The sequence below is a fragment of the Scomber japonicus genome, chromosome 3 (genome assembly GCF_027409825.1).
Source record: "Scomber japonicus isolate fScoJap1 chromosome 3, fScoJap1.pri, whole genome shotgun sequence".
Lineage (NCBI taxonomy): Eukaryota > Metazoa > Chordata > Actinopteri > Scombriformes > Scombridae > Scomber > Scomber japonicus.
This window is the reverse complement of record NC_070580.1, coordinates 9,361,979-9,433,822: the sequence shown is the minus strand read 5'-3', so window position 1 is coordinate 9,433,822 and position 71,844 is coordinate 9,361,979. Positions and strand designations below refer to the sequence as shown.

At 40.7% G+C, this 71,844-nt stretch overlaps 4 protein-coding genes across 4 annotated transcripts; 1 reads left to right on the top strand and 3 right to left on the bottom strand.

Annotated features, from left to right (window-relative positions):
- Positions 1–14,255: 14,255 nt before the first annotated feature.
- Positions 14,256–17,188, bottom strand: avpr2b.1 (arginine vasopressin receptor 2b, tandem duplicate, 1). Its single transcript, XM_053315262.1, has 2 exons — positions 16,255–17,188; positions 14,256–14,748 (listed from the first exon to the last, which is right to left on the bottom strand). Exons 1-2 carry the CDS (start codon positions 17,117–17,119, stop codon positions 14,540–14,542), a joined length of 1,074 nt encoding a protein of 357 aa, XP_053171237.1. The 5' UTR covers positions 17,120–17,188; the 3' UTR covers positions 14,256–14,539.
- Positions 17,189–17,540: 352 nt separating this feature from the next.
- Positions 17,541–24,661, bottom strand: trnt1 (tRNA nucleotidyl transferase, CCA-adding, 1). The gene is made up of 8 exons (XM_053316016.1): positions 24,610–24,661; positions 24,284–24,413; positions 23,166–23,359; positions 21,694–21,832; positions 21,451–21,577; positions 21,100–21,293; positions 19,939–20,192; positions 17,541–18,381 (listed from the first exon to the last, which is right to left on the bottom strand). Exons 1-8 carry the CDS (start codon positions 24,613–24,615, stop codon positions 18,136–18,138), a joined length of 1,290 nt encoding a protein of 429 aa, XP_053171991.1. The 5' UTR covers positions 24,616–24,661; the 3' UTR covers positions 17,541–18,135.
- A 999-nt stretch (positions 24,662–25,660) lies between these two features.
- arl6ip5a (ADP-ribosylation factor-like 6 interacting protein 5a) lies at positions 25,661–29,313 on the top strand. The gene is made up of 3 exons (XM_053315897.1): positions 25,661–25,905; positions 28,576–28,793; positions 29,061–29,313. The coding sequence occupies exons 1-3, from the start codon at positions 25,727–25,729 to the stop codon at positions 29,234–29,236; spliced, it is 573 nt and encodes a 190-aa protein (XP_053171872.1). The 5' UTR covers positions 25,661–25,726; the 3' UTR covers positions 29,237–29,313.
- A 4,620-nt stretch (positions 29,314–33,933) lies between these two features.
- frmd4ba (FERM domain containing 4Ba) lies at positions 33,934–62,403 on the bottom strand. Its single transcript, XM_053315757.1, has 23 exons — positions 62,335–62,403; positions 57,661–57,726; positions 57,463–57,557; positions 57,173–57,265; positions 56,743–56,827; positions 55,501–55,557; positions 55,113–55,135; positions 50,528–50,611; positions 49,676–49,741; positions 49,186–49,243; positions 48,015–48,101; positions 42,730–42,806; positions 42,055–42,193; positions 40,709–40,850; positions 40,447–40,580; positions 40,245–40,361; positions 39,167–39,395; positions 38,965–39,021; positions 38,706–38,841; positions 37,902–38,066; positions 37,033–37,793; positions 36,770–36,917; positions 33,934–35,123 (listed from the first exon to the last, which is right to left on the bottom strand). Exons 1-23 carry the CDS (start codon positions 62,386–62,388, stop codon positions 35,009–35,011), a joined length of 2,988 nt encoding a protein of 995 aa, XP_053171732.1. The 5' UTR covers positions 62,389–62,403; the 3' UTR covers positions 33,934–35,008.
- Between the last annotated feature and the right edge of the window lie 9,441 nt (positions 62,404–71,844).

Here is a 71,844-nt window from a genome sequence, read left to right as displayed (position 1 = left end):
GGGATAGAAAGACAAGAGGGTCATTACCCATATTAAACCACCACTGGGTGAGAACTGGAGCCAACATACGTCAAAACTAGGGCTGGGCTATAATGGCAAAAATCAAAATCACGATTAATGAACAAGTATGTATTTTCACAGTTTCTTGCACTGCCCTCACATGATATTTTTGCTCATGAGTATCTTTAGGGAGTGAAAATAATGATGTGTTAAGGTTGTGGTTAATGTCTAGTTGACTTGATTATAACTATGTAAAGATCATGGTTTGGGTTAAAATGATCACTGGAGAAAAGTTTTCAAATTCCTTAAAGATATGCAACCTTTACTGTCATGGCAACAGTGAACACCACGATTAATTGACATGAGCAAGATTAAGTCGATTAGAGTTTCTAAATGTCGGTTTCGGTTATTTATTTATTTATTAATTGCCCAGCCCTAGTCAAAACACTCTAGTGCAAGGAACATAGCTCGTTTTCCTTGAGTAATGAAGCTCATGGTCAACCTCCAGTTTGAAGGGAAGATGGAAGTTAGGGGCAGCCGGTATGAAAGCACTGCAGAGAAGAGATGTAGCAGCAATAAAGGCACGTTGACATTCAGACCACATAGAAAGAGCCAGGCTACACACCTTGGTAAGAGGAGCAGAACCACATCTTCAAAGTCCTTATAGGAGACACATGGGCAGTGGAGGTGAAGGACCAATTCAACCAATTTCACAGGTCTTTTCTGCTTAGGCGCTGACACTTGACGCTTTCATTTTAACACTAGTTTGCCACTATGTGACCAGACTTATGACAGAAAAAAGCACAGTTTTTCCCAGCTTAGAAGCTGATGAAGATACAGGTGTGCTGAGAAGTGCATCACCAGACCTCTGGGAAGAACCACATTGAGAGGAAGCATTATGTTTATTGAAAACACTTATGGGTGAGGGCAAACTCAACCGCTTGCTGCAGTGTAGCTACTTCCTGCTCATTTCTGCTCAAAAAAACACACTGAGACGTACACAAAGGGGGGAAAAAAGGCTGGAATGTGAGGCACAAAGGAACTACAACAAACTAGTGACAAACACAGGGAATGAAACAGACTATACTTTAGGGGGAGGTGATTAACAAGACACAGGTGTAGACAATCAGGGGCAGGGAAGACAATCACTGTAGATTCAGAGACTAAGTCACTTACAGTATTCTATAATTAAAAAGAAAAAATGTAAAATTGCCACTGTATGCTACACCTACAGTATGTATACATATACTTTAATAAATAATTATGTTAATAAATGTTAAATTTATGAATTGTTCTCTGCTTTCATATATTATCACTTTATTTAATTGGACTTGGGTGTGTTTTTTCCACAGAGGTGTCATAAAAGATTATACTGAGGTCAGCACATCAGTATTAACAGGCAAGAATGTTTTAAGGACACAATATAAGAGGAGTATGAGAGTAAAATCAATATCAATTAGACATGACTCAGCCTCCAGCCTCCTATACACGACAGTCATTTGTTACACTTGAAGTTTAAGAGACACTGATACTGACAGCAGACTAGCCATATTCAGCTGTTGTTTTTCATATCACAGGGCAAGAGTCTTTGTGAGTATTTGGTCCCACATATTGAGTATGTCCTTCATATCCAACAACTATAAGGAACTTTAAGAAGAAATTAGAAGCACCTCTGACAGTGGATCCATGCAGACAGGTCTGTATCACCTTTGCACACCTGGAAGTAGCATTTTTCTTTCCTATTCTCCTTTGCAGACCTCTGTCAAACTCAATGGGTGATTGACAAGGGCGTAGGAATGAGTTTAACATTGGGGGAGACACATATTGGCAGATACTGACAGATGCGTTAATGGTTTGAACAGCAATATGTCATAAATTAACTACACTGCAAAACATTCACAAATATATTTTATTCTACTAAAAAGATACATGATACAAGATACAACTTGCTAAAAGGGGCCGGGGGGCGGGCTGAATGACAAATGAGCAAAATTAAGCACTGTGAAGGCATTGGGTCAAAATTGTGAAGGATTTTCCAAAGCGGCCAAAAATTGAAAAAAACCTAAGGGCTGAACATTTGAGATTTTCAAGTGGGCCCTGAGTTGGAAAAGGTTGGTTTAAAGGTTTAAATCAAGATTTTCTAAATATTGGATCAATAAAGTAAATCTGTTTATCTGTGTATCAATCTGTTTATGTAATAAAACACAACGTAGTAAAAACTAGCAGGAATTAGCTATTCAGGTTGATTTTACACAACTACAGTGACAAGAGTTGAAGCTAATGATAACATAGCATGTTGGCCTGCGTATCACTCCAAATAATCTAATTGTGATAGCAAACCTGTGTTTATATGTCTTCTTGACTGAAAACACTTTGAAAGCAGTGAACAAACACCGGATACACAGTGAGCAACTACACAGCAGCTATGTTGTAGGTTGCGTTAGCACGCAGCTAACGTTAGCTGTATAGCTAACGTAGATATATATATTGACTTGATGCCGTGTTGCCAGGCAAGCTCTATTGAGCGGAATACGTCAACGCGACCACCATATTGGAACGGTGCATAGATAAAACATATGTTTGTCAACAGATACGTCTGAATGTATTTTAACATTTCAAGACAGGTTTAATTTATGTAAGGGTGTCATAATCCCATGTTATTCACAAGATATCGAAATTATAATGTTTAGATAATTTTTTTTGTATATAAAAAATATAATTTCAATTATCTTGTTAATAAATAAATTATTACATTCATGATTTAGTAAGTTTTTAAATTTAAAAACATAAGAGATCATGACAACATATATTAACAAGTCTGGCACCCCCCCCCCCCCCCCCCCTCCCCCCCAAAAAATAAATAAAATCAACACGTGTAATTTTATTTATTACATTACAATTCAGCACCAGCAGGAAAACTGCATAAGAAACACATTGTTTTATTTGAACACTTTCATGCATTAATTATGATTTTTGTGTTTTTATTTCTCTTTAGGCATGAAAATAAATACTTGAACTCCATTTCATTTTTTTAACAAATTACATTACATTACCCTATAATAACATAAACTTACTTATAACTAAATGATGTTTGTCTGTTGTTATTGATGACATAAATTGGAAATTTCACACAAATGTTAAATCTTTGCAAATACACAATATTCAAATTATGGATATAATTAATGTACAATATGGCCTTAACATTTTGAATAGCTGACCACTGTCGTGACCAGTATGCATATGGTTAATAACCCTGTAGAAGAAATATTTTTGGATAACTTCTTTCCAGTGCTGTCTCTCTGTAGATGGCTTGTGTGCAGTTTAGCAATGTGATGCTGCCTTAGTTTATGAAAGGCAGAGATCACTAAGGCCATCAAATGGTAGTGATGGTTGTCAATGCCATCTTGTGTTTCAGTCATGTGTTGACCTAGGGCAAAGACATCATCAGAGGCAATTTCAGCCTTAACTACCCGGCAGTGTTGCCAACTTGGCGACTTTCTCGCTAAATCTGGCGACTTTCCAAACCCTCATAGCGACTTTTTTCCTCAAAAGCGACTAGCGACAAATCTAGCGACTTTTTCTGGTGTTATTGGAGACTTTGAAGTGAAAGCACGTATCGTTACTGTCAACGAGTAGTGGGTGCTGCCCTGAGCCCCTCCCCTGTCCCAAAGCACTCACAGGCGGTCAGGTTCACAGTAGCCTCACACAGCTGCAGTCAGAGCAGAGAGGAGACCCACACCACTCCGCATCCACCCTGCATAACAGTCTTTTGATTCAATTTGATATTCTAACATTTAACAATAAATATCAAAATGTATTTACATTTTAAAAAACAAACCAAGAATCAACATAAGAAAGCTCATTTGTAGTTTTTAACATATTTAGGGTTTTTTAACTCACTTTTTGTCTCTCCCAAGACGTTATTCCTCTCTCCTACATCGTCCATTACAATAACATGCAAATGATAATTATGCAAATTAGACTATGACGTCATTTAGCGACTTCTAGCGACTTTTAGGACAGCCAATAGCTACTTTCCTTACTGAGGAGTTGGCAACACTGCTACCCGGTTGAGTAGTGACACTGAGCATTGCCGAGAGGCAGAGCTGATGTTGGAGGCACGTATGGTGCATTGCTCAGCGGCACGTACAACCCTCAATGTTCCTGCACTTGGTATAACCAGGCCCCCATTGTTCCTGAGATGTAAGAGGTGATAATGGTGGTCATGTGATGGAATGTTGGCACTGACTAAGCTGTTCCTACAAGTGTCACATGTTAGTCTGATCATTACTCTCCTGACTGTCATAACTGCTCCATCTTCTCCTGTGACTCAAACCACTTCCCTTTTGCCATATCTGGATCAAGGGCATACTGATGATCCTGAAAAACATTTAGACACATATTCAGTAACTCCTGTCTCCTCACTGAAAATGTTACTGTTACATCCACTCAGCAAATATATTTCACATACTGATATTTAGTGATTTACGAGGTCTGGTCCTTCACATCCCCTGGCAGATGTGTGAACCCATGAGTGCGTTGACTCCTCTGCTGCCTTTTGAGATGTTTTGCTCAGTCTCAATGAATTTAGGCTGCTGGAAAAAGTGGTAATTGATTGAGTATAAGAGAACATAATGAGTTTATAGAAACACTATAAAATGATGTGATGAAATATAAGTTGTAACAAACTTTTAAAAGGTGATCAGGGAACTTAAAAATGGAAGGGATCACTCCCTCCCATGAACAGACGATCTGTCCAGTCCTGTCAAAATCTTCTGGCCGAAAATGACAGCTGCAAAGGACCGTGTGGTCTTTTGGCTCAAATCCCTCTCTCTTGAGTGCTATTGTCCACGCTTGACGTCCTTTACTGTCCGCCTCCTCTCTGGATGTTTCTTGGTCACTTTACGAAGTGTACGCTCACTTCGTAACCCCTGTCGCTACCATAGACTGTGGTCGCGACCCGATGTGAGTCACACATGCGCAGTCGCGTCCGCCATCGTCAGTCATCTTGGACAGCTACTTACGGCAACACCACTTGGACAAACTACTGTTATAGGTTTGATAGATGCATTTCATAACATGTTTCAGCAGTTGGATGCGAGTCCGCACAAAATATAGAAACAATAGAAGTTCAACACAAGTTTATACATATGTATGTAACCGGGGAAGTATTAATACGCGAGCCGTTTTTCGCGCATGCACATTGTCGCTACACGATATGAGTCCCATCGACATATATATGATAGACGGCGCGTTGACTGCTGCTGGAACAAAGTTTGGAACAAAGTGCCTACATAGCGGCCATATTGGTACAGGGCCACTCGCTCCTGCAGTGCATTATGTCTATAGAGGAATGACGTGTTTGCACTATTAAAAAGTGATCATACATCGCTCAATTGTAATAAAAGTAAATAAATAAATAAAATAAAATTAGACAGACATAAAGAATCCCCTTAGAATAATAATTACAAGAATATTTACAAGACCTGTCTTTCATTAATCAGGAATAATTCTACTTTGAAATTGTGGAGCACCTCTTACCTCCGTACATGTACATGCACTACCGACTCTGCTAGCCTTACCAAGATGGCAGCGCTTTAGGCACGCCTCTCCACAGTCAATGCGGCGTCTATGTATACAGTATGTGTCTATGGTGAGTCAGACCCATAGACTGGGTAGGTTACAATTATGGGCAGGTCCTCTGTGAACTCTGTCAACGCACTGCACATGTGCACATCGTGTAGGTAGGTCATTCTGAGAGGTAGGTTAAATTTTCAGAACACCGGCTCTCCCTGCATCACCCTCACCACTGTTAATTTCCAGCTGAACTTCATCTTCATCTCAGCAGTGGACATGAGTAAGGTATAGAAAAATACTGATGGGAATGTTAAGAACAAGCGAAAAACACACAGACAGACTAACTCCTTTCTAAATGTGGGAGATGTGTAACGTTACTCGTTTTCAAGTTACATGGGTTAAGTTCATAGAAAAATCATGTTCTTTTACAACCATCTTAAATACTGTATTTAGTGTCAAATCGCTTTTGTCCGTTACTGGAAAGTCTGCCATATTTTCGCCAGCCAACATTGGCTAGTGAGTATTTTTTCTGGTCCTGCCACACATCTTTGTCTGAACCCCAACTTTGCCACTTTGACATTGTTGTTTTGAAGCCATTCTTGTGCAGCTTTGACTTAATGGGGTCAATGTCTTGGTGGAAAATAAAATCTTCTATCGAGTCACTGTTCTCATTCAGACTGCAGCAGGTTTTTCTCCAAGATTTTTCCTGCGTTTTGGTGCAGTAAAAACATTACATTCACAAGCATTCTGCCAAACATGTCATTTAAATTCAAGCGGTGTCAGAAAGCTCAATTTTGGTGTCAACACAGAATCTTTGTCCTTTGCTATTTTCTTCTACAGGCTCATGATGTGAGATTTCTTCAAAAGCATCGCTCTCGTCACTCTGCCATAAAGATGTGACTGGTAAAGCAACAGTTGTCTGCATGGTGTGTTTTGGTTGCTGCAGGCACCAATACTCTAATATTTTGGTTTTAATGGCAGCCTTCTCTAGATGTATGTGTAAATTCCTTTTTTTTAATTTAATGATTTATATTTTTGTGCTCTGAGGAATATTTAGCAACTGGGAAGATATCCATGTATTCTTTAACTATTTAATATCCATGCATTTGTGTGGAATGATGCAGTTTTTGCATTATGAAGACAAATGACAATTGTTTTGTCATTTTCAATTAACCACAGGTGATCTCTATTAAGCTTGACACTATGTGATTAATTAACTTTCTACTAGGTTACATCTATATGGTCTAATCAGAAGGAATTACATAAGACACTTGTGGGAGTGTGGAGACAAATTGGTGTTTTCGAAACCAAGAAAATACAAGCAAATATGTTCTGATTTGAATAAACAGTGTGTGTATTTTCTTTAATCTAAACCGCTAATGTCAGCATGTCAGATTAATGACCTTATCACCTACAGCAATGAAAGCCAAGGGATATATCATTATATACATATTGTTAATATATGTATCTTGCTCGTTGAAATAATATATACAGCCATTATTGATGAACTGTGTAGTGGTATTGACTTTCTGCCTGAGACAAGCAGCTTAAATCTCACTCTCATAGCACATTATGTATCCATCAAATGCATTTTTCACAAGACCTCTTTCAAATGCCTGTTTCTTTCAAATCAGAGTCAGCTGCAAATATTCTAACCATTCACTGAATAACTATAATCATAATAAGAACTTAATGAGTTTGCAGTTTTTGCCAAGACATCTGTTACGCCTACCACATAAGGATGTATGTGACCCAAAAGTCAGACTTTGATTGGACACAGCGGATCTCCAACTCTAGCTTGTGTGATTAACTAGCTGCTTACTTTAGTAGTTTATATTTATAGCTACATTTAAATCCATTTGTGGAAACTTTTTTTTACATCCACTGTTGTTATGGAAATGCCGTACTGTTACTTTCTGACCTTCCCTTCCCTCAAACCTATGAATATCTTAGAGGCACTACAACCCTCATCCGGGCCTAATGGCTGCTCTGATAAATGGGCATATCCCTCAGGCCCTGGAGATAATAAAGACACAGAACTATTCCGGGGAGCAGCAGCAATCATGAACTCACTCACCCATTTCATTTTAATTAAGATGAGATCAGACACATGAATTATACAGTGCTTTATTCATCTTTGCACACTCTTTAAAGATTTCATGAGAAAGTTGCATTTGCACGATATTAAAATCCCTCAGTGACACATCTGGACCACAGCAGCTTTGGTGTTTTTATTATCCACCCACTTGTTGGATGTGGACATTTGGTATAAATAATCTAATTATCCAAAATGTGAAATATGCATGATCATTAATAAAATGTGACTGAAACATGCCAGGTTTCATACCATCTCATTACACATTTGGTTGATTATTTATGGCATGCTAACTGATGCTTCCTGAAAGTTAAATACACTGTTTCGTGCCTTTCCAGACTCTGTAATGCAGTGTATCTATTGATTAACATATGCTCTACACATGTTTGTTCTGTTTATTGACTGATATTGTAGGACAAAAAAACAGAGCAGGACCAAACAGGGTTCAGCGTCATGGCGATGAGGTCATACTTTACAACAGTTGTTATTTCTCACACAGTCTGAAGGCTCCCTCGTGTTTCATAAATCATTTCATGAACAGGTGGAAGTATTTATGCTCATTTAAATTCTGCACACCATCAGATTAATATGGTTTTTGAAAGTGTAACAAACTTTGTGGTCTGTATCTCATGCTCGCCTATCAGACATGTTTTCAATAAATATGTAAATAGAATAGAAAGTTTTTATTGGCTTTAGCGTAAAAACTGTTTTGTATCTGTTTGTGCGTACTCTCAATGTCCTGTAGCGTTTGCCTAAGGGCAGCAGCTCAAAAAGCCAGTGTCCTGGGTGAGGTGGGTCCCTGAGGATATGGCGAGCTTTGCCATAAGTCAGTAGAGATGAAGAGTGAATATCAAGCAGGCGAAGCAATTTGATGTGTATTTAACTAATCGACAGGACTTGCACAGAATAAATTAAATAATTGACTGATTATTTCTGTTGTTTTCCGCATGCTTTTTAAAATAGGTGTATCCTTTAAAAAACAACTAATGTTTCTCACCTTGACAGCGGCATGACTTCATTCTCATTTGCATGTACACTTTCCCACATAATTTCCTGATGCATATGAGAAATGAAGAAATGGCGAGCTGTTGTGTTGAATTTAAAAGCAACGTGCACAATCTATAAGTGGCTTTTTATGTAAAGAGCAATTTCACACACATAGGAAAATTACTTTCACAAGGAGAGCCATTTAAAGTTTAAACACGTACCTTTAAAGCTCAATAAATTGCTTTTTGACCACATAACTATTAGGTACACTCCCATACATTATTTAAGAGTTTGGGTTACAGCATAGCATTTATCTACATCCATGTGATTTAATATGAGTGAGCAGATCATGATTGCATGTAGTCTGACATGTTGATCAAAGCTCAGTTAGTTAGTTATTTGAATCAGCCATGATGACATTTTAACCTCATAACACTACTATACCTTTTGCTCTACTATCTCTTAACCCATCTGCACACATTCTATTGTTCCCTTAATTAGAGTATACTACATTTAGAGTTGATTAAATCAGAATTGTTAGTACTGTGCTCAGTCTAAAGTACTTAATATGCAGACAGGGCATCCGTCCAACCATCCAGCCAAAGAGTGTTTTTTGTGTCTTCCTCTTCTCTCAGCATGTCTGGAACACTCTTCTTGCTAAATGACTATGTGTCCATGACCTCCCAAGTGTGTCCACTGCAGTTGGTTTTGAGGTTAAAAAAAAAAAAGAAGAAAAGAAATAGAAAAAAGAAAAGCAATTTATCCTGACTTGATTTGAAGTGCACTCAGCCCAAACCTGTGTTGCATCCAATTCTGCAAGCACAGTTGTTTGATCCAGATCCATATTCAACAATCCCATAATCTAACCGTTATCTAATTAGGGTTATATATATAGATTTCAGTGATGCAAATCATCTCCAGCTCCGTTAGACTTAGATGATCTAATGATAAAGAAACTTGACCTGACGTGCCCTGTAATTGCCTCTTATGGCCACAGTTCCACAAGGATTACATAAACTGTGTCCTAATTTCCTCTCTATTCACTACATTGTACACTATTTTTACTGTCTGCCATTTGATTTTATTTATTTGAACTCAAAGTGTGAAATTTATGCTCATATATTCCCCTCCATATATTGCCTGTGGCCTTATATTCCCAGATGCTAAAATTACATTTGGGCAACTTTACACAAAATGAGTCATACATGTCTGAAATCTCAATTTCCTGCTCACTATAGGGAAACCACAAAGTATCTGTTGTATAGGGACACACATCTGCTCACACAGAAATGTATTGGGAATATAGAGATTACATGGTATACTATATAAACAGTGTGAGGACTGCAGGTTGATACAGGCTAACAGAGTGAGCCATCAATAAAAAACAGCATGTAGCTCCTGGTTCACAGTTTTCCCTGCTGTCACATCTGTTCTCATGATTCTGTGTCACTGTTGATCACTGCAGATGGTATGACTGTCTGATCTGGGCTGTGTTCAATAAGTGTTCTTCTCTTTAGGCTTTGTATCCCCCCTCCATGTTTAGAAATAAGTTTCTGATTATAAACCTGTGTTGTGCTGAGCTGCTTTTATGGAAATTGTATTTATTTCAAGTGTAATTTGGAATACATGGAAATGCATTACATGCTACTTGTTTTTCCACTCCCCTGTATTTTTCAGAGGTTTCCATGGCAACATGTGACTCTTAAGTATTTCAGCTCAAACACACTATCATTTTTTCAAAACATATTAGGCCAACATGATACAAATACAAAATTGATGTCAGGGCTTTTGTAAATCGGCAATCACATGCTATATAATTTAATGTGATCCTGGGTGGTGTGGAAGCATTTTAGAAAGAAAAGGACCATGATGTTGGGTCTCTGTAAATTAAGCATATAGTCTTTACCTGCTCCATATAAAAAGTGCCCTGAGATATAAATAAAATTGACTTGTTCTTAGACTGTTGGTATCATGTTTTCATCAATGTGTGCCAGTTGCTTCAAATGATGGATACAATTAATCATTTCACCATTGCAATTGTACGGTAGGCCTTATTCATAAATAGTGACACAAGCTGTTGCCGACCAAATCAACTGAAATGGTGTATTGTTAAATAGCCTTATCATCCAGATGTACCATGGTCATCATTAAGGATGTTAAACATTTCACTTACTGAAACTTATCCAATCAATACATCGCATCAAACTTTGAAATCTACATCTCTGTTTTCACAACAGAGAAAAAGCATTCCAACAAATGCCAAACATCTTTTGGAGCCTTTTGAGTTGTCTTTTATTTCCTGATTCACCCTCAAAAAGAAAAATGTATTATGCTGATAATGACATCTTATCAAATCTCATGTGTCTGGATCATTTTAGGCTTGTTTTTGAGGCACTGAAATTCCCTGCTGAGAGAAATTGGTTGGATCTTTTGTGGATGCAGATAGAAAGCGGGTGAAAGAGTGCAACATACTGAGAATGGGTAAGAACTGTCGGAAGATGTTGTGCAAGAGTTATTGATCATCTCCAGAAGTGAAGTTACTGTAGAATGTAAGAACTGATACTAAAAGTATATATATATTATATTATATTATATAAATATAACTTTTCAAGATGCCTGATTGATTTGTTCAACTCAGACTGATGAAATTAGATGAACTTTGGGGTTCATTTTTACATGAAATGAGGGCTGTGGATTTTGTCCCTATCTTTTACATTGAAACTGCATTAAAAAGGGATCTCCTTGCTGCTACTATAGATTAAACAACAATTATTGTTGTATGTGGATGTAAAATGAAGCAGTACTCATCCTTTTAACTGTAATATCCATACATTAACCACCCTTTTACTGTAAATCTAGTCTAGTTACTGGACAAGTGGGCTGTAATATGAAGTATTACTTATTCTGGTTTCATTAAACTTCACCACAATAAACACTATTAAACAGAAAACACAATATGTCCATCTTTTAAAACAGATGTCAACATATAGACAGTAGCAAGAATGTCACTTTTTATTTGGTTAAATGTGGCTCTGATTTGAAGCTGAAAACCTCTGGATAAAGCTGAATAGGCCTGGCTAATCTGTCAGCTAGTTGGTAATGTATAATATTTCATGTCTTTGGTTCTGCAGGGAAGTCTGTTCTCTCTTTATTTATTCTACAGCAAAAAACAAACACAGTGAGCCCAATCCTGCTCACATTTCCTTGTTATTTTTGGTGATTCTTTTGTATAAAATATTAATGAACACAATATTGAGATCATAGGGTTCATGTAGCTTGGCTTTAATAAAGACTAATGCCGTGACCCATAAGCCACAGCTCACCTCACCTCCCTCCTCCCTGACCATTGAGCAGCTTGGGATATTGCCTGCTGGTCATTCTATTACCACTAAAGGTCAGAGTTGAGTTCCAGCCAGCTGCCAGTCAGCCACTGAATGATAAAAAACAGAAGACCCATTGTTGGAAGATTTAGATTCTATTGGATTTGTCTGAACAGCTCGGTGAAAGCATGGTTAGTTATGTTGTTATGGACTGATTTCAGTGTGACACTCAAATCTTCAATCAGAATGCATAGAGTGAAAAATAAGGCACGCACAGCTTGGCTTCTTATTCCTGAAAGAACTGCCTTGTGCCAGGTTTGGCTCATTCATCTCACTTAGCATAAGCTATGTTGACATGTTATGGCTAATGAGACATCTGTAAATCACTGAGACCAAATGCAGAAATTATCCTTGGAAAAAAAAACATCTGTCTGTCTGGACACCTGATAGTTTCTTCTATCAGATCACCTGGTCAGGTATTGGAGAAAAATAGAAGCTTGTAGAAAAATAAGACAAACTGCAGAAAAACAGTGTAACTAAGACCAAATAAATATTTCAACCTCAAGGGACATTTTCTTCAAAAAGTGCAGTCGGGAAGAAAAGAGAGAAACCCCATGAAAAGTCATGACAGTTTATTTGGCAATACCTCAGACATCATCACTCTTAAGGGTTTAAAAATCCTTGAAAAATGTAAACATGTTGGAACATTTAACAGTGAGCATCTTGGTGCAATAAACATCTGAAGATATTCAAGATCTGAACCAAACACAGACCCATCTAATGTCTGATAACTGAATATTTTAACCAACAACTAACATATATCTGTCATGATCATACATGTGATCATATATACAGATGTTAAGTAGACTGAAGAACCACATTCCAAGGACATACAATACATACAATATAACCTGTTAAATATCTAAAGCATAAACCACATTTACATGTAAGTGAAACATTTTCAAATCACACAACACATGGATGCATTTTTGAAATATTTTTCATTTCACAAAATCAGTTACATACACCTCTTTGACAACAAAAAAAAAATCACATGCAATCAAAATATTACAATTAACATTTTGCAAATTGTCTGTCCATTTCAGAATTCTCCTTAATTTTCTCATTAATAATTTATGTATTCCTGACTGAGAAAATAACCTGACCCATATTCTGTTGTGGCTCCTGAATAAAGTTTCATTTATCAACAAATAGGAGTCACATTATATGTTGTACTTAGGGTCCACGACAGCTGTGGGAAATGCCATCAGCATGTTCAAGACGCTCACAATGAATGCTAACATGCTGATATTTAGCTGGTTTAATGTTGTTGTGTTCATTATCCTAGTTTAGCATTGTTAGGATGCTATCATTTGCAGAGTACCACTAAATAGAGTACAGCTGAAGCTAATGAAAATGTAATTAGTTGTAGAAAAATACCAAGTGTTTTATTAACATTTTGTCCTGGTAATGGATCGAGCAGAAAGGTCAGAAAATAACTGACAGTTCATCCTGAGACATGAATGTGTGTACCGAATTTACTGACAATTCATCCTACAGTTAAGACATTTCACCCAAAACCACAAATGTCAACCTCAAGGTGGCACTAGAGGAAATGTCACCAACTACCAATGATCACCATAGTCATTGCAATACATCATCTGGGGAACATAAAATATTTTTGTTGCCAATCCATGGTGTAGATGTTGAGATATTTCACTGAATAAGTGACAACTTGCTGGTGGCATTAGATGAAACATGTAGGATTCATCCTCAGGGGAACATCAATGTCTGTACACAGTGTCATGGCAGTTAATCCAATAGTTGGATATCTAGATATCTATCAGTCTGGACCAGTATGGTGGACTGACAACATTGCCATCCATAGAGTCCCACCAAAACAAGACTAGATTCATAACTTAGTATATGGCTAGACTGTGTATGAAAGGCTAGAAGGCTTTTTAATTTGAAATGGATACAGGAAGTGATGGTGTTCAGTCAACCAATGGTGTTACTTCAGCATTGAGCTACTCACTCACTCACTCACTCAGTCATGGACAATTCTAGCAGGGATTTGCCGTATCTACATGACAGATCCCCTTGGTTAGGTTATGCATGAGCAGTGAGATAGTTAAGGTTAGAGGTCAGGGGTGTTAGGTAGTAAAATGGGTGCATCATTTAGTGAAGTGGGTGTGTTGTGTAGGTCTGCAAGACTGAGTTAGGCCCTTCTTAGCAATAGCTGTTATAGGGCTGGCCCTGCTCAATGTTATGTAATTGTGCCTTTATAGCAAGCTTAATCATATTTAATGCATCAAAGTAATGTCCTTTTAAAAGACTTGTGGTGTATCTGGTGCTCCATAATGAACTTATACTTAAATATTCAAGCATTTCATCTTCACAATGTCTCCCAGTTGTCTCCCTACAATAGAATTGTAGTTCTGCTGTAATGTCTGCCCTCACACATTTCTACAGCTCTTTTGCGCATGAGGGAGCCATATTTTACACACCACTGTTCAACAGGCTGGCCTGATGTGAGAAAGGTGTCTGAGGCTTAAAGATTTTATCTGCAGTCTGAAAGGCTCTTGAGGCTGATATACAAGGAGCTGACCACAGAGGCCTCCTCCTGGATGGACTCCTTCAGATCAGGCTGGCCTGAGCCCATCAGGGCCACCAATCTCTTGGGCAGCTTGCCACTAAACATCAGGTAGATGCAGGGGTTCGCACAGCTGTTAAGATTGGCCAGCAGCATCAAGATGGTGAAGGTTGCAGCTGGAAACAAATGAGGAGGAAATGAGAGGAATACTCAAAAGTATATTTTGTCCTTTTTCTTGATCACTTTTTCTGGAGAGATCAAATTCCTGGCTATGGATATGCAGATGTGGCCGAAAACATTGGTACCTTCCAAATGTTTCTTTTTTTTTTAAAAACCTACATTTTCTCTATATGAAGTTGAAACTTGAAATTGATATTTGATTAACAACATTAGATATTATTTCATATAATAAAACTAATGAAAACGGCATGGCTAAAAATATTGGCACCCTTAACTTGATAACTTTGTAGCTAAACCTTTGGTGGCAGTAACTAGAGTCAAGCTTTTTCTGTAACTATAAATAAGGTTTCTCACTTCTCCACAAGTAGTTTGGCCCACTCCTCTTGAACAAATTGCTCCAGTTTCAGGTTTGATGGGTGTCATCCTCCAACTGCCAGTTTCAGCTCTTTCCACAGACGTTCAATGGGATTCAGATCAGGACTCATTTCAGGACGGACCAATCTTCTCATCCACTCGAGTGCTTTTTGACATATGCTTGGGCTCTTTATTCTGCTGGAAGACCTGCCGCAACTAAGACACAGTTTTCTGACTCTGAGCTCGATGTTTCACTCCAAAAAGCCCTGATAGTCTTCTGATTTAATTTCCCTTGCACAGATTCAAGGGACATGATCTGTACTGAAGTTTTCTTTGATTTTGGTCTCCTAACCATTAGAGTAATACTGTAGGGTAATATTCTCATCTCAAACTGGCTGCATGAGTGATTGTTAGATTGAAAACACCTGTGGCACTAATTAAAACAGCAATCCACCTAAGTACCACAAATCAATTATTTCTTCTTCTTAAGGGTACCAATAATTTTGTCCATGCTATTTTATAGCATTATAAACAGTTCAGTTATGTTCAATTCTTTTTTGTTCCACTGCAAACCAAACATAGATGTGCACTGATATAAATTATCCTAATTTCATCATTTCGGCCACTTCTGCATGTTGCTATTTTAGAGTTTGTCTAGTTTTTCATTTGTATGAATGAAAAGTAACAACCTTTATAGGGCTGAATGAATCTATTAAAGTGTAGTGAGTTTAAATGGAGATGACACTCTTCCCTGTATGTTATCATTGCTACGTTTAAGTAATACATTTGTACATTATGATAAATGTAGGGTTATTAATGACTGTTTCTTTTTTAAGTACTTAAAACCACTTACACGTCATAGCTGGATTCCAAAATTGGACCAATCAAAATTATTTCACAGGACTGTTATATATTCCATGTTATGAATTACCAAAGACTTTAAATTTTTTATCCAAGACTCAAATTGCTGTTTTTTCTCTTGATTCAGAGAAAATTTAATTAAAAGTAGTTTTTTCGATTGTTTCACTTCCTTTTTTTCTTTTAATTTAATGAATCACAGCTGATAGTGTGCACTGATGATAATCAGATTAGACATGCCATGCATTTGTATGTTAGAGTGTGTCTTTTTTCATATGGTGTCATCTTACTATGAGTGGGTGCCTCGACGTCCCAGACAGACCAGAGCTGCACGGTGAAGAAGGGCGTCCAGCAGATGATGTAGGCGAGCACGATAACCACGGTCATCTTCACCGTCTTCACCCTGGCCTTGGACACCCCTGCCACGCTGCTGGCCCTGGAAGACATCGGTTTTCGGACAGCCTCTCCGACGTGCTGCGTCTTCATATGAAAGTTGACGTGCACGGTCCGGCAGATGCGCACCTGGCACACAATCACGGTGAGAACAGGCAAGACGAATATCACCAAAGTCGTCCAAGTCACGTAGGCTTTCGGGCCCCACGGCGTGATGAACTTCGCCCAGCAGTCGTACACACCAGGAGCGACCTCGACCCGCGAGAAGATGAAGACCTGCGGGAGACCTCCGATGAGGGAGACGCACCAGGCGGCGCACACCGGACCGTTCCAGCGCGCCCTGCGCCTCTGGAAAGTCACCATGGGGTTGCAGATGGCTTGATATCGGTCTATTGTCATCACTACTATCATATAAGTGGAGGCAAACATCCCGACCACCTGTAGGTACTTCACCGCGCGACACAGTATATCTGGACCAACGAATCTGTCAGTGATGTCCCACATGAGCTGAGGACAAACTTGGAAAAATGTCACCACTAGATCGGCCACGCACAGGTGGAAAACAAAGACGCGCATCCTGGAGAGTTGTTTCCTTCGCTTCCACAGTACTAACAAGAGCCCGAAGTTCAGGATCCCCGCGGTGATGAAGATGATGGACAGAAGAGCAATTTCCACCTGAGCCAAGCGCTCGTCTCGCGGTTCATTTCCCGATAGCGCATTCTCCAAAGTGGTGTTACTGGTATTTACACTGAACCAAGCCATGCCTTCACACCAAGCACAGTGACTGTACCCAGTTATAGGATTATTCCAGGTGACTTAAGTGGAGGCATATTTAAAGACCTAAATTTGACTTAAAAATAAATTAATCAAAAGTTAAAATAAACCTTTGAGGAAGTTAAGTGGGTTACATTTCAGAAAGCAACAAGTGTGGAGTGTCTCCAGGCGAAAACTGAGGTGTTGCTGAAGGAGAGCAGAGGGTTTTATATCTCCTCATCTCTGCTGGGAGGGAGGAGCAACGTCACTCCACAACTGGACATATTTATTTCTCACAGTGCATGTAAAGGATTCACACCAACAGTACATCTTTGTGTTCTGCAGTGCTTATGCTTTAACCAAATGATCACAAGCTCAGTCTTTTTCAATAAAAATTATAATTTTTTACAGAGGTTGTCCTTAAAGAAAACACATTTAAATAATATATAATTGCAATGAAATCCAAACAATCCAAAAAGCAAACTTCTACATTTTTATATCATCTCAGTGAAGAAAATAACTTTTTTTTAACTGACCAGAAATTTTATTTCACTGTTCATCACCGATTCCAACCTCCATATTTCCTTCATTACATCAGTCTAAGCAGCTAATAAGTGCCAAAGTTGTGATTTGAACTGGCAGAGCGTCTGCATAATATCAGCCGTTTATCAGACAAGTTACATAATCGGCTGAGCTGTGAAATCACACATGTTTGTAAATCAGCTGACCCTGTCCATTACTCATTTTCTCATATGGTAGTAGGGTTGTGCTACTGAGAGCACACTGTGTGTAAATTTACATGGTGATGCAGATGAACAAAAGTGGCCCAGGGGTAATTTAAGATGAAATTGCATCAATCAGTGGGTATGCATGTCTCCATTCTTACAGTGTCCTTTCTCAACAATATGAATGAGTCTGCTCAATCAATATCTGCAAGCGGTGCAATTAGATATCCAATTTGAGTGTCCAGACTCATTTTCTGACGCTCGTAAAACCACCTCTGCTTTTCCAGCTGTGGCTGCTCCTTAAGACTTTATGTAAGTGAGGAGTTCGTCTTTGTCCATCTGATAGCGACTTTTCTTCCAGATGTCGCGGAGCTCCTGTAAGGTGGCGCCTATCTCCTTGCCTGAGGTGATGCCCATCTTTCTCAGGTCGTGACCGCTGACAGGGAAGCGAGGGATGGACCATCTGCTAAGTTCTGCCAACAGCTTCTCCTCACCTTGATACTTTAACAGTTCACACACTTTACTGTGAGAATCCAGCTCCCGGCTCTGAAAACACATTGGATTGTGTGAATTAAAATGGTTTTCATATCTATAATTTTGAATATTTATGACTAAATAAGCAACAATCAAAAGGTTCAGTTAGAAAAAAAGGACATCTTCAGATATTATTTAGTTAAAGCGATCAGTTTATCTGCTTTATCAGGACTGTATGAGTGTGGTTTGATTAGATTTTACCTGCAACTGTCTTCAGATTTCTATTCAAATATTCCTAAATGCTGATTTGTGCACAAAAATATGACACCACATTTTTCCAAATGAGCTATAACAGTTAGAAAAGTGCAGAAGAAAAAGAAAACAGAAATCTGCCCTGTAAAATAAATGGTTCGAACTTTAGCAGATGACAAGATGAGTGTTCATCCAGAATCATCTGTAATAAGAAACAGTGAGAAAGAGTGAGAAAATAAGTGTTCTGGGCCTTTAAAGGATCTCAGTTATTCTGTTCAGTGTAGTCTCTCATCCTGTCTTTAACACTGCTTTATTTAGTGATAGGGTAGGGGTTCAAAAGTATTATATTGAAGCTAAATACACTTACCACATCTGAATATTAAATCTTTTTATAATTCTATTTATATTAAGACATAACAGTCAATATTTCAAATGTGTTGAGTCAGGTTAAAATCATGATGAAAGAACTGAAGCTTAAGATTTGAGATAGATTAATTTCACAAAGATTAGATAGAATTATTATTACTGCTCAAAGAAAAGCAGAGATATTCATGTGACGAGAGAAAAATGTCTATCGTTTATTTTAGTGTGGCGCACATCACATTCTGCACGGCTGTATTTTCCATCACTGGTAGTCTCTCCATCCTTTTGTGCAGATTACACTGTTAAATTACCTTTCTTGGCTTCTTACTTTCCAAGCTTTTATTGCATTTTCAGTAGAGACGTAACTGTCATCAACTCTCAACCACTGTCTCTCTCTCTCCTCTGCTGCACAGAGGATTTTAACTTAATTTAATCCGTGCTAAGGATGGACAGACAACGGGTGCGGGGGGGGGGGGGCCTACATGGACCCTGAGAAAACAAGCATATGTTCACCATTGAGAATCTGGAAGCAATGACATTGTTTGCATTTTGTTCTTTAAGAAAACAATTATCAATCAATCAATTATCAAAAAATGTTGCTGATCAATTTTGTCTTAATTGAACTAATTGCTCTCATTCAACATGTGACTCCACTTAACCTAGGTTTTTGGAGCCTCTATCAGCAGAGAAACATCTGGGATATATTGTGCTAGTTCCAAAAAGTAGCCAAAACTACATAAAATAATGGGTGGATTTCTCATCGCATCACGTGTTTTTCTATTCAGCTTCAAAATAAGCTTTGATTGGCATATAACACAATACCCTGCTGATGATTAATCCCTCCCACCTGGAGCATGGTAAACACACTCTGAGAGTACTCATGCTTAAATCAGTATGAGTATTGTTCTGCTCAGCGTGCCACTATAAATCCCTCCTGCTTTTCTTTGTTTAAGTGTGTGTGATCTTACACCTGATGCAGTCTCTTCACACTGATTCAAGGAGGTAGGCACTTACATCGATAATAAAGTCAGTGAAGGGTTTGAGGCTTTCTGGCTCGTCGCTACTCTTGCAGAGATCCCGTCTGTATTTGACCAGGAACAGAGCCAGGTTCTTCTCCTCCCTGGACACCTTCAGTCGGAGGTCCATCTTCTCCACCTCCTCTGAGCTGGTGAAGAGGCCAGCCAGGACAGTCATAGGCTTGGGAGAGTGGTCTTTGGCTTTCTGCCACACTCGCTTCATCTCCTCAACATTGCCATCTGGTGGTAAACCTGGGACATGCAGGAGGAAGAGTATTGACTAATTGTAGGCTAAATAACAAATACCTGTTCATAACATACATAATTATATAAGAACATATCCAACATTGATAATATTAAGCCTGGAGTATTGATGGCCTGGTAGAAATGGTATACGGTTACTAAACAACTTGAGATGAGGAGTAATTAAGTCAGTGTATCATCTATGTAGTGCTAATCACAGCTAAAGAGGCTTCGAGTCCACTCCATCATCTCAGAAATGGAAATTGATTTGTTCCCCATTTAAAAAACAGCTGCAAACTGACTCTTTAAAATTGTTAAGCTTTGACTATTGATTTCTCTTAATGACACCTGCACTTTGCAAACAATGTCTTAATAGCAGATGCGTGTTCTCAAGGAACAAGGAAAAGATCTTCTATTGAGCAGCCACATTTTCACCAACCTGGGAAACAGGGGTATATATTGATATTTGCAAACACTTGTTTCAGGCAGGGATGACAGTCTCATTAGTGTATCAGAAAGTGATCTTTACAAAAAAAACTCCCAGTCTTTATGCTAAACTAATTCATCCCCCTATTCCAATCCAACAGTCTGCAGGAAAGCAAATAAGCACACTTACTATTCCTTTAAAAAGTTACTCTGTACTTGGTGGCAGTTTAGACACAGATCTTGGTTTTAAGACACTGACCATAAAATCACAATGTCCAAATCCAGCATGGGGACTTTTGCTGCATGTTATCACTGATGTTTTTCCACTTCAGATGACAGAATGATACAAAATGAAGCTGAATTTGCAGTTATATTGCTTTTCTTATTGAGGTTTGTACCCTAAACAGTGCCTCTTATTTTTGAATACATTTGCTACCTCAGACATTGCATCTAAAATCCTTTCATCCCCCCATTTCTGCCGCCTTCTCACCGATGTACTGGGCCAGTTCCAGGGTATACATCAGCTCTAGCAAATGAGCCGCATGGTTGCCAACTACCATTTTCTTTAGTTCCACCCAAATCCTTTCTCCTGATATGGCTGCCAGGCCACGTCCGTTCTCCCTGATGGCAGCCAGTGTCTCAGGCTCGTGGTCATTGGGACTCAGAGCCAACCTGCCGTAGAACCTGGGGGTGAAATGAGACTGTGAAGGTTAGAACACTTTCAGGTTTTTCCTTTATTTACCATAGAGAAGTTTAACTCCTAGTTACAAGTGAGAGAAAAAGTCACATTTCAGTTTATAGTTTGAATTGAGTGAGATGAAAGTGAAATACACTAGCCCACCTGAAATAGCGCAGTATTCTCAGGTAGTCCTCTTGGATTCTTTGTTCTGCATTGCCAACAAACCGAACTTTGTGGTTCTGCAGGTCTTCATATCCTTTGAAATAGTCGTATAACGTGCCATCAAGACCTGCAAGGGGGGAAAGTAAACAAAACGTTTTAGACTTTTGAATTTAATTCCCCACAATAATGAGTGACCACGTCCTCCAACACATGCAAAAACATTCAAGGTTCATTTTAATTCACCTAAAAACAAGGAGTTGATGGTGAGGTCTCTCCTCTCCGCATCTTTCTGCCAGTCAGTGGTGAACTCCACCTCGGCATGACGTCCGTCCGTCTGAAGGTCCACCCGCAATGTGGTCACCTCAAAGTTCTCGTTGTTCAGCTATGAAAGATGATCGATAAATAAAAACACAGACTGGCTTCATGCTGTGACAGAATACCTCACTTTTGTTGTATGACCTTTGTTCCCTTGTTCAGTAAATGCCACACTGCCCACTCTCCCCTTCTCTCTCTCTCAGTCACGGAGTGCAGTATTTCAAAAAGCATTAAACCTAACTGCCTTACACTATTTAATCAAACTTAATTTACATACTTTCCAAGCAAAAAGACACAGCGCTTACTGTTACTTAGCTCTTTATGTGTGGAATGCTCTCCTTCGATCTATCAGGATGACTAATCCATCAAGTCTTTAAACCAAAACTCAAAATCCACTTATGTGATCAATCAGATTGATTACATGTGAAAGCAGATAATGACTCATGTTGTGTTACAGCCTCCCATGATACAACTGTTTGGACAGTGCAACCATCTGTGTATCAGTGCTGCCATCTGCCTGTACAATCCCAATTTGGTGTGTGTGAGTGAGTGTGTGAGTGTGAGTGTGTGTGTGTGTGTGTGTGTGTGTGTGTGTGTGTGTGTGTGTGTGTATTTTTATGGCTGCTGTAACATATCACACATATAACACACCAGGCTAAAAAGATCAGTTTCACTGCCCTCTTTGGCTAAAAGTTTCAACTGTGTTGGTCAATCATGTCATTGAGTGTAGCCAGAAGTGCCCTTAGTTGCACCTGTAGTATATGACACCCAATGATGATGTCAGCAAAGTGGAGATCAGCAAATATAGAACAAAGTTTCGGCAGGTGTTAAGTTGCTCTTGCATCAAAATAACAATAAGCATATCTTTAAAAAGCAGTCTGAACTTTTTTCCCTCCACAGAGACAGCTTTAATTAGCACAGCCATGTTTGGATAGTGAGCTTAGCTGTATTTAATCTCATGCAATAGAAATGTTGACTGGTCATTACAGGAAAGCACAATGTACTTCTATTAAGTCAGAGGTGACCAAACTATTCCATAAAGGGCTATAATGTGGGTGCAGGTTTTCATTCCAACCAAGCAGGAGCACACCAGGCTGGGCTCATTTCATCAACTGATCTCAGTCTTCAGACAGCTGATTGGTCGAATTGTGTGTTGTTGATTGGTTGGAACAAACATCTTTAAGCACATGGCCCTTTAAGGAATAGTTTGGACATTCCTGTGAGACAGCATACACGATATCCAACCTGCCCTGTAACTGGTAACTCTAAATATAATGCTGTCATCATTAACATTATTACTTCCACCTTTAATTTTCCTGTCTTCTGTTAAAAACGCCTGTTAGAAAAGTGACAGCAGGGTATGGCGAAATCCTGACCTCTCAGTCAGGTCAGTCTCTTACTCTAGCTGTAATGGTCCCGTGCTTCTCTCCTTTATTGTTGATCATCCTGATACCAGCAGTTTGGAACATGCGCTTCATCTCCTCTGGAGTAGCTGTGGTGGCAAAGTCTACATCTTCAGGTCGTATTCCAGACAGCAGGTCCCGTACGGCGCCTCCAGCTATTCTCAGCTCATGCTGGTGCTTCTCAAACACCTCTGGCAAAGACAAAGACAAAGGAGTGAGGTCATTTTTTACAAACAGTGTGTCTAAAGGTACAAACATGTTCTCCAGATGGATTAAAGCCAGAGAATGACTCATTTTATTGTTGAGAATAATCAATATATCCATGATAACAACCTACAAAGGACAGTTGAGGATGCACTTGAAGTGACTCTGCAGCTCCCCTCTGCTTTATACAGACCTTTATAGAGATTCAGCTCATCGTTTAGCTGTCTGACTGCATTTTTATGGTTTTGGTTCACTCTCATAGCATCCAAAGCAAGCAGCAGTTAGCAGTAAAAAACCCCCCCATAAAAACCAACTGTACACGGTTGACACAGATAGTGACTAACTGGTGAATGTAATGGAGTATTTAGCTGCTAAATACCTAGAAAGTTCCCTAAAGAGCTAAGAGAATGAAGTGACATTTGAATTTGACATATTCACCAAGTGGCCAAACACCAGACTTCAAATTAATGTTAATATTTCTCTATAACTGCAGAATATGCAGATGAGAAACTATTTGCTTACAAGTTTTCTTCACAACTTGTCTCAACTGGCCATAAGTGGTCAAAAAAACCATGTCAGTGTAATCTCTGATAGACAACATTTCTCCACTAATCTCATTGGACAACATATATGTAATAGGGAAATATTAGCTCTATTCATTTTCAGTGAAGAGTAAATATTGCCAATGTATGTTATATATTAGAAATATTAAAGGCAAGTTGTTAGTATTCAGATCATGTGGCACATGTATGACCTTCAGTGCCTCCTCTTTATCTAGAATTGTTCTTAGCAACCTCTCTCATCCCTGAAACACACACACACACACACACATGAACTACCACTACTGACATGTCTGTGTGCAACAAGATAAGAGCTGAATTACAGGTTGACCACATCTGGCTGCACCTCACCTGCTAGTCCGTTCAGTCCATCAGTGAACAGAGACTGGAACTCACTGGTCTTCAGCTGCATGGTGAAGAGACTCCTCCAACAGCAACGTGTCCTATCAATCACACCAGGACGCAATATTCTGCTCCACATCTGTGAAAACAACAACGAAAAACACACACGTGTGTTTGTTTGTTTGTGTAACGTCAGGGTCTGTCGGCTTTTACTGAGCTAACTTAGCTTGCTAATATCACAGCGGTGCACCCGTCACGCGGTTCATATGCTGCCAACACGTGAGCGACAATGACATATAAACATGTACGTTCACATTACAACAGACTTCACTGACCTGCATCTGAAAACGAACTTTAATTCACAAACAGAGCGCAGGCAGACACCTCATGACATGCTTTACTCCTCTGACATGTTGCAATACTACGGGCTGACTGACCAATAGCACGAGGTTTCATCAGGCTCGCGAGGACTCGTGTGTAGTGCTGCGTTCACTTGACCTCGGAAGTTGGCAGTCAGAGCTGGGAATGATCATATACAAGGTTCAAGTTTATTTGTCATTTACATGTTTGCACATGAAAACAAATTTGTACTCAGGTCCAGCAGCGTACAATACAATGAGTAAGTCTAAAAATAAGCTATAATAAATAAATCACAGACTCAGGCAATATATATATATAAATAAAACAACACTTATATAATAAATAACAAATAAGCAGTAGATTAAAAAACAGAACTATAAAAACAGAGCAGCATGTTGTATGAGGTATGTAAGGCAAGGCAGGAGGAGGAGGAGGAAAGTGCATTCAGTGATGTAGAAGCTGCACCTGAGCCTAGTGGTTCTGGCCTTCATGCTCTGCAGCCTCTTACCCGAGGGTAGGGGTACAAACAGTCCATGGGCCGGGTGGGTTGGGTCCCCCATTATGCAGGCCACACTGCTGTGTTTGAATCTTCCAGTTAAAACGTCAGACAACCAGTTCTATCAATATTAGCTATTAATAACAATGCCAGGCAGTTGAGACGTTTCTTTTATATAGTCTATGGTTGAAACGCATTTTGCTGTATTTTGAGCATACAAACACCGTAGAACTCGGAGATTCAGACTTCCGAGTAAAACTGGAACGCACCATAGATAGTAAGTCTAGATTTGCGAAAGATCTCGCGAGAGTGATAATTTTGTCCCAAGAGACCTATTAGCTTTTTCTTACTCTAACCAAGTGCCACTGCCTTTTGTGCTTAAACTCGGCCAGGGCTTAACTACAGCATTATCACATCAAAAACATCATTATTTCGTACAACGACTAACAGAAGCGCACAAAACTCGCGAGAGTTTCGAGGCGGGGATTTAAGCGCTTGCGCTGCCGTTAAGTTGTCGCGAGAATCGGGGATGTGCAGGTGGTTTTCCGGCTGTATCACTGCTGTCAGATTCAGGTTCAGATCAGTTAAAGGAGAAAATGTCCAAAGTGGAGCTGACCCCGCTCAGGCCGTGGGATGACTTCTTCCCCGGCGCTGACAGATTCGCCAAACCAGACGTTAAAGACCTGGCCAAGTGGAATAACAGAGTTATCAGCAACTTGCTTTATTATCAGACTAATTACTTGGCATTGGCTGTCGTTGTTTTCCTGGTTGTCGGGTGAGTTAACGTGATCTTATTTAGGATAACTATGATTAAAGCAGCTGTTCTGTGTCTGCTGCTTCACGGTTAAACGGTATTCATGTTCCACGTCAGCTTTGCAGAGATGTATCCACGTTATGCTGTTCCTGTTTATAGTGTACTGAAATGATTTAAAACAAGGATACAAGCAGGATGCAGACTCACTATGCTTATGTGTACTTGGAGTGAGTCCCATAAGAATGAATGGAAATAGTGTGCCAGCTGTCATGTGATACTGTTATGTTTGCTCAGTTTGAACTTTCTCAACATTAGTTTACCAAAGTCAAGAACCAGTTTATGCGCTTTTTCATGATGGAAACTTCTTTGAAACGTGTCATTTATTATTAATGCAAATGACTGAGAGCTAGAAAACTGGGGCTGCCTAACATCTGAGCACATCTGAACATAATAGTACATCATGTGTTCTGCTGGGACATCCAGTCTGAATTAATCTTCCTGTCAACTTTTGTCCCACTGCGTTAGAGTTGACCCAGTTTGGTTTGACTGTTTATAAAGCATAAGGTATAAATTATCACCCAATTTTGTGTTAGGCCTTTTTTAGCTAGCCTCATTTAAATGAAATTATACCTCATTTTTGAGTTAATGCCTGTTGTCCTCCCAGGTCAGAACTGACCCGATGACAGCAGGAGGTTTAAGAGAGAGAGAGAGAGAGAAAAGAGAAGCCAGCAACCTAAAAGTAGCTTGAACTCTATACAAGGTAGATTCCCTCAGATCAGGAGACAATTAAGTACATTTCTCCTTCATGAAATATCTTGGCTTAAGTTGACACTTTGTTCCATTTAAAGTCTTAAAAAGCTTGCTAAAAATAGTGATGCCCCGTCACACTTAGTCCACTGAGCTGTGTGATGACATATTGTTGCTATGGTTATGCAGGCCTCATTAAGCCATTTGTCTGGTCAGCTGTTGCACTAGAGATAGCACCGTTATGTTAAAACAGCAGCTTAATCAGCTGTCTCTGTGAATCCCCCGGTCAGGGAGAGAGTCCAGTATTGGAAATTTCGTCAGTGAGATGATATTTCGTCAGGAGTGACCCGTGACCATCGACAAGGCTGAACTTTGACATATCCAGGGTTCGTCATGTCATGTCATCATTAATGTGTTGATGGAGTTGCTGAATGAAAGTGGCTCTGGCATTGATCATTTTTAGTAAAAAATTCTGCCTTTGTGTTCCAACACTGCAGATGTTCACTCACAGCCTGGCTGAAGCTGGATGTTGGAGGCAGATACTGAATTGATATTTGAGAGTTAATATAAAAATATATGATCATGATTCATGCAGATATTTTTAAGAATTAACATTTTTGATTTTGTCAGTGCTCTCTGGTGGACAAACAATGCAATAGCAGCACTGTTTTTTATAATGCCCGTGCTGCAGTTTCTTGATTCTTATCTACAGACAAATACATCAATGGTTTAGCAGTCTCGTTCTAATGTAAAAGGACAAAGTCAGAAAGTGTAAGAAACATAGCAGTGAGGTGTATAGATGTCCTGATGTAAGGGAGGAAATAGATGGGCAGCAGTTACAGTGTCAAATAGGACAATATGAGAGGATCCATCATACAGCAGTTCAAGAGAGATTTCAAGTTCATCCAACAACAGAAAACAGGTTAATCGTCCTGTATACTAATCATTCATGCACAGCAGGATTGTTGTCAGTGTGCTGGTGGAAAGTTCATGTCCAGCTAACTGAGGTTATGACATCACTGCAAAGGCATGCCAACGCTGGATTTGTCACACTAAAGTTTCCTGTCCAAGGTACAAGGTGTCTGGAAAGGTTGAATACTAGAGTAGGTGTGATGATATACATTCACTTGTCTAAACTTGTGACTGGTTCTTTATGTGCTGTATCTCATGTTTAACCTGCTTTGGATGAAGATCTCTGTCCTAATGTAAACGACTAATAGGGTAGTAAGAATACTGCTGGAAAGCATAGTCTTAATTTAAGCTTCTTTTCTGTATGTGTGTCTATGTGTGAGCTTGTGATTTGATGTACTGTTTTCAAACGTGATTCATTTCTCAATTGTCGTTGCAAGTAACTGTTTAATTGATGAATCTATAAAATGTCAGAAAATAATGAGAAATGCCCTATTATTATAAATGATTTAGAGCCTAAAACTGATGCCTTCACATTGCTTGTTCTATCTGGCTCTTAGTCAAAAACCCATAGATAAAGAGTCAGAAACAATGAAGCAAAAGCCAAAAAATGTTTAGATGGTTTTTTTTTATTTTCTGAAACAATCAGTAATCAAAATAGTTGCTGATTAATTTCCATTGACAAAATAATTGATTGATCAACTTGTTGTTTCAGCTCTACCTATGGAGTCTTTAAGAGGATTTTTTTCACCATTATGTTGACGGACATCACAAAAATTTGAGCATACAGTTGCTGTTTTGCCAGCTGACGCATGCATAATAAACGTAACTTATGATTTAAAATCCAAACATAAAATCACCCTCATCTGTAAACCTAAAATTATGTTCAAAAAGGTCAATGATTAGAGTTTTTGTTGTTGTTGTACAATCAGCATCTGACCACTAGGTGGAGCCAGTGACAACACAACAACCTGTCTGTACTGTAGCAGCTCTGTTGCCCTTGTTCTCATGTGTCCTTGTGTTGCTACCCCGCAGGTTCCTGAACCCTCTGGGGATGTTCACAGCTATGGCCGTGGTGTCGGCCGTCTTCCTGGGTTCAGTGTGGGCGGGGGAGAACCGAGCCGTCATCAACAACTTTAAGAGGCAGAACCCCACAGCGTTTGTGATGGTTGTCATGGTCGCCAGCTACTTCGTAATATCTATGCTGGGGAGCGTCATGGTGTTCATGACAGCAATTACTTTACCTTTAGCTTGTAAGTTGAAGATGACAATAGTGGAAGTCAGACAAGTATTTAATTTATATGCTGATTAAATACAATTCATTGTATAGTAAATATATTTCACAATGTAATGAACTGTGTTTTTGAAGTATTGTGAAATAATCTTAGTTTCTTCAAAATCAATGAAATATGTTTCAAATTCTCAAAGCGTGATGTTATTATAGCTTGAGTTTTATAGCTTTGTTATTGCTGAACATTTGAAACTTCACTAACACAGTCACTTTCCCGTCTGTCTTTCAGTGATATTTGCACACTCTTCATTTCGCCTCCGCAACATGAAGAATAAACTGGAGAACAAGATAGAAGGTGCTGGATTGAAGAAGTCACCAATGGGCATTTTGCTGGAAGCTCTGGGTCAGCAGGAGGAGAACTTTCAAAAGATCCAGAGCTTCCTGGAGGGCAAACTGAAGGAGTGACTGGACTCGAGCCAAAGATCTTGACTTTCTCGGATGTGACGAAATTCAGTATCCCTGTCTAAACCTCTTTAAAAAACCTGTTTAAAAAAAACAGTTTGTTTCATATATGTATACACAGGTGTGTATTTTTGAAGTGAAGCAAGCGATAAGCTTATCTGAAGGGCTTTATCAGATACCTCAGGGTATATATGTCACTCCACCCAGAACTTGTCAAGGCACTTTTCTCTGACACGGTGAGGGCATCTCAGCTCTGCCTCACACCGCTGCTATGCAACGTTACAGTGTTCCTGCTCAACACAACTGCACACTCCTTTCTAGGTTCAAAAATCTGTATTTAATGAGTCTCAGAAACAGCCATCAATCCTGCCAGCTTACTTTCAGCTACAATTATGGAAGCTACGCAAGGGTTGCTTTTTATATAACAAAGAATAAAAAGTGCACACTCAACAAACTTCACAGCCAAGGTTCTCAAATTGTTCTCTCTGAATGGTTTTATGCTTTTGAATAATGCTTCCCTATCGTAAAATGTAATGGTTTACTTAAGCATCCATTTGAATAGAAACCAACCGACTATATTTTCATGCAAATAAAAGAAGACTTGGACTAAAAAAGAAAGTGCTGCTTTGTCTTGAGCTGTGAAATACATGCAACTCCAAACACTGAGTCACATCATATCACATCACTGTGTCAGTGTTTAAAATGAAGACTTCAAAGGAGTGTGAGGTCTTAACCTAAAGCCATCAGTATTCCTCCCGCACCTCCGAGTGTTTAATCTTGACAGTGCCCCTTGGGTGATGGATTGGCCAACTTTGCTTTCCTCTTCACTTACCCCAATGCTAATCAATGGGCTGCAGTAGATTATAGTGTGCAGAGCTGAGCGCTGCACAGTGACGGAGTGGATTCATCTGCAGTCATTCACCTCCAAACCCGAGAAGTTGCTGTGTCAGCTACTTCAACTGCTTTTTTTTCGATTGGATTCCATTGAAATTGACTGCAGATAACAAGAATCCATCTGGAACATGATGTTCTGTTATTTGGTTTGAAGGCAAGGCGTGTTAGGAAAAAGGAAACATGAAGATAAAAATGGTAGGCATTAAAAAGAGTAATCACCTCAGATAGCTAGTGGACACCTTAACCCTTTGCTTTCAACATTACTTTAATCTATTTTTAATAGCATTTCAGGTAGCAGGATTTCTCTGTTAGTAACGCATGACCCTTCAGAGAGGAACCCCTCTGATGACCTCTGCATACTCAGGTGTAACAGTATGCCAATGGCTCTCCGGTTAACTTTGACTTGCGCTGCGAGGCTTTACCCGTCTGTCTTACAGCTGTGATTAATACCCTCTCCTGCTGCGCCTCATCTCTGTCCACATTGTGCAACTTGGAGGAGTGAACACAAGCGCTGGTGGCAATAAACTCAAGTAAAGTCATGTCTCCGAGGGCACAGTGGAGGTCCTTGTTTTGGCTGCTGCAGCTGCTGTATGGATCCTACCAACACGTGTGTGTACTGCTGCACGCTCAACAGGTGTCTCTTTGGTGTTTTGTCCTCAACAGATGTGTAATCCAGAAGAAGGAAGTAGTTACACAGCAGAAAACAGCACATTTGTGGTTGTGTGTGTGTTTTGCACAAATCAACAATGCTTAAACTAGCTTGTCATTTTGAAACAACCATAATTGCCTCCAAAGGTGACACCAAAACAAAGCTGTTGTGCTGTTGTTGTACAAGATGCTCGGTAACAACACTGCTCTCCTTGTGCAGGGTTTTGACTTGTAACATCTGCCTTCTTGTTTAGTTTCCACAACACAAAGGCGTCAGGGAGGAAACTACAATGTCTAACTCTGTTTGGTCAGGCAACACTGACACAGCACACTGTTTGTAGGCTAACCCCTCCATCCCCACTCCCCACTCCCCCCTCCACCCACCCTTCACCCCCCCTGTTTCTCCTTGGCTTGCCTGAGAGGCTTTGGCTTTTGGCTGGCTAAGCTGGTTAGTTAGCTTCATAATTCAAACAGCCTGTCATTGAGCAGGTCCGGCTGCTTCGGTCTACGCTACAGCCGAACATGTGACACACTAATGGTGACCTACTGTGACCTTTACAGTCTGCTGTATCCTCATGTAAGCTTAACCCTCTCTATAGGCTTTGCATACACTCACACTGATTTTTTTTTTTTTTTTTTTAACCCCGTGACTCCTTGATGGAAGGTTATCCATATTAGCCCATGAACAAGGCATGTTAGAGCCATTACTCCCTGGATCAAGGTAAAATGTGCTGAACCTGGAGAAGCCAAAGCACAACATGATTTACAGTCACTTTAATCTGAGTTTGGCTGAAGCCTGTGCCAGGGTTTAGGAGCACGTATGTGACACCCATGTGCTTTAGGTGTAGGTGTCTTTGTTGTTGTTGTTGTTGCGAGGATGATTCTGCCCCCAAGTGTCAAGTGTTCGTGCTAACATTACGTTCTCTTTTCAAAATGAAGTCTCGTATGTCAGTTCAGGTGAAAAACAAGGTGTACAATTTCAGAAATAATATTTTCTAAAATATATTTTTAAGGTAGTATTTCTTTTTCTTTTTTTATTGGAGGCTAACACAACATTATCACTTGTAAATTTTCTATTGCAATATTTATGCTATGCACTGTTTCCTGCATTGTAGTGTTTGACTGAGCTATGCCTTCTTTTGATTGTATGAGCTTTATAGTTCAGGGGGGTACCGATATGGCAAACTTGTAAGCAGAATATAGCCAATTCCCATATGCACAGTTAACAGCGTTCAATTGGAGTCATGTTTCTATCCAGCTGTTTCATCTCCTTTTTGTCTCCACTAACTCCTGACAAAAATATTATTAGCTGCTTAATGCTCCACTATGCAAGCTGCCAACTTTGTCTGTCTGCTGTTTGGTGCTGGGCAGGCAGCACAATTGATTTATGAGAGCCTTTTAGCTGGAAACAGCTAGAGGAGCCAGAGTGAACCAAAACAGGAAAGATGTTGGCTATAAAACCGAAATAATGAGCTTCAAGATGCTAAAATGCTCCACAGAGCTCAGTGGGGCTGCAGTCTGGTGATTATTCTTTGTGGCTACTACACTTTGAGCAGCCTTTCTCCTTGTATATAGTAATTGAATCCATTGTTAATATAAAAGTATTGTTTAGCGTAGCTTTAAATCAGACAGTGTTTAACCAAAGATGTAAACATGATAATGAGTCTGACATTTGGAGCCAGCTTTCAGTTCTTCACAGGTTTCATCACTGTGTGCTATGGATTCATCTCTTTTTGCTTTTTGTCAGTTACTGTGCTAAAATGAGGAGGGGGGGGGGGGGGGGGGGGCACATAGGAGTCCATTGTTTATGTATTTGAGTGTCAGCTGGAACAGCCTCCCCTGATGTCTGGCTGCAACTGGTGTGAAGCAGCAGAGGAGCAGAGACAGAGGGAGACAGCTGGATACAAAACATTCCTCCTCTCTCGCTGCCTCGGGTAAAGCCGAGGAGCTGGAAGTATAGGAGACCTCCCCTGAGCTCGCTCAAAAAGCGTACTGGAGGAGGAGGAGGGGGGGCACAGCAAGCAAGGAAAGCTGCTCAACTGTGGCCTAACGAAAGAGGCAACCAGTGGCAGGATACACTTGTAGAGAAAATGTGTGCCGGCTGGGGAAGGAAGGGAGGGAAATGAGGTGAAGGGTTATAGTGCGCTCTACAAAGGGGTGGAGATACAACATGTGCAAGTACACCACTTCTATAACGTGGATGCCCGGAGGGAGGGTTTGCTGCACTAAACACTGGCTTGTCATTCACAGGGAGGACAGAAGAAGAGGTTATTGCTCATAGTGGGTGTGACGGGTTTTAAAGACTGGTTTGGTTGGTTTACGGCTTAAGGACATAAAAAAAAAAAAGAAAACCAGCTTGGCAACACAGCAAGGCGGTGAGAAAATACAAGCAGAGTGTCGAGAGCTTTCAGTTCTGCTCCAGGAGAGCATTTCTAAAAACAGACAGATCATTTATTCATAATTAGCTCTCATCGTGACTGATTGCAGCTCTGCATTCACTTTGACAGGCTCAGAAAAACCCACTGAGTTGTTGCCACTGCTCTCCAGTTATACTGCAAACTATAATCTGCTTCCCCCAATGCACCCGATAAGCACTTTCCAAACCGTTTATGTGGAGAAAGCAGACCACCGTTTTAAAAACCACTGTGACAAAACATGTTAGTCATAAAATGTGAGAGACTTAAGTTTATTCATCCATTCCCCCCCCCCTGTGAATAGTGACAGTCGCTGTGCTTTCTTTCCAAACCCCATTCTGTTAATTGAACAAGCCTAAGCAGACATTCAATTACCTAATTTAATGGATTTGGATTTAAATCCTGTTTCCTGCACACGGAGGGGTGACATTTTTTTTCTTTTGCTTAAATTTCCTCGACTTCCTTCCTTCCTTTTTTAATATAAACCACATACAAACCAAACAACTCATTCAAATGCAGATATTTTTAATTCAAACAAATGCAATATACAAATTACTAAGAACCAGCTTAACAACAGTTGTTTACTATATATTACATGCTTTTCAAATACATAAAAATGCTCTAAAAAAAAAAAAAAAAGACAGAACCAGTGTATTAACAATACCAACATTTACATACAGCTTCGTTCTCTTAAGAGAAATTGGGAGCACCAGTCCATGATTTCCAGCATGGATGAAATAACCATGTTTTTTTTTTTTTTTAAAGAAAGTTTTATCTTCCTGCAGAGATTCATCAGATGTGGCAGTAACCTCTGTTAAGAGTCTTGGGAGTAATACTCGAATGGTGTTACACAGAAGTACAGATACGTGGCTCAATGGTATTCTAGTATTGAAAGAGAGAGAGAGATTGAATACTTGTGTGTAAAACAAACAAAAGAGTACGGGAAGCACTGTGGTAGTTACAAGCAATGCAGTGATAAAACTGGATCTGGTGACTGCACAATGTTCCAGGAAGTAGCCATCTGTTTAGTTTTGTTTTTTTTAACTCAATTTTAATGAGTTCCATCCTTCATTTTATGTTAATGTCCTATCAGTCCTCGTCTGTTCCTTCGTGGTTACAGTGTGCATTAAAGTGTTTGTAAATGGCGGAACAACATGAGTCATAGTTGTTCGTTTGTTGCGGCTCGGTGTCCTCTTACGTAGCGGAGGTGTCCAAATTATTCAACAAAGGGTCATGTGGCTGCAGGTTTTCATGCCAGTGAAGGCTCAACTCATTTAATCATATGATCTCAGTCTTCAGACAACTGATTGGTCGAACTGTTTGCTTTTGATTGGAACAAAAATCTGCAGGGGCACAGCCTTTTATGAAATAGTTTGGACACGCCTGTCTTATAGAGGCGATCCTCAGTTTGTGACGCCGGCATCTCTGCAGAACAACACTAGGAGGAGTTAAGGAGTCTGGAGTCCCCCTTTCCCTTTTTGGCTATACCACACAGTCCACTGCAGCTCCTGGTATAGTTTCAGTGCACAAGTGCCATCACCACAAACTCTCGCAATCCAGACATGTAGACGCCCCCCCGTGTGAGGCTTTTGTTACGATTTAAACAAAAAAGCGTCCGGGTCTGTTTTGGCATTTGTGTTCACAACAGAACGTAAAATGAAAAAGTCTTCATTTTACTTTCACGTGCTGAATTCCGCAGAAGTGAGTTCCTTCATTCTTTGTATCCCGCTTTGTACAGACAAACAGGTAAGTGCAGTGTAAGGCACAATGACAACAATGTCACGGTGAAAATGTCGTACGCTGTGATGAGAGAGAGCGACTAAACTATTGTTCCCGGTTTCGAGTCTTCGTGCCAGTAAATCTTGTCTTCTGGGTCCTCTCCGGTGTGCATTTGGTTGATGGATGGGTCCATTTGGCTGACGTCTATGTAAGATCTGAAATAAACATAACAAAACATATTAGATTGGTGGCAAAATGAGCTGAAGACAGGTTTAGATTTTAGTTTAGAATGAATTAACCCTGGGCTGGTAAAAACCATCCTGTGATCTCTTTCTTGATCTTGCGAGATCAAGAGAGAAGAAGAAATGTAAAACAACGTGCTAAACGTGTTAATGTCAATCTCAACTCCAGGGTCAAACATTCCCACCCGGTAAAAAAAAGCAGATGCACACAGACACACGCGTAGCGCTCAAAATGCAACAATGTTCAGGGGTCACATTTTCCCTCTGCCACACAAGTGCTCTCCCACCACCGCAAGGCACCCGCAAAACTAAAATAAAATCAACACGATGAGAAATTAATGATTTGGAGCGTTCTGCAAAAAAAGACACACCACCACACCATCACCATAAACATGTGGGGTAGTTTTTTTTTTTACATTCTTGTCTCTCACCCTTTCTTTTGTGCAGTGACTTTGTTTATTGGGGAGGGGAACATGGGGTTAATTTTCCTGGTCACATCTCTCTAAAGGCCCTGCAGGGCACGTCATCCTATCTCTGCTCCGCCACCCCATCTCTGGGGGATATCTGCGCATGAGAGGGGGGGGGGGGGCAAAGGTCAGGGGTGAATGGCAGCACATGGGCAAGAGGGGAGGGGGCAGAAGAGGGGGCCGAGAGGTAGGTAAACAGCAACAACAAAAAAAATTAAAATTAAAATCTGAGCGGTAAAAAGGCACACTGCAGAAAAATGTGACCACTGGATGACGATATGCCAGCTGGAGGAGGAAGTAGGGCAGGCATGTTGTGTAAAGAAGCCATGCAGTTACCTCACCATCATACATTGACACTAAAAACGATCAGTCAAACATCTCAAAAGTGCAAAAAAAGTTCACTTCAAAAACATCAACAAGCAGACTATGTATGTAGTCACGCTGCGGACAGAATGAAGTAAAAGCAAAAAACGCACAGGCTCCGGCTATGGCTGTTTACTTACTATGAGCTACCTTTAGCAAAGGACACCTTACTGAGCCTGTGCCCTCTGGAGGATTGTGGCTGTGCGGGGCTGGACGCCACCTGCCTGGCTCCACAGCCAGGGGAGTAGGAAGAGGAAGGAAAGGAGGAAGAGAGCAGGGAGGAGGTGGAGGAGGAAGCTGAGGAGGAAGAGCTAGCGGGGAAAAAGGCGCAGCGCCTCCGGCCGTCAGGGCTGTGCCAGGAGCCCTTTAAAAGCGAGGAGGCGCCGTATCTATAAGAAAGCAGGAGGAAGGGGTGGGGGGTGGGGATCCGGTGGATAGTTAAAGGAGGAGAGGAGAACCATTCTTAAGCTCTGAGGAAGAAGTGACTGTGGGGCTGCACAGATCCTATAATCCTACTGCTGAACCAGGCTGTCAGTGTTAAGCAGGTGGAAGTTTGTGGATTGCAGTATTTAGGAGTGAAGGAAAAGAAAACAGTAGCACTAAATACACATTAGTCCACAATGTAGCTGTGTGTAAAGCAATAACAAAACTTGAACAGCAGCTTATATGTCTTTTAGCCATCCATTCCTGGTAATTAAAAGCTAGCACTTAGCTCCGAGGGATAAGGAGGATCAGGGAGTGGCTTATTGGATAAAAAGCTGAGTTGAAGCCAAGTTTTTTTTTTCTCACCTGTTGTGGGCAGAGTGGCTGTAGGGGGCTGTATTGTAAGAGTAGGACTGCGGCGCATGCATGGGCATGTCATACTCCAACATACCACCACCACCACCACCTCCACTAACGTGGTTGTGCCAGTTCCCAGTAGAGGAGGCTGAGGACACTGGGAAGAAAAAAAAACAAAAAACACACAAATTAGTAATGACCACCAAATACATGTGAAATTAGGATCAGCTGCATGTTTCACTTCACACTGATGTGTGGTTCACTGATCTAACCTGATGAGTAGGAGATGTTCCTGTTGGTGTGGCTGTAGGGTGCAGGCATGGTCTGATAGCCCAGGCTCTGCTGGGACCCTCTGTCATAGTCGTAGTTGTATGCAGGCTGTTTGTGTGCAGCGTTACGATGGTACCAGCCTCTCAAGTGTTCAGCCACTAAAGCCTTCTGGATGTTCTTAGTGACCTGTTCGTTGCTTCTGGGCACCGGACGGTTCCTGGGTGGCCTCAAGGTCGCGTACGGGTTCTGCGACATGCCGTCCATCTCATCATTGCTGTAGTGACCGTGCACGTCGTGACTGTGGTACCCTGTCGGGGTGGGGTGATAGGAAGGATTGACGTTGTAGTGTCCCTCCATCTCGTTGTCGTACATGTAGGCTCCGTTGGCGTAAGACTCCGGCTCTGTGTAGCTGGGGTAGCCCGTGACGTAGTAGGCCGTCGTGGTGGGTCGGGCCCGAGGCTGGTAGGCGTAACAGCGGGTGTCCGGCTGAGCCAGGTTGGGCATACTGCCCGTGTTGGCGTACAGGTCTTTCCTGTGGCGTCCGCGAACTCTGCGCCGATGGGTGTGGTTACCGGGGACGCTGTACTCGACGCTGGATTGGCTCGTGTAGGAGGAGCCGTCGTCGAGGACCTCGGTGCTGTTGCTGCGTCGGGCCGGGGAGAAGGCGAACGTTGGCGCGGGGGGTTCGGTCTCCGTCATGAACTGAGACTGAGACTCCAGACTACCGCTACGCTGGCGGAAATGTTGTGGAACGTCCTCTGATCTACAATTAGAAAACAATAGGAGTGAATTTCTTTCTTTTTTAATCTGTGTTACTCTTCAAACCCTTCCCAAAATAAATAAAATTCAAAGAAACATTCAGATGCCGTACCTGAGCTGGGTGCTGCTGTAGGCGTTGCGGGTGAGGAGGGGGGTGGGGGGCATGCTGCGGGCGTCACGTGGCTGTCTGGAAGCCGGTTTGTACGGGCTGCTGTGGCTTGATAAGGCATCGCGGTGACTGTAGTGGAGTGATTCCTGGACTTGGCAGTAATTTAATCTGGAACACAGATAAGAACAATGTTTTCAGGGCACTTGCCTCTTTAGGTCAGAGCCTTTTATCGAGAAAAACACTGCTCCTCTCTGCTTTCGCTTGCTCTCAAAAATTGAAGGAAGCAAAACAAACCCAAAAAGCACACCTTGGGTATGCCTGAATGCAGCGCTTAAACCATCGCTTCCATCTGAGTGACTGTCATTTCATAGTCCATTGAACTTTCTTTTCATGCAACGGCAAGCATCACGACTGTTTAAAATAATTTTAAATCTCTGGAGGTGATGGGGAAACACATCACGCATATCATATTTTGTAAACACATAAAGTCGCTGCCTTTTAAAAAAACAACGTTTCCAAAAGCTTTCCTGTTTCCCTTTTCCTCTCTCCTCTGAGGGATTGTTGTGTGCTCCTTCACAGGCAGCAACATGTTCTTTTTTTTCCATCTATTTTTAAAGCCAATGCATTTGGGCTGATAAGAGGGAGATTGTTGGTTGAGGCAGGAGAAGGAGGGAGGAGGTGACTGGCAGGAATGTAGCTCTGGAGCTAGTCTACAGGTCTGTACTAGCTCCGTCCATGAAAACAACAGGATGAGACTTACTGGAGATTTACAAATATTAATGTTTGGTTTCGGTGCAGACTGTATACCTGCTGTCTGCATGCTGCTCATTGGAGGAGGCTCGTCTGTCTTTGCTGTAATGGATGTCCAGAGTTTCTGCATGGTGGGGTCTCGGGGAGTACTGGACCGATCTCGATCGCTGCCTCTGGGAGCCGACCTCGTCGTCTGGGAGATAAAAGTAATAGCTTTGTTAGAACCGATGGATAATGCAGAAATGAAGAGAGGAGGGTGGAGGGAGGAGGGGAGTCAACAAATGCGCACAGAGCGTGACTATGCCCGAGCACTTACCATCATCCAGAGTGAGGCTGTCAGATAGAGAGCTGAGGTCTGAAGGGTTGACATCATCTGATAACAGAAGAAGAGAAAATGATCCTCAGAGACACTTCCAATAATGCATTTTCTGATAATATCTCTGCACTGTGGTTTTCTGTTTCATGTTCTAATATGCGGGTAAAGCATTGCATGATATTTGTGTGTGTTTTCTGTGTACCTGCTAGAATCAGTGAAGCTCTTTGGGTGGGTTTCTTTCCCTTCTTGATCCTGTATGCATTGATCTCCTTCTCAATGTCCTCCAGCTTCCTCATTGCATCCAGATAGTTGTTTCTCCTCTTTTTCTTCACCGTCTTGCAGAGGTCTTCCTCATTAGAAAGTTTGATTGCCGCTTCCACGATCTTCTGCTGCAAGGCGAACCTGCTCTCCAGATTCCTCAGATGTGGGTCCTACAGGGAAAAGTGGAACAGACACACAGTTAATGGGGAATTTCCAGAAAATACAGACTTCAGACGTCTCCAGTGATTAGATACAATATGGAATTTATCTGACAACAGTTTCAGTATTCTGACATATTCTTATTTATATTCATTTCTAGAGCTGTAACTAACAATTTTTTTCATTACTGATTCATCTGTCGAGATAAATCCTAAAATATTTTCTTGGTTTCTTCTGTATTTCTTTATAGGAACTATAATAGACAGCATACACATACATTTTAATAACTTTTCTTTAATGGAAGATTGAATATAAATGTTCATATAAGACACAAACTATATAAAAAACTTACTTTTTTCTCCAAAACAAAGTGAAAGGTTACAGAACCATCTCTTACTCTCACACAAACAAATCTTGGAATAAAACAGTGCCCCCAGGTGACGTTTTTTTATGTGTCTGATTAAGTTAATTGTCCCAAACATTTTCGAGGTTGTTACTCACAAAATGCAACCTTTGTGCCTTCTTCACTCATGCAGAACAAATTCCCCACCAATGATGTGTGTGTGTGTGGGCTGTGACGCTACTGTCTGAGTTACTGTGTACGTGACATGAAGGATCATGTGGATCGTGTATGAATTTGACTGGCATAAAAATCAGATATGAGACACTCACTGATCATGGCCAAACTCTAAATGTAAGCCTCGAAACTCTTTAATCCTCATTTAAAGCCTAAATGATCTTTTGGTAAACAAAGACAGTGGTGTAATGGTGGTGTTTCCTCCAAGAGTGACATGCTACATTACATAACGCATTGAAACACCTCACAACAAAAAACACAACATGGCAACAGCTTTACTGACCTCATTATAAGGGAAAAGATCATCCAGTTTGAAGGCTGTCCCAACCCTGCGTCGAACTTGTGGGGCCTTTTCACCTGTGGCTAAGGGATACTCTTTGGGCAATCTGCCTGTGAGCTCCTGCAAATGAAAACAACAAGCAGTGGTTAGCTGAGAGTGTAGATGCTTTAAACAGAAGAGAACAGGATAGATGAGAGGTACTCACAGCTTCTCTCATGCAGATCTTTTTTAATTCCTCCAGCTTCTTTGTCAGTGTATCCTGAAGGTCTTTCTCTTTCTTTTTCAACTCGGAGATCTTCTCTTTTTTCTGCTCCTCGCTGACTTCGGAGTCAGCAGAACCTGTAAAAAGCAGGTGTCTGATTAACGACAAATTATAGCCATAAATCATCATTCATCAGCTTGATGTTGGAGAGAGAGAGAGAGAGAGAGAGAGAGAGAGGCCATTAGCTGATTAACTCTTTGCATACCGGCTGAGATAAGGCTTCCGTTGCTGGCCATTATGAGCTGATCTTTGCTCTCGAGACTGGACAGTTTACTGATCCGCGGGGCGCAGATCTCTGTGAGGTCCATGGCGATGTCTCCTGAACTCCTGGTCGTGGTCATCTTGGACTGTTGTGGAAAAGGAGAGGGAGGGAGAGGGAGGGAGGAGGGGAAAACGAGAAGTGAAGAAGGGATTGTGAGTATTTCATTTTAATGATAGCGCACTGCCGTAACGGCGGCACCATTTGCATGCTGGGTACTCCGGGCGCACTGCTCTCTCATCAATCAGTGTGGGCTCTATTCCTGGATGAACGCTGACACACCATCTGCCTTCGAGAGAGACAGTAGCTGAATAACCTCATTTGACTGCGGCTGCACACCCGCTCGTTCATCTCTGCCACAAAACGCACATCACTCACCACTCACACTAGTTAATAGCGCCACGCTCTACAAATATGCATCATAAACATTAACACATAAAGGTGGCTTGTGTATTTTCAGGGTACACTGACAAGGACCTAGGCTGTAAACAAACTGTGGCTTTTCCCTATTTACTCTCAATGATTTGAATATAAAACACACATCCTTTCCAAACTAAACACTTCACATAAGCCACATTGTAGTTTATTTTGAAATCAACATATGCCACTTCAACCACTCACAAGGCAAAAATATGCATAATAATAAAAGTCAACACTATTTCATTCTGCCTACTTTGGGAGGAGTGATAAAAATAGTTTACTCCACTTTAAAAGCTCTATTTTATCTAACCTAACCTTCTGCTGCTTCAATAGATAACAGCAGTTCTTTTCATTTTACACCCAAAAACCTGACAAATGTTTCCAAACATAAGGCTAATCAGCATGAGATCTATTGGCATTAAACCTGGAGGCCTGTTATATCGCTTTATCAAGATATTTACACAAGTACGCACGGGACGCATATCAGCTCATGCATCACATGATGATCAGTCACTGTTGCAATCAGCTGTCGCACTTTCACAATCGCTTTATAACCCCAATTAATGCTCATAATCAAACTGAAAGAGGAAGAAAGACTCTGTGTAGCTACTTCTGTGGTAATTTTACAGTTCGAGGTAAGGTCAGCATTAGAACTCCTGCTGAAGTGAATTAAACTCTATCAACAAATGTTCTCACCCTAAGCTACATCATAATGGTGTCACATTACATAACGCATAGGTGTGTGTGTCAACTATGTGGGTCATAAAACAAGCTGCTGTGTGTAGAGTAGGGATCAAACCAGAATCTGTTGTGTGAATGAAGCGGTGAGTCAGTGAAGGTGGCGCAAGGGAGGTTGGAGGAGTCAGACTCACTTTACTTTGCTTCCTGTCCAGGTAGAACTGGTGCTGACTGATGGCCATCACCCAGATGGTTTTAATCAGAGAGTGGCTGGCATACCAAGTGTGAATAACAAGACCGGTCTGTCCAAAAGTTTTCTTGGTCACTGTTCTTCTGTAGAGGATGATAACAATAATAATAATCAGACAGATACTCATTACCACAAAAAGAACTAAACACTTGAAGGCAGATAAGTAAAGCTTTAATAAAAGACGTGTCAACCAAAGATTAGACGAGAAATCTTTGTCTAATTAAACTTGTGGGTGTAATAATATACAGAAGAAGAGAGGAGCAGTGACATTAAACTCATTTTGAAGCAGAGAGTAGGATTTAATAAGAGCTTTGGTGAAGTGGAGGTGCCACATTAAAGCATGTGTGAAGAGTGGAGCTTCTTTTAACAACCTTTGAAAGAAAAACCCCATTTGGCCCTTACACACAGCAGGAAAACACTCATTTAACAGACAGGTTAAAGCCATTAACACACTGTCCTAAATGGGGCCAGGGAGCCGCAGATGCCCTTCACAGTGTGCAAGGTGTAGGTTAAGGACATCTGTAGCAGGACAACTGCGGCTAAAATGGGAACACTTAAGAAAAATACAGGGGAAGGAGCTATTAAGATCAGTTTAGATACATTAAGTGGCTTCTCTAACCTGTGCGGGTCGTTCACTTCCACTGCGAATTTCTTCTCACGGAAATACAAATTCTCCAACTGCTTCCACTGAAACAACTGCGGAGAGAGAGAAAGAGACATTTCAGCATAGTGAGAGAGAGAGAGAGAGAGAGAGAGAGAGAGAGAGAGAGAGAGAGAGAGAGAGAGAGGGAGAGAGAGGGGTAGAAAGACATCACACACCGCTGAGTACACAAGCCAACACCGGACTATTGATACAAATGTGGATTTACAGTCCATAAACAGAAATGTCATGTGATACACAAACCACTGTAAGATACACCTCAGCCTCAATTTACTAGAAAAGCTAGAAGCTGCCAACAAAAATGGAATCAATCTCATTAAAAGACACAACAACATACCAGGGAGACAGGTATTAAAAAAAAATAACTGGCTTTGTTTCAGTCACAGATGCCTGCCTTTTTAGAGCATTTTTTTTTGGGTCAACTTGCAACATTAGCAGAAACAACTTAACAGCTGAAACAGTGAATGGAAGGGAGCTGAGCGGGGCACATTCAGTCAGTCAGGTGTAAGTTCGAGCTAACACAGGAGCAATTATAAATGCTGCTGCAACTGCGGGGGAGCAAAAAACTGTGCCAGGCGGCGGGCCAGCTTCTAATTTCATACTGCTGCTGCTGCTGAGAACAACAAGAGGCAGGACTTCTCTGTGTCAGAGAAACATCTGCTCCGCTCTGACACTGGGCTACACTACAACAGATCTGTGAACAATTCTTCCCTGCTTTTCTTTTTGGAGAAAAAAGAAAAAGAAAATACACTGCGCGACAGTGAGGTTGGATATGAATGTTAAGGAGAATTTATAAAGCACTTTCTCACCTGATACTGACCTAGAAGGTAACAACCTACATTCCTCTGAACTACTGAAGACCCATTTTCCTGTGCACTCATTGAGAAACTGTGCCTTAGGTGAGAAATCACAAGAAGCTAACTGGTAACACATATACACCAAGTGTGATTTATACTAAAAAACACAAGTGAAGCACAAAATTAAAGAGAGCACACAAGGAAAATAAAACATTAAAACCACCAGACTATTTAACACAGCTTGACAGGTACTATGTGGACACAATAGAAGACTTACTGTGAAGGGTGTTTTCTTTTCTTTTTTTTTCTAATAAAATCCCTGGTGAATTCTCTTGAGTTTGTATTGAATCCCTTTGACTTTAAGTTTCCCACAGGGCTAGAGCTTCCTCGAACAATACTGTCTCTTGTCTGTTCTCAGGGAGCCAGATAGGTGTTGCAAGAGTTTCAGCTGAGCTGGCCACGCCCCCTCTCACTCCCCCCCAGTCCCCCTCCCTGCTCTGACATCACGAACACCTCACGCAGCCTTCAAGGCTTTGAATCGGCTCTAGACTGCTCTCTCTCTTTCTCTCTCGGTCTGTCACCACTCACTTCCTTTACAGTCGGACCAGATGAACAGGTTGTACACAAGTAAATATGCTCGACCAGGTTTTTTTCCTTGTTTAAAAAAAGCATTTTAACTCTACTCCACTTCCCCTTACTGACAAGATAAGCCAACTTCTATCTGCACCCACTTTGAATACTCTACTTCTATCTAGGGAGCTCTCTGCTTTCCATATTGTAAATATAACACAATGCGCCGCTGTGTAGCTGCATCCACTCTTAAACCAACCCCCCCCCACCCAGGGCAAACATGTCAGGAATCTGTTACTATGGTCTAATCATTAATAGCAGGGGCCCTCTTTGCTTTCATGTGGCAAGGGCCATTTAACCTACCAGCCAACAGGAAACACTAAAGCAACAATCAGACCACCGCCGAGTTTCACGTTACACATTTATTACACATTTAATCTATTTATTCATAGGCTTTTACAGGATGCTTCCACTCTGCATAGATTTTAAATGTAGAAACATATTTTATCATCCATGAAGACACTGAATGATGATTGTGGGCATGCAGCTCCAGTCAATACCGCATTACAGTGAAATGAAGAGCACGGTACTTAATGGGAACAATGGGAACCAGCCAGCAAGATGCTCCCAAAAGAAAAAAGAAAAAAAGAAGCTCATGTCATTGTGTAGGAGAACCCCCACACCAATTCACACCCCTTGGTTACTATCACTTTAGCAGCATTAACTTTGTAGCGATAGATAACAATTGTCTGTGCATTAACCACACACTTTCACTGGTTGGTTTATCCTATTACAGAAACTCCACACCTGTGTGCCAGGAGCTGGATTAAACTAATGTGGGACTCACTACTGTGACTGCGGCTGAAGCCAAAATATGTCAAAGATGTGACACACCCCAAACTCCACAAACAGACTGCAACAAGTATTCTTAAGAGGCAGCGGTCCAAGGAATTGTTCAGCTTGACACATTTTGCATTTATGTGAAAAAAGCAACTCATAAATACAACTCTTATATAAGTAATTAAACAGTGCAAAGATGCATTAGCGTACTCTTTATACTCTTTATTTAGTGCACACGCAGAATTTCTGTCTCTTCAGTATTTACATCTCCTTCGCTGTTGCCAAACGTCTCGTAACAGGCATGTGGAAGTGTGCCAGACATGCCTGTGGCTTTCAGATGGGATGAGCCTGTTCAGATCCAGCTCACACCCACAACCCAGGGACCCCCAGGGCCACGTGTCCGCAAATCATACTTGGATGAAAATGTGTCACGGGCCCTGACTCACACGCATGTAACAGAAAAAGATCCGCTCTGCCCCTTTGCATACCACGTCACACACCAACACACACACATACAAATACCAGCTCTCACTGGTTGGCAACACTGTACGTTTCCACAATATGACACATTGATTAAAGTTGTGAAAAGCTGATGTGAGAAACAGCGGAAGGAGTGTCACATCTGAGGCCTGTTTGGTTTCATTATGGAGTGAGTTTAAGCATAATAAAAGTGATGTGGAGAAAGGATCTTTTCAGGTTTTATTTCAGCTTCCTTTTTTTTCTGGTTCAAATGCTTTAGACTTCATTCAAGCCTTTTCTTATCGTGTCACTATTACCCCAAAGCTGACAGTATGCCACCCATAATAAATAGATTTATTTTGGTTCTGCTGGCTCATCATATATATGGACCAGCATGTGGTCTTAAAGAGTGTCCTGTTACCGGCTGGGAGAGGGCCCAAGTGACACAGAAAGAGGCTGAGCAGTCTCCTGGTTTCAGTCTTGACTTGGTATCTGCTTCAGTCCCACCCATGTCCTAGAAACACATTTTTAGTCTGAGCACTGTTGGGATGCACCATTTATGTTGTTTATGATTTCAATTTTTTTGTCCTATTCAGATCTTTGCAATACATAATTTATGTCTTTCACCTATTTAAACATTGCTTACACTGTTAGGCAACAATTTTGATGTCTGAATCATTGTTTTAGTCATTCTCTAAGCATGTGAACCAAATATTTCCTAGCTCTAGCTTCTCAACTGTGACTATTTGATGCTTCTTTTAAATATACATGATAGTAAACTGAATATCTTTGGGTTTTGAACTATTGGCCTGAAAATCCTTTTTTATTGGACATATACTTTTCCCTGTTTTCTGACATTCTATAGACAAATGTTCCATCTTTAAAATAATATATAACTAAAAATGTATCTATATATGTTTAAGAAGTGCATAACTACTGACTGACCTCCCACCACTACCACCCCACTGAACCCAGCCCCCCAGCCCCTAAACAGATAATTGTTTTGTATTGTTTGATCAATTGTGTTCCCTCCAAGACACACATAGATTACCATAATGAATGCAGCATGCTGGGAGAGGCTGGGGATAGAACAAGGAGGGCTGGGCTGGGGTTTGAATACAAGGCCTGTGAACTAAGCACTATCAGTATTCACCAGATATAGAGGTCTCCCTTTAAGGCAGGAGGAAAAGTAGCCATGCACTTCCAATTATCGCAAAGAGCAACAAAAAAGGTCATTTAAAAAGGCAACTTTTTTTTCCAAACAACAGGAAACTCTTGTCAGGTTCTCATGTGACTTTTCCCTCCTTTTGTGGAGGAGTGATGAACCCTTCCAGTACCCCAGCACCCTTATTGCTGTCCCCTGACTCCAAACACACACACACCCAGCTGGCAGGGTGCCAACCCCAGTACCAGAGGCCTGCAGCTTCCCACAGGGCACAATAATTACACCTTCCACCAGGAGGCTAGAGGAGAGACGTGCCGTGGCTGTTCCCATTAATGTGTCGGTATTCAGTGTAACAGCACACCCTGCTATGTCAACAGGTTCCTGCCATACAACAATAGCTATGATGAGGGTAATGAAAGAGGCCTTGGAGAAATGCTCATTTGGGACACTATTATATAACACCTCTCAAACAAAAGGAGAGGGTGATCACAGACACTAGAGCACATACAAAGTGTAGTACAGGAGCAGGTTTTTTTTTTAATAAATCTACTACATCAGGCATTTGATGAGTCCTCTACTTTAATATCTACCATAAAAAGAACCATCTGATAGTTTAAGGAGCACACTTTTATCAGTTTTGAGAATGAAGGTAAATGTAACTTTAATACTGACTGATTAAAGTTACAAATGATAGAGGTATTTTAATGTATTTCTATAGCAATGATAAACTTCTAAAATCAATTCAACACTGTAGGTATGTGTGCATGTTCCCATTTAAACTATGTAAGCTGAGCTATTTAATAACCCCTCAGACAATTCATTCCACTGTTGCTAGCATTGGTTTGGTCCTTACAGTGTTTGCTCTTAAAGCTGCAGCCTTGACTGCACACCGCCCATGCTGATACTCCAAAAAGTGTTTTCCACATCTGTCTTCCTTTCTACTGACTGACATGGGAAAAGCGGGGTCTTAATTACACCTATTTACACTGTGGATGGATCATTAACCAGCTAACAAGAGGCGAGGGGGATGAAGGCTGCGTTTTCAACTGGCAATTACAGTATTTCAATGGAGCTGTAATAAAAAAAACTCTCAAAAAAACTTTAAAATGAAAAAAGGTTTTTTTAAAAAGTATTGTTTATGTGTAAAATGTCACTTTATAAGAAAACCAAGCCAAGCCGGGTTTATTTATAAAGCCCACACCCAAACTTAAGAGTCCCTGAGGGCTTCACAGTTTGTACAATATATGAAACCCTGAATCATTAGATCTGCGACATGGATAAGGAAAAACTACACACACACACACACACGCACACACAAAACATCAAAGAAGTGGTGGGAGTTTGCTTTGACAAAATAACACATCTCCAACAATTAAGCCAAATATAAAAGCTGTAAGAAAAGGTCAACTCACCTTTCTTGGTTTCAGCTTATCCTGTAAATCGTACTGGCCGATGCCTTTGTAGCTGACTCCGAGCCACCACGGTATTCCCTGTTTGTCCTGCAATGAAAGCATAAACACACCACACCACCGCCGCTCATTAGGGGGTTTAGCTTTATTGGTGGTAGCTTGGAAAGAAAAAAAAAAAACAAAAAAGAAAGAAAAGGTGCCTGTTACCAAAGCAATTGCCCCATTAGGCTCACAGGAATAGCACCGCAAGTAGAGATCAAATGCGTTAAATGCCTTAAAATCTCTGCGAGCCCCGACTGAGTCATTTTAACGCCGCTGTTTGATCTCTTCAGACACCTTGATTTAATGGGGTTTAGTAGGAAAGGTCGGTGGATGAGAGGAAAAGCAGGGAAAGTTTGGAGGAATCGCTTAAAATGTGGTGAACTAAACATGCGATGCAATAGTTTTAGTTTATTGGATTCTTGACTTTATTCCTTTGACTTAGAAAAAGTGGAATTTTATACAGAGACAGTTTGTTTTATTATCTTAACCCACCCAAGTAAGCAGATCATTATTGTGTCTCTCTAACAGTGTTCCAAATGAACTTGAGGCTTCTGGTAGATGAATAAAATCCTAATTTTTAATTAGCCGAAATAATAAATTGCCTTTTTTGTGTCACATATACATTCATTTTAGTATATTTAATTGAGATAATTAAATAGCTATTTAATTAACTGTAGCTAGCAGCAGAGTGGCAGCAAGTGACTGCAAATAGCTGATGTCCCATACGATAAACAGTGCTATGAAACTAGCAACGTTCAAGATGGTCTGTGGCTGGCGTTCCTAAAGTTTCGTGGCACTGTTTAAATATGTGTAAAAAAATGTACCTGCACTACATTAGGGACCAACATGAGTAATTTCCTTAGAGCCATGATGCCAGATATTTTATTTTGGCAAGATTTACTCAGAAAACATAAAATCTATCTGAATTTACCCGCTTACAAATGTTTCTTCTCTAGCTGCAGCCCAGATTTAAACATAATCCAAACATCAAACGACCAGAATAGGGTTAGATTGAGGTATTAGATTAGATGCAGGAAAAAGAAATGAAGACAGCATGTTAACAGAAGCGTGTCCAGAGGTTAAGCTACTGTATGACTCGGGGGGCGGGTGGGTGGGGGGGCAGTGCTGTTACCTTCACTTGGTAATAATGGACTCCATATGTCGGCAGGGACTCCACCAGGGCCAGATACCTTTGGAGAAAGAGGAATAGGTTAACGGGAATTCACCCACTTACACTTCATCACTGTCAACTGGTGGCTGTTGTACAACGGACAGAGTGGGATTTAAGCTGCTGGTCATTGAGAAGCCAAAGTCATTTGCGGTGACAAGCTGATCGATTTGCTTCAGGGCTGTGACGGAGGGAGGGAGAGTCCATTGATCAATTCAAGGGCACAAATCACCCCGACCGAAAACGACCCAGGGTTCACTCTGAGTTACAGTCCGGGGAAAAAACACAGTAGAGGACTGACACCTGCCTACTAAGAGCACCTCCTTTAATTAACGACACATTCTGGTATGGTGACAGCCACCACAGTGCAGACACATGAGCTTAACATGCACGAGGAACACGTTTAAAAAAACTGTTAAATCACATAGATACTGTATTTGATTTCATAACTTACTGCACGATGGCTTTTCCTCTGGTCAGTCCCTTCAGCTTCTTGTAATGTTCAATCACTTTGTCTTCACTGCAAATGGAAAGATAAAACATTCAATGAATAATCCATCGAGTGTTACACATTCCAGCCGCAGAGGGATTGAGAGAGGGTCCTTTCTTTTTTAACACACATTCTGCCTGCTCATGCAGAAAATGCAGTCTGGCCTACTGGCCTGCTGATGGCTTTCATCTACCTCTCCTGCAAATGCATCCCATTTACTTCCCATTGCAATCATCCCTCCTAATAGCATAGTGAGACACAGTGCGAACTCACTGCAGCTTAACAGTCAGAAACAGTGAGAGAGACGCAGACATGCATGTGCTTATAAAATTCATCATTTTAATTTGGATATTAAACTGAGTCTGGCCGCTTCTTCAAGAGGCTGCAGCAGCCTCAGATGACCATTAAGCCAGAAGGGGGAGGGGGAGGAGGCAGGCAGAGGTGGGTTGTAAAGACAGACAGTCAGCACCTCCCCATGCTCTCTCAGGGCTAATGGGCAAATGTAATTAACGCAACCTTGGCGTTAATTAGTCACAGTCAAAAGCAAAAACCATAACCATCTGCTGAGCGGCGTGCACCTTATCGCCCAAAACTGTTCTTCTTCAGAGGAAAATGAGCAGTTTTGTACGTCCAGGTGGTAGAGGCCGTCTGACAGCTGAGTTGTTAGCATTCACAGTGGAGGAAGGGCTGTAGAATTGGTTGAACCGCAAGTATCTACAAGGCTGTGTGTGTGATCCCTGTAGACTGACCCTCCCACCCCTTTACTCTCATGCATTTTGTGGTTTTCAACAGACCTCAACAGCTCAGATAGCTTACCAGTAATTGAGAGACGGGTGCTCCCTCAGTACTCGAGTGGGCAGGACTGGGAGCTGCTTCAGGTCTGATCTGGCACTCTCAGCACTGTAAAGAGAAAATCATACCTCAATATTAATATCTATCTATCTATCTATCTATCTATCTAGAAATACATTTATTCACTATAACAGACTTGTTTTTTAGAGCTGTTTTGATTGAGGACATATCCTTTGAGCTGGGAGAGACACACCGAGGCACCCAAATTACCCCGCTGACTGATGAGAGGCGCGTTATTATGATGTAATTACTAGCTCTCTCGTACACAAGAATCTCTGTATTCAGAAATCTCAAAAGATCCTTTTATGACCTTAAAAAGAGGAGCTCTCTGGGCCTCGGGCGAGTGCAACCTAAGGAAAGTTAAGGTAAATGTTTACACAAGAAATCTCAAGCTCAAAAGGTCCAAACTGTGTAGAGAACTTTTTCTCCACATGTTTTGTGCTTTCACAGTGTGGTTTCAATTTCTGTTTAAAGCATGATAGCAATAATTCATGTTTGCGAACCTTTAGAAAAAGGTGCACGGTCGGGGATATTGTTTTCATCTTTTTTATCTACAGTATAAAGAGTGGTACAGCGTGCCAAGACTAAACTCTACTTTCACTCATGTCTTGCCAGGCTTCATTTATAAAAGCTCATGGAGGGCCTTTAAGTCATAGAGAGCCTTTTAAGGGGCTTGGCAAGGAATCTTTTTAGAAAATATCAAAGTAATTTCATGCAGGTTCTCATGCACTTAGCAGTTTCTATGTACTGTGGGCAAACTACTGTGTATTGATTCACCTTCACAGATTAGCCACTGATCACACCACAACAGATGCAACAGGTAGAGGATCTCTCGCCCGCAACCTCTGCCAAAAATGTCAAGTGGAGGCTTGGAGTGTTGTAATAAACAGAGGCCGACCGTGTTATCTCAACAGACAAACTGTGGTGTGTGACACTGTCAAGGCCTGTGATAGTGAACGATGAGTCACTTCAGCATCATGTAGGAGGGAGCACTGGGTCTACGTTTTTTTTTTCGCCGGACAAAAAAGGGCTCCGGCCAGTTCAGTGGGGACCCGAACAAAAGCCATTCACAAGCACTTGGCAGCCTCTGCCTGTGTTGAAAAGTATTGTACGAGCCCCAGCACTGTTACAAAACAGCCCACGGCCTCTCAGATGGGACTCAAACGTGTAGGTCAGGCTGTATGTCATACAACCTATTAGAACATCATCAGCTATTGTACCAGCTTTAACAAACACTTCAACATAAAAAATAAAGATGCTTTTAGGCTAATAGCCATTTGACCTTAAGTCGACTTTGCTGAATGTCACTTTGTCTCTTCTTCTTTAAACAATAATGGAATTTAACAGCCATCGACATGGTAGGTCAGAGCCATAATGATCCAGTTATGTGAACCAGCTTACTAAACAAAAACAAGGGTTGAGCCTCAGCAAGGGCAGAGGCACTTGAATCACTCTTCTCTGTAGTTACATCTCCTGGGTTGACTGGGTTTTGCTGCCACGGCACTTCACCGCGTGTTTGATGGCATACATTTTATGGGGAGCTGGGGCCTGGCGTTGTCGAGGTGATCTACTCCGCAGCCTGTGCTGCCCTGTCAGCAATCTGGAATTCATTACTACGTCTGTTATCTCCCCGCAGCCAGCAGCGTGGGGGCAATTCCTACACCCGGTACAGCCCAGCCTGGCTCAGCCTACCCAGTATGGGAGAGATAATACTCATGTGTCAGCTATTCCAGTGGGCTGAGACGTGGTGACTGTGGAGGGAGCACAATGAGAGAGCCTGTTGCTGTGAATCAACCACTAACTACAGACTACACCTGCAAATAGAAATGAGGACTAAAACTGTCTGTGTGTAATACTGGTCTATGGGTGGCACAATTAAAACAATTGCCATTGTGTTAATCTAGCTAATTTTAATTACTAATACTTAATATATAGTGGTATAAAAGCCTGAAGCCCACTTTTAAAGCTGATTACAACTGTGCGAGAAAAATCCCCCTCAGTTACGCTTGAACTGTTAAAGACAGCTAATTAAAGACATCAGTAAATCTTGTGATTTCCTACGTTTCCCACAAGCTCTTTCATCAACTCCCAGACAACAGTTGTAACTTGTTGCATTGAGCTATGGATTATACCTGCGGGTGGTGAGACAAATAGCAGTACTGTGTGAAACTGTGCAGTAAGAACAAGTATTTTTAAATAGTAACTCAGCAAAGGAAATTCTGGTACAGTACGAGTACAATGTGAAACCTGATGGTGCATTAATTCAATGCTCAACGGGGGGTTGGCCCACACCACCACAATAACACGACCACAGTGAGTCCTCCCGACGCCAAGTTGTCTACCATTGGACAGTGGGTCTGGCTCATCCCTCTTAAGGCAGCTGGCTGTCGGAGGAGGAGGTCTCCCTAAACTCCTCCACAGCTAATCTCACAGCTCCAGGCCCTTCGCTGATACAGTGAGGAGGAGACACATTTATATTATATGCTTTATGAGGGGATTTACTGGGCCTGTTCTTTCAAAGAAGTAGAAATAAAGGACATAGCTGACAGGAAAGAGAAATACTGCCACTGGACAGTGAGGAGGAGTAGGAGGAAGATGGGGGGGTGGTTCACCTCTAAAATAATAGCTCCAGAAATCAGAGCCAGTGCTATCCTCAAGTAAAAGAACTTTGAGAAACACAACTTTATTTAGACATTTTCAACACCTTTCCCGCCAGAAACGCTTTAAATGAGACAAAACTAATGCTTAACCCCAACATACTATTTGGGTCAAATTTTATCCCATTTCCCATGAATTGAATAAAAATGCTCTAAAAAACACCTTTTTAAGCCTGAAATTGTATCACTATTCATTGGCTCAGAATGTACAAAAATGGAAATATTTCGAAAGTGATTTATTTGTGTACAGCTAGTACACCTCTTTGCATATAGACAGTGTTCAAGGTCAGTATTGATTGATGGTTTTATTGGAACCATTCAAATGTGTTGCATCATTCACCTTCAATAAAGTAATATAAATATTTATGGCATTTATGATGTCTTGATTCAGACAACAGAAGACCATAATAGGGGGTGATTGTGAATGTGTTTTCCTAAAACCTAAAAAAACCCCACTCTCTCTGCTCTCTGAAGCATTAACAAAGGATCAATCAACCATTTAGACAAGACTGATAAGATATCTATAGGTGCAATATACATCTGTGGTTCAAAATTCGGTATAGTGTCTAATTATAAAGGAATATGAACAGTATGTAAGGGTTAAAGACGGAATGATTTGGACACAGTCCCATCCTCACTGATTTTTTGGCAGGTTCTCTTTTATTGTGCTTTCAAAGTGAGGACAAAGTACAGCCCATCCCTACACCCACATGGGCTAAAAGTTCAGGCTCCATGCTAAACTTCAAGATAAAGTAGTTTTAAATCAAAACACTGAGGCATACATCTGTACTGTGGAGGTAACTGAGCACAAACAGATGCAACCAAGTTTCTCTTTTTTCTTCATTGTTTTTGCAAGAAAACAAAGGCAATGGGGTCAAACTGCATTTTCAGCATTGCATATATCACTAGGTGCATTCAGACCATGCACACACAATTCCTTACAGAGCACAAATCTTTGTGTTCACTATAATGGACAGAGGCCTTTAGAGGCAAAGCATTGGACAGCACACAGGTTCTGCTGCTTCATCCTGCTCAGCCACACACTCTGACAGAGCAGTGTTTGCTGATTGCAGCCAATGCCCTTCACTCCTACAGCCGGCAAAAAAAAAAAAAATCTTATCTAGCAGGTCAAGCCTCTGAGGCCCACTATGAAAACATTAGCATGCAGATTATGGAGGTTTCGTACAAAATCTCCTAGCAGTGTCATCAACCAAATCACGTACACGGTGTTCATGTACTTGTGTTTGTGTGTGTGTGTCAGGGTATATGACGTTTATTATGAGATGATGCAATCACAAAATGTCAGAAAGAGCAGCCTTTGTTAAGCAGTGTTGTAATTATAAACACATTGCATCTGCCTTCACAGACAACAGCGGGACAAAGGAACTGGAGTGTTGTGCAGAGTTTGGGCCATGTGGATGGCAGCGAGCCAGCCCAGGGTTCAGGTCAATGTCACAAGAACAAATTCAAGGGAATTATTAACTGAGGGAAGTCCAGCGTAAAATCAAAATCTGAGCCGGTCAAGTTGAATATTAACAGACTGCTGAGCGCTGACCAAACAACTTGGAAAACTAAACCCTACTTCCGTGTCAGAGTACAGCAACAAACAATTCAGACTGCACAGTGATTAACTGCAGATTTTTAATGTATGTAAGTTTAGGTATGTTTATGGTTAAGTGGACACACGCAGCAATGTGTGATGATAGCAAAAAGAAAGAAACGTGTTGTAGCAGAGCATTCAATGAAATTACCATTTCCCCATAGCAAATTTAAGGTATTTTGCTCACTCAATGCTATAAAGACACTGTGTTTAAACTTTTTTTTTTTTTTTTTTTTTTTTTTTTTTTTACATTTCTTTTACTAAGGGCTTAAATATTGAAAAAAAGTCTTACCTTTTATAATCTCCTTTGGCCTCCTTAAAAAAGAACAATAATGCAGTTAGTAAAGGCGTTATAAGAAAAACATTAAACTCCTATATTGGCCAGTGCATTGATGTCATACAACCTGCAAACACTGCACAAAGCTACCATTAAACACCATTAGCTGAGTTAAATTCAGTTTGACTCCGTCTTAATTTCTCTACAAACTCAATATACCCACTGCCTCAACTAGTAAGCAGTATTAATATCAAACGGTCAATTTCTGTTAAGTTACGAAGCTAAGACCAAACTTGAAGAGACAAATGATTTCAACCGTTGCGTGTCCCGACCATCTTCATTCACATTTTGGGCGAGTGACAACATTTTTAGTCTTGAAAGCCTGCGACAAGCTTTTTCTTACCTGCAATGCGAATGCGGCTAACTTGAACACATTTTCGCTCTCCACCTCGATGGTTTCCTGTTGTACATATTAAGAAAAATAACAGGGATTTTTAAAATTTCCACACACAAAAAGTCCAGTCTGCCCGAAACACTTGACTTAAGAGAAAATCTCCCTGTCCCGTACCTCGGTCCCACCGTTACCGACTGAACCACTGCTACAAGCACAATACTGTGTTTAAAAAACATGAAAAGAGTACTTTGTCGTTTTTAAACACAGTAAGTGTCCTGACTGTTTTCCATAGAGCATTACACACAGACTGGAGCATAGAAAGCCGAACCTGACTGTCCCGTCTAAGGTTGCGCCTCCCCCCCCTTTGGTAAAATGGTACGGTCCAAAGCAGGTTCAACAGTCTCCGTCTCCCATGGTGACCAGTCCGCTATCCCCGCGAAAAAAAAACTGCACTGCATCGTTTGATTACGTGGTGCATTCAGGTGCTCCTCGTATGGTTCAAAATCTCCTACTATTTTTTCAATTTGACCGACTGTTTTAATGTTACAAGAAACACAGGTCCTATTACAATACTCATGTTGAATTAATTCTAAGCAACTACATTAAAGAATCATAAAACAAAGTAATTAACTTTGCCTAATATGTACAATGTCCAACAGCACATGAAAGCAGCATTCTGAGTACCTGACCTCAGTGACATGCAGCAGTATGATCTTTAACGATGTAAATGTAAAGGATTTAGAGTACAGATCATTATTTCCCAAATTAATCGAGTAACAGAAAAGTTTTTACACATTTTATGCATGCACAATAATTCAGCGTAAAGATGGCGTCAAAATAATATGTGGAAAGGACAAACTGTAGGATTTTAGTAGTATGATATTTATGCTGTTTGCTAAAGCAATTGATATTTTAAACTGTTGTTTGAGTAAATGTAATGTAAAAATATAATATGGGCCTTACCACAGAGTTCCACTAGGTTAGTTTTGTATGTACAACAATGTGTGCACAGCATGTCACCTGACCATCTGACTAAGATCTGAGGGATTTCAGCTGAATTAAATCTGATTTCCTAGGAATCTTGAGTTATGTTGGTAACAATAAAGAATGATGACAGATCAATAGTAAGATTAGATTAGGCTTGGCATATCCTGAGAGTGTAACCTAATGACATTCCAAACCTGGTTACTGGGTTTAATAAATAGATGTATGAGACATACTTTTATAAATTAAAAAAATTAAATTACTTACATTAAACACTAAAGATTTTGCATTCAGGAAGAACAGCTCCACTGTTGTGTTCTCTTTTAAGAAGGTGATCTTCTCAATGTAAAACCTGAAAAAAGTTTATTTTTGGTCACACAACTTCATTTGAAACAGAATATCAATGCATTCTATGAGTGCCTCTGCATAACCCATATGCTGTATCATATTCAATCTGATGATATTATTTGGCAGTCACAAAACTGGATTTAAAATGTGTTACATGAGTGCCACCTGCTGGTCAACACCTGCATTGGTTTGGCTGCAATGTTAAGTCCTACAAAATGAGCTGCTGTTATTCACAACTCAGTATGTAACATGTAAAACATGTTTACACTGCTAGTCATTATAGGATAATGCTTCTGGTAAGCACACTAGTATTCTGCATTTGGCAAGCATTTGCAGTGAGAGCACTCACCTCACAAGAAACTTGAGCTCCAAAGGATCTGAAGTCTTGGAGAAGTCATGATCAAGGACTTTACGATCCAGCTGGAGCCAGTTATTCTGGCCACTGAGCAGGGATAAAAGAATGAATCATATGTTGGAATACTGCTGTCTAAATTATTTTATGTCTTTCTTTTTTTTGTTCCTAATGAGGATTAAATCAACCAAAGTCTGAAGTTAAAATAGAATAAAGCACACACACAATTCTAGGCTGATGGCTTTATTTTCACTTTAAATATGTAATATGTTGACAAATGCACGTACGTGTCATCTATGAAGCATAGTCCGAAGTATTCTTTCTCCTTCAGGTTAAAATGTGATGCCACCAAATCCAGCAGGTCCCGGGATAAAAGCTTGGGCTGAGAGGCGAAAATACAGTTCAGTTCAGGTCATTTGTAAAGTTACTCAGACTGAATGTTACATATTTTGTAACTAAGGGGGCGAGAAGAAAATGTCCTGTACCTGAACCAGCAGCTCTAGCTTCCTGCCATCGAGGAGGTGAACCTGGCACAGACGGCCCTCTGTCATCTGGAAAAAGAAAGAAAACATGAGACATGATAGCTCCTGCAACACAGTGTCATCATTACAAAAACAGTTCCATCTCCACCCGTATTTCTCCACTCAGACCCATTCTTTGACGTTTTTAGCTCTGGGATTTTTGGGGAGTTGAACAGTGAGTCAGCTCAATATCATGCTTGTTTTTGTGCTGAATGAATAGGTAAAAAGAGCCTCCGGGCAAGTGTCCAAATGGGATGCTCACTCCAACTGATCAAATACATTGCAAGATCGGCATCCTTAGTTTGATTGTTTAAGGTTTAAAAAAGTGCAGCCGTGAGACATTTCAGCCGTAAACCCTCTCTTTATAAGTGCATAGTGAATCTTAAACAGAGTCTGAGGTTCTTTGGCTCATACGGTTCCACTTTTTCACCCACATATCCTTCCACTGCATCAACACTGGTCTAATGAAAATCCCTGAAATGTCAACATCCCACGTTTTCCTCTCCTGTAAAGAAACAGAAGTGAAGGACAATGACGTCCTAGTCGGTAGTTTAATTGAATTCCCACTCTTTTGTTTACAATGAATGGTTTTAAGATTAATTATGTTGCAGTCAGCAGAACTGCTTTCAGTGCAGCACAAGATAGAATATTATTATTGTATGGGGATGAAGCCATATTCAGTCAGTCATATTTCATTGTCTGAAGCTGTTTCCAACATTCAGGCATTTTACAATGTTTTTGAATTCCTTTGTACGTTATACCCATATTGCCCACCTTTATATTTGTTGTTCAGTCAGTCCTTTAGTAGGTCATGTAATTCTGATGTTAAAATAATGATTCACAGTTGCTTTCTTGAGAGAGAACTCTTGGCAAGAAAGATTATAAGAATATTTCTCAAAATGTTGAACTATTCCTTTAACATAAGGGGACTATTGCATTTAACTTGCTGTATTGGCCATAGATGACCGTATAACAGCTACAATGGCCAGCAACAGTAGCAGAGTAGATATATGAAGTAATCAAATTGACACAATAATTAGCAGTTACACAGCATCTGTCTACAGTTTGCTAACATTAGTCACTATAAGATACTTCATGTCAAAATCAGGCTGTAGTAGCAAAACCCCTGAGAGTACTGAACAGATCAAGGATGTGTTATATTACTAATAAATCCAACTTTTCATATGTGGGAAGATGCATCTCCTAAATGGTACAGTCTCACAAGCATGGGGTCATTTACCAACCCAAATCCACATACATGGATAGGGCTCACAAAATCTCCACATAAAGGTAAGGTTCAATATCAAAACCGGTGAATAAATCCACATACTTAAAGGTGCAGTGTGCAAGATGAAAAACATGACAGGCCATCTATAGAGCTTCTGTTTGGTTAGTCCATTCTGGGCTACTGTAGAAACATGATACAGTAACATGGCAGGGTCCGTGGAAGAAAATCCAATATAAAGGGCTCATTCTAAGAAAATGAAATACAACTATTCTTATTTTTATGGCATTATACACTGATTAATATGTACTTCCTATACTTGGAGCTAGAGCCAATCTCAGCTGACATTGTGCAAGAGATGGAGATACACCCTTAACCAGGTTGCCAGTTAATCAACGGGAGCCCTCTTGCTGTGTGGTGACAGTGCTAACCACTACGCCACCATGTTGTCCCAAACATGCCTATGAACATTATATTGCTGTATGTTTAAAGCCATTATATGAATTTAAAAAATTGTGACTTTGGAGCCCCCCAGTGGCAGTGTAAAAGACGCACAGTGGTAGACAGCAGTGTATTGCGGTACCCCAGACTGGGCTGAAAGCAGCCATTCTTAACGGTTTGAATTTTTAACAAACAACACACTTATTCCATCAGAAGAATTAGAAAGACACACAATCACATTAAAATTCAACAAATGGGCTTTGATGCATTAAAAGTATAATTCTTAATGTCCAGGGAATAAACTCATCTTGCGCATGCTATAAAAAAGCTACTTTCCTTTTCCAGTCTGTGAATCTACAGTATTCATTTGTTTAGGTTGTAACAGTAACAGCATTTGTATACAGCCTGATCGCTGTAACACATGGGGAGAACCTCAATGCTAAGACTGAACTGACTGAATGTTATGTGCTGCCCAGGAATGTATCCAGGACTTGCTTTATTTCTGTGACTTTAGTGAAAAACATGTGGCATCCAACTGCTTGGCCTCTGTGGTGGAAATTGAGGGTCGAGTTGACGTCCAGTCAGGGCGGGAAGACGCCTTCTGGCGTGGTGTTAAACTTCAGTCTACCAGGACATATTGTTCTCTGCACCACAACAGAGCTGTCATTTCACTTTTATACTGAACATGCCACTTTTCCACTATGTTGTTTTTCACCGCCCTAAACCTCAGTGAGATTTACGGGTCTGTGGGCAGAGCTGCTGTACTTCACAACAAAGGGTTTTTATATGCTGTCACGCTAACTTGTTATTATGCTAACTTTTTGCTCTGAAGTTTTCGATTGTCTACCATACTCACTCCTTCAAATGTATTTCTAAGTATTGATGTGAGCTGCACAGCGGGATGTAATGTAATGTTAAGCTCCATATCTCAGTGGTCCAGAAGTGGTAAGATTCTGTGTCACTTACACAAACCTCAATGAAAACCATACCTACAGTATATTTGTCTTATTAGGAAAAATAATTGTTGCTATTCATTGCACATTGTACCATTGTTCAATCAGAGCTTATTCACTATGGTAACCCTTTTTGAATTGTTGCGGCTGTCCTGGGTACAATCCTTCTGAGGCTTCATCTATCAATGTTGCATTGTTTCAGAGCAATGACATCAAAACATGGACAAAGGCCTTTAGTTAGCAATCTAATTTCAAACTCACAGCTAGCTACAACCCCTCAATTTCAGATTTACCTTTCAATGTGATGTGATTTTAGTCTTTCTGTCTTAATACTTCATAAATATTGAACAAATTCCCATAAACACTCCCTATAAACATGTGTAATGTATCATTTGATAAAGGTATACTATATTAACAACTGCATCACCTACCTCCACATCATTAACAACACTAGAAAAGCTTTTCAAAGACAATACTATCCTGAGAAATAAATAAATAAATGAGGGCTGACAGTGATCACTGGCCTCCGTCCAGCTGAAAAGAGGACCTGAGCTTCAGAGCGAGGTCCCTGATGATAAAAAGGGAGGTCAGGACTGTGTCAGGGAGGTCATCCCCCTGAAGCCCTGTCATTATGGGCATGGAGCCCCAACGTTGTTCTCTTCACACGACCTTCAGCCACTGACCTGCTGAGGCTGAGCTGGGCACACCCTACAGCTCAGACCAGGTCTACAGATCCACCACTTCACCCGTTCAGCCTAGGAAACCAAATGCTGGGTGGAGCGGTTATAAAATACTCGTATAAACTGTGGTGGAAAGTAATTAAATTATTAAACTAATTTAACTTGAGTATTTCCATTTTATGCTACATAATACTCCATAATACTACTTATTAAATGGTTTTATTCCACCACATTTATTTAACAGCTATTGTCACTTACTTTTTAAATGAAGATTTTACATACAATCAGTTTATAAAATATGAAACACTGTTAGATTCAAAGCTCCACCTCAACTAACCTCAACTTTAAAGTACTACAAACATGTTAAAGCATCAGTTACAACGATCTGACATTTACGGCCATTTTATATACTTAAATGTAAGTAAAAATGTGAATGCAAGATGTATTCTTATATTGTGAAAACTTCTTTGACTCCTGTGTAAATAGCATATGTGATTCTGAAGGAGGAAAACATTATTCCAGTATGTTGGTTGAAAATGAAAGGGATCTGTACTTGTGTTATTTCTGAGAACTCTTTTAAACAGGAAACGAGAAACTCAGAGGTTTAAAGAGTGTTTGCGTTTCTAAAAGGTGACGCAGAGAGAAATTTCTGTTGGTAAACCTGAAACAGAAATCTCAATATTTAAATTTTTCTTTTGTTAATGCCATATTATGCAGGGCAATGACATCAAAACAAAGTTTTTAAGACCTTGAATCTATCGTAGTAATCTAAATGTAAATTGGTTGTGGAAAGCAGTTAACCTACACAGGCCTGATATAAATGCCATCTATCAAAAAGTCACTTTCACATGGCAGCATGCTGAGAAACAGCAAAAAAGAGGAAGCTGATCACTTTCAAGTTCACACACAGAACATGATGTGTGAACCACACAGGCAGCGCTCAGGTGTACCAGCAACAGTGCATTTCAAAGACTTTCAACTTTGAAAGCTCCCCTCTTCAGCCAGACAGTGAGATCAAAAGGCTGGTCATGCTGCTTTCTAATGACTGCCATATGTGCCAGGAGAGAGACCCTTGTTAAAAAAAAAAAAAAAGAGGCTTTGTGACTCACCAAGAAACAGCCTGCGCCTTCACCACGCGTTCACACAAATAAACACATGCATACACTAATGAGCAAGTTGAGAAAAAAAGACTGACTCACTAACCCTGAGTTTGGAGGAAAGTTGAAAGGAAATTATGGGTAATATAAACTATAAAAATACAATGAATAATTAAGGAAATCCATCTGACAAGGAGTAATTAATTGCATATGCTGCCAATAACATTAAAGAGCTGCCATACCTGGTAGCATTTTCCAATCCTGAACCAGGCTTCTAGCAAGCGTCTGCATGGCATCAGCCCGCGATTATACCACCTCCTCAAGGTCTGATGTGCCAAGCTCCAGATGAGCTGGCTGCCCGATGCCACCAGGTCCTCCATTCCACGAATGATACGCACAGCCATGACTGACTGTCTTTTCTCCGTGACGGCCAGTGTCTACTTCTACTGATGTCACCTCACAGATTGACAGAAGCAGGAGAAGAGATGATCTGCGGGTCACTTTGGTTCGTTTCACTCTCAGAGAGCAACAATTGAAAGGAGCATCTACCCTCCAGCACAAGCACACATAGTGTACTATGTCTCCCCAGCTGATGTAATGTCAGCGAGAGTCGAGAGAGGCTGGAGTGGAGTAGCGTGCCTCAGGCTTGGTCCTGGGCCCTGGTCCAAAACACTGCCTCATAGAGTGCAGGGGAGGGCAGGACAGAACCATGAGGCCCCTGCTGCAGAGGCTCCGTCTCCCCATCCATATAAACACACTTGTATACAAATACAACGAAACAAGCGCCGGCTGGCCACTCCACCCCTCGACTCATAAATACTTTCCTCTGTGACTCACAGTAGTATAAACGGTAAAAATATTTAGATTTGCTGATCCAATCTGTGATTTTGATGCTAAACTAAGGCAGATGACTTCACCATATCATATATTGTTTAATTTCAGCATGTATTTCAACTTCATTGTGTAAAGAAGGGAGTGGGAATTGTCTGTCACTTTGTCTGGGATGCAGGAGCAATTTCCTGAGGAGACCAGACATCTCCACCCATTATATTCTACAGGAGCGCTAAAAATAATGGGTCTGGGTTTGGAGCAGCAGGGATGGTGGAACTGACAGGGCAAAACTAAAAGTGAAACTGTGGGAGGAGAAAAAACAATTGAAAAGGCTTTGATGTACAAATTTTGGAGGAAATGCAATTGTGACTCACTACCAGATGTCTCCCTTTGTACAGCTGTGATTAATCAGCAAATGTCGCACACAAGCCGCACACCTGACTCAAATAAACAAGGCAGGAAGAACACTGAGAAAGGCAATACAGGAGGGAAAGGAGAGATGGAACAGCTCTCGGCGGCGGCGTGTTGCAGTTCATCTGGAAACAATATCCTGCTGTTTGTTTATGTGACCCCGGTTTCCAAGAACGCTTAAGTGTCCACAGTCAACACAGTACTGTTTCATTGAGCATGATCAGCGTAATTGTCTCAGAGCAAGCGCACCGTGACCTCTAAATCTGCTGTAATATCACGAGGGGGGAAAGGATACAGACGAAAGGTTAGAGAGGCAGACCTGCTACTGAAGAACATGTTAATAATTCCTCAAAACATAGCAACAAAAGTAAATAAATGAGTGATTCTGTTTTCTGCTTCATTGACTATTATCAAGGAGACCAGAGGAGCCACTGAAACAATTATAGCAGGTATAGAAACTTCTTACTTAGAATTTATGTGTTCTCCCATTCTATATTACACAGACAAATAACAAACAAAAAGTCTTCAGATGCAGATTCAGGATTGGCCATGCATCTAATTGCTTTAGCGCGTGCAGTTATGCATGTAAGTGTAAATCCGCTCTGAAGCATACATGATGGAAATAAACATCTAAATTACTGCATCTATGCAGGCAGTGAACTGATTGTGCTGAGCAGCTGTGACATCGGGCTTTTATGGAAAATGGGATTATGTGCAATATATAAAAGAAGAATATGAGAATGTGTATACCTAAATCAGGTCCCTGTTTTCTTAAAGGAGTAGTTAGACATTTTAGGAATTGTGCTTATTCTCTTTCTTGGTGAGAGTTCGATAAGAAGATCAATACTGCTCTCAGACTCCAGGAAGTCCTTGCTCCCTTCCAAGAAGTCGACCAGCACATAACCCCTGGTAAAACTTCATCTTTACACTTTTTGTACAAATTCAACAAGATAAAATGTTTTAATAAGAACCCTTAAGAGGTAGATAATGCTTGATATATATGTAGTGTAGATATCAGAGTGATCTTTTCATCTAACTTAGGGAGATATATTTCCAGAAATGTCAAAAATATTCCTTTGAAAGGAGGCCAAATAAATCCCAACCTCTCTCTGGTTGGCTGTGAATCTCAGTGAACATCCTAAGCTTCTTAACGTATACTGGATGCTGTCTGGAAGAAACTCAAATAAACATATGGATAATAATGCACAGGGCTTCACCAGCAATAATAAGGATACAGCAAATGTGATGTTAATGTACATAATACTATAATGGGTAGACCACTTAAATCCTCTCCTATCACTTTAAAGCCCTCTTTGAAGTGTCAAAAGAAAGCCTTAACAGGATTAAATACTACTGATGACAGCAAGTACTGGGTGGATCTCTTTCTAGAGACCAGGTTTCATCATCAGAGACCCATTTGAATAGACACAGAGTAGGTAGCTAACCATGATAAACACAGACAGACGTGCAAGGCCACAGCTGCCCCAGAGCGACAGCGGGCAAGTCAGACAGACATATGGTGGACACAAGCCGCTGTTGATCACACACATCATTGCCACGTGCGTAAAGGAGAACATTATTTTCAGGTCCACATGTTAATGCATGCAGGATTTCAGGTGCATCTGCAGCACATATTTCTGAGGTTAAAAATGTCAACTCTACTTATTTCTGATGAAGTGGTTTGTTTTAAGGAAGGTCAATAGAGCAAGAGCAGATAGGATCAAGAAAGGAATTCAGCAATATGCAATTGGCTTTCAACATACAGTGAAAACTAATTTCTATTTAACAATTTATAGTCAAGATTTATAGTTCTGGCAGTCTAGTCCAACAAAGAAATCAGTGTTTTTACAATATAAGGCCATGCAGGCATTGTCTACTGAGAGCAGCGCACATACACACTTTTTGTGAACACACACACACGCACACACATGCACATGCCAAATGCCTGCAGGCAATGAATAATCCCTGCTGATTTCCACACTATGCTGGGGTTTTGGTGGGGTGAAGATGTAGGAAGGGGGGGTCGACCTCAGCTACAATCAATCTGTGGGAGTCTACGCTCGGAGAGGGCATCCCAGTGGAAAGTGGGAATAACTGTCTGCGCTCACTCTGAAGTATATACTGTCCAATAAGCTGTCGTCAACAAATATGCATGTCTGTCTTAAAAGATACAGCTCTGTAGCATCTTTCATTAAATGATAATGATTAGATTTTTGGCCATTTGGAGAAGTGTAACTGACAGTAGAACTAGTTGAAAACTATATATCATCACCTTATTAAGTTGATGTGTTAGCAACCAGCAGACAAAGAACAACCTTATTATTCATTTGCAGTTGTGTTTTTGAATGTATGTTCAATGTTCTCTCTCCTTAAGCTCTTTTTTGGTCTAAGTTAACGCTTGAAATAAGTTTAGCTGCTGGATGTACAAATATGGTCACGAGCAAATTGCTAACTTTGTCTGTTTGTCTACTGCTTTGTGCTGGGCAGGTAGGATACACACAGTTTATCATCTTTTTTTGTCTTTAAATACTAACAACAGCTTGCTGTTTTCTTATAACTTTACAGAGAAGTGGAGTTATGAGTGTTGAATGCAAACCAAAATAGTGCAGTTGTGGGTTATTAAACCAAAACCAATAAGCTTAAAGACAGTAAACTGTTCCATATAGCTGAGGGGAACAGTAGAGTCTGCAGTGGCTGATAACTCCATGGGTTTGTCACTGTGAGTGATCCCTTTTATAGTACACATAGACATTTGAGCCATTTTTCATATAAAAATATTGATTGCAGAAACTTTAATCTTTGTATATTAAATAAAGTCAATGTCCTCAAAATGAGGGTTCTTTGTCTTCTTTGTGACATCACCCAGGAGACTCTCCTCAACTCTTAAGGCCAACAAGCTATATTCTGGTGTATAGATGGAAAAAAATAGCTCATTCTTCAAGGTAATATCTTTTCCACAGGCAGTGTGCATTGCCTGTGTAACTTATTCTAAATGGCTGCTGTCTCCAGCTCTCCCCATCCCCAGCCTGGCACCACGGCCGTGAACACCATGACCTCACACCACGGTCCGTCACCCTCTCTGATGTCACTCCAGTAAACATCATTACTCTACGCAAGTCATGTGTTGCACACAAGACTGTGTTCATTTAAGAGCTCATTCTTGTCAAGCTGTTATTATATTTTCCTCCTTCAGGCAGAGTACAATCAATTGTTGTGGAAGTGCAGCAGTGGCTGACATATTTAGTGTTCACACTGCAATGCCCCTGTATAGCCAGCAGATGGGGAAATTGAGTGTCACACAACCCTTAGGGACAAAAAGAGGAAATACATTTAGTGCTGGAAATTGTGTGGTAAATTATGATTTGTCTGGGGGGCTTTGCTATTATATATATGCCAATGACATGCCCCTTTTGCTAATATAAGGGCCTCATTTCACTTGTGATGCCTGGATTGAAAGTTTAATAAGAATATAGACAGGCAGACTGTTGCAATTTAGCCCACTGCTCTGTTCAGTCCCAGAAGTTCAGAATTAATAGGTCTGAGTCTGTTGAGAATACAAGGCAGGGCATGACAGGGGCAACTGTGCTGCCAAGATCATCACAGTTCTCTGTCCCCGGGCTCATTTCAACATGGGATGGCAATTAGGGTATACAGTAAGTGGTAGATTAATTGTCTAAAAGGGGAAGGCCACCGAGTGAAGGTAAGTGAGCCTGAGCGGGGCAGGGAAGCAGCTGTCATCCGCACGGACCTACAGCTGACGAGCTATGCCACATACTGAGACTGCAGCTGACAGGCTGAATGGGAGACATTCTGTGCCGTACGCCTGACACACCGCACAACGCACACACATGAAGGGGGGTTCAGTGCCTGAGATGGAGCAGGTGGACCCAGCTGTCAGAAATCATGATACTCGATAGGAGGATGATTTGTAGTCATACATCATAGATGAATAGATTAAATTCATAAAACATGAAAAAGGCCATCTCTGGTCATGCACAGAGTATGTCCCACTTCTAAATGGGCTTTGCTACATTAGAAAGTGGGAAACTTCACCGCTGTGAATATGATGGTGAAGGGACACTTCACTGCTGTGAATATGATGATTTATAAAATCTAGGTCACCTATGCAGTAGAAAGGTGCAGTTCTTTTTGAAACTGGTACCCTATGACTACAGAGAACTGAGAGAAAGGCTGTGGATTCCCCATATTGTTCTCAAGGGGGAATCCTACAACTACCAGAGAACATAGCATGCATCCCGTCCCCTATCCACTAAAAACAGTGTGTGGCAGTGAGTAGCCTATATTTCCCAGCTGCTGCTGCTGCTGTAGCATGGTGGTCGCTAACTTCTCCACACTGTTTTGTCTGATTGCACCGCACTATGTTCAGCCTCATAAGTTGTAACAGTGACATTACATCATCTCTACTCCGACATTACAGTGTAAAGGCTAGAAGTTTGTGTTAGATTCAGCTTTTCTGTCCACCTGAGGCAAAATATCTGATTCATTCTTGGCCGAATCACAGAGAAACTCAGCACTGTGAAGTTTGTGGGTCAGGCAGCAGCTGTAACATTGCTCTGGTGGTCGCTTTCCGATTGCATCTGATTCCACAGTGTGATATTCGGCTGCATATCATGAAACTAGTTATCTTGCAAATATACTGATATTTTAACACATTTAGCGGCATAACAGGCAGGAGGTTCCTTGCCCCCAACTACATCACTTTACACGCCAAATGATGCCGCTGGTGAAGGAAGAACAACAGATTTTGCAGCTGTGTCAAAAACACACAGAGAACACTGGCAACAGCTACAGGCGTTTTTTCACCCTATATCCCTAATTCGAATAGCTAAAGAAAAGGTTAAAATTTGGCGAAATGGTCCTTTAAAATGAAATGTCATGCGTTCTGTCTGATCCTGCTTCTGTTTATTCTCAAATCAACACAAAAGAAGCTTAACATTCAAAAAGATGTCTACCCTAAGGCCTGCGAATTTGCAAACCATGCCAGTGAGTGAGAGGCTGTCATTATATTATCGTGACTGAAATTGTCACTGCATCTGTTTAAGAAAACCACAAGACATCTTAATTACAGCCAATTAACAACATGTGATAAAGCTCCATTTGGCAAATGAATGGCAAGACAGAGAAGCTTTTTGTGTGTGTTTAGGCAGTACAGTCATGACTGGCTTTGTGTGGCCAGGCAGGGGGTAGAAAAAGAAAAGAAGGAAGGGAGTGAGGCGAGGGCCCGTGGGCTTCGGGCTGCCACCATCCACCTATCAGCTTGTCAGTTGTGTCTGGGGATTTAGGGCCAGCTCCGTTTGCTGTACGGGATGGCCCTCGGGGGCACATTGGAGTCCACAGGCCATGACAAACCATGTGTGTGTATAACCCAGATGCTATGAAGAGGAGGAGGTCAGAGCGGGGGAAGCGTGAGGGGACAGAGGCCGTCGTGTCAGCCAGCAGCTCTGTCTTCTGCAACAAAATGTTGCCCCGAGGGATTGTGGGTGCCAAGATTTGCAGAGATGTTTCTTAGAAGGAGCATAAAGAGCCTGTGTCATTAGTTTTCAATATCATAGCCAAGTGATGGAAAATATGAATGGCCACTGTGGACATCTCCACGGGCGTCCAAATGAAACAAAGAGAAAGCAAAAGAGATGAAGCAGGGGAGGGGGAGGGGAGGAGACACCATCAGTGAGGGGCTGTAATGAGCCTTGAGGCAAATGAGGGGGTGGAACTATTAAAGGAACACAGAAAAAAAGCATCATTTTAAATTGTTCCTCTGATTCTACAGTGTTCATTGTGTCTGAAATAAAAAAATATATATGAAAAGTTCTATATTTAAAGAATCCGGGAATTTTATAGATGATCTGTCATTCAACAAACCGTCATAGTTCACTCATGGTTCAATGAGAATGACAACAGCACCGATTTGTTACCATTCAGAGCCACTCTGCTCTGTAAACACATATGAATAACAACCCTTGTAGGGGAAGATATAAATAAATTAAGATCGTCATCTGTTCAATTTCCATCCATAATTGTGAATGATGCCCAAGGGAGAGTGTGTGTGGGGAACCAGTAAAAAAAAGTCACAGCCCATGTGAAGCCTCTCAACACAGGAGCTGGTGAGGTAAATTTCCACATTGACTGAAACGGAAGTTGATATTAAACACTGTGATTTGTCCCATTTTGCTCTACTGTAACATCCTGTTTGGAAAAATGAGGACGCCTTTCTCTTTGTTTTCTCAAATCTTATTGGCTCGTAGTATCTGATGTTAAATTGTCTGACGGCAGCATTTCTCTTTGTTTTCTGAAATCTTGTTGGCTCGAAGTATGTGTTATAAAAATGTCTGACACTAATAACATGTGTATATGAACATATGTTAGCTTGGTATAATGTGATATGAGAAATTGTGCCTTTAAAACATGTGGAGTCCCTGCAAGGGTTACATCTCCTTTCAGTTAAACCAATACATTCAGATACTGTATAGAAACACTGAAGTGTGTGAATCAATTTTGCCGCTACAATCTCCAATTAGTGGAGTTTTGGCAGTTAATAGCTACATTTAGATGATATACAGTAAAGACCCTCTGGCTTATCACTCTCAATCCAATTTACTAACTAGATAATCAGATCCATTACATGCCCTTATCTGGGCAGATAACACATGCCTGAGAAATCACAGCTGACCCATCTGTACTGTGTAGTGAAAACTGCGCTCTAGTAGCCACGCTTTTGCACACACGCACTGCAACCAGCGAGGCTCAAGTAGACATCACTTTGAAACAAAGAGGAGGTGCTCAGAGGATTACTTGCCACCGTCCTGTCAGTAATAAGCCACCAATATGGCAAAAAAACCTCTATTTTTGTCCTGCTGTATGAATACAAAAGCTCTCGGTAAGCCGAATGCTCTCAAAGGTTTCCTGCTCTGTCAGAGTGATTTCAAGAGGTGCCATGATTTAAAGGAAGGCAGAGTGCACTGGGAGTCAAATGGGGATTTATAAGTAGGTAAAGCTTGTAGAGTAAAGAGCCTCAAAACAGAGCATCTGTTTCTGCATGACTGCAGCCAGAACATCTAATTCCATACTTTCACTGTTTACACCATCTCATCTTCTGAAACAGCTGCTACACTGCAGATGGAAAACACGTCTCATAGTGTTTCAATATTTTAGTGCTTAGAAAAGACGCCACATATGAACAATGAGGCACAATGAAAATTAAAGCTGAACTAATTAATATTTTTATATTAAAAATTACAAATGAATACATGTAAAAGGTGTCACATGCAATAAAAAGCCCACCGAGGATTATCACCTGACCCTGCAGTCCCCCTCTCGTCTATAAGGAGATGTGTTGCGTCTTTCAGCTTGTTGTTTTGGTTTTGCTGTACTCAACTTTACTGTTTTGGTTCACTCACTCTGCTTTCATTGACTTGATTTCCAACCTCAGCAAAAAGCTAATTTCACTGTGCACTACCTGACCAGCATTAAAAAGCAGACAGATGTTAGCGAGTAGTCTAAAATCCAGCTAGCAGCTAAATAGACAGATTTTTATAATGGCTTTGTAAAGACAAAACAGAGCTAACAGATCAGAGTCTCAAAAGTTGCTCTTTATCAGCAGTATGCCTCTCATGTGCCTGCCCTATGACAGGCTCATATTAAATTAGTGTGCATATTAGCCCTCTTTAAAATTTTCCAACCAATCAAAATGATGCAAACTGTGACCATGACAACAAGATGATAAATGTGTTAGTGTTGTGTTTCCAGTTTGTTCTACTACCAAGTGGCAAAAAAAAAAAAATCCTTAAAACTGTATTGACTTTAAAATGTATCAATTTTTGTGTACTCTATTTAAAAGTACACATAGCAGTCTTTAGTTAAAAACAAAACCAACTGTTACCTACTGTATATATTTCATTTAATTGTGTGTTATGTGTTGTGTAATGACAGATGCTCCTTGACCATGATGTCAGTTTTACAGTAATTTGAGACTGTCTGCATTCAGATCACTGTCACCCACATGAACTCTTAAGCTGTGTCCGCATGGAATTGGTATTAACCTACCAGGGGATTGTAGTAATTTCCTTTTACCCATCCACACAGATCATTAGTCATCTGGGCAGTTAAATAAACCACAGGAGGGATCAGGCTAATCAAGGGCTGTACCCCATACTGTCAACCACAGTGAAATCATTTTGAGTTGAAACAAAATAGAAATTTACATAAAAACCATAATTTCTGCAATATCCCACTTGACTTACAATCATTTATTCTAAGTATATTTGTTTTGGACAAAAATGTGATGTGGAAAAAGTAATGATTATTTTCATTGTTGATTAAATAATCCACTGAAATTTGAAATGCTCATTCAAAAGTTCCCAGAACCTAAGTTGCTTGTTTTGTCTGACCGGCCATCCAAACCCTAAAGACGCTTAGTTATAATTATATAAAATAATAAAAAGCAGCAAATCTGGATGTTTTTTCTGAAATGACTTAAATAATTGATTAATTAT

What these genes read in the sequence shown, in the direction of transcription:
- avpr2b.1 (XM_053315262.1), bottom strand. Translation starts at nt 17,119, where the DNA reads ATGGCTTGGTTCAGTGTAAATACCAGTAACACCACTTTGGAGAATGCG. An exon ending in CGTCGAGGCACCCACTCATA is followed by an intron (nt 14,749 to 16,254) that starts GTAAGATGACAC and finishes ATTTGTTTCCAG; the next exon opens with CTGCAACCTTCACCATCTTG.
- frmd4ba (XM_053315757.1), bottom strand. Translation starts at nt 62,388, where the DNA reads ATGCCATGCAGACGCTTGCTAGAAGCCTGGTTCAGGATTGGAAAATGC. An exon ending in AGCTAGAGCTGCTGGTTCAG is followed by an intron (nt 57,558 to 57,660) that starts GTACAGGACATT and finishes TTCGCCTCTCAG; the next exon opens with CCCAAGCTTTTATCCCGGGA. An exon ending in GAGCTCAAGTTTCTTGTGAG is followed by an intron (nt 56,828 to 57,172) that starts GTGAGTGCTCTC and finishes AACTTTTTTCAG; the next exon opens with GTTTTACATTGAGAAGATCA.
- arl6ip5a (XM_053315897.1), top strand. Translation starts at nt 25,727, where the DNA reads ATGTCCAAAGTGGAGCTGACCCCGCTCAGGCCGTGGGATGACTTCTTC. An exon ending in GTTGTTTTCCTGGTTGTCGG is followed by an intron (nt 25,906 to 28,575) that starts GTGAGTTAACGT and finishes GCTACCCCGCAG; the next exon opens with GTTCCTGAACCCTCTGGGGA. An exon ending in AATTACTTTACCTTTAGCTT is followed by an intron (nt 28,794 to 29,060) that starts GTAAGTTGAAGA and finishes TCTGTCTTTCAG; the next exon opens with TGATATTTGCACACTCTTCA.
- trnt1 (XM_053316016.1), bottom strand. An exon ending in AGAATACTGCGCTATTTCAG is followed by an intron (nt 21,294 to 21,450) that starts GTGGGCTAGTGT and finishes TTTCACCCCCAG; the next exon opens with GTTCTACGGCAGGTTGGCTC. An exon ending in TCACTGACTTTATTATCGAT is followed by an intron (nt 18,382 to 19,938) that starts GTAAGTGCCTAC and finishes ATGTGTTTTCAG; the next exon opens with AGCCGGGAGCTGGATTCTCA.